The 72,089-nt window shown below is 39.4% G+C and overlaps 1 protein-coding gene across 1 annotated transcript; it reads left to right on the forward strand.

Annotated features, from left to right (window-relative positions):
- Positions 1-2,650: 2,650 nt before the first annotated feature.
- Positions 2,651-54,816, forward strand: LOC124555717 (exocyst complex component 3). Its single transcript, XM_047129725.1, has 12 exons — positions 2,651-3,005; positions 20,594-20,702; positions 21,670-21,818; positions 37,675-37,873; positions 37,987-38,241; positions 38,322-38,477; positions 42,010-42,135; positions 42,500-42,676; positions 42,759-42,934; positions 50,417-50,534; positions 53,321-53,473; positions 53,552-54,816. Exons 2-12 carry the CDS (start codon positions 20,613-20,615, stop codon positions 54,161-54,163), a joined length of 2,211 nt encoding a protein of 736 aa, XP_046985681.1. The 5' UTR covers positions 2,651-3,005; positions 20,594-20,612; the 3' UTR covers positions 54,164-54,816.
- Positions 54,817-72,089: the final 17,273 nt, after the last annotated feature.

Genomic DNA, 72,089 nt, shown 5'->3' on the forward strand with positions numbered 1-72,089 from the left:
TAGTGTAGCAGGGGATACAACCCGTCGGCTTTGGACATTGACATCAGAAGTCGCCAATCGAGAAGCGATTCTTCTTAGTGTTGTAGCTCCCTTCAGTGACTGATAAGTGTTTTTTGGCTTTTTTTAAAAAAAATCTCACGAGATAGAATAAACAGATCCGCTTTATTAAGCAATCAGTAAAAAAATGAAACTGAAACATAACAGCAAAAGCGAAAATGGTAAACTGCTATATGACAACTTGTGACGTCATTGTCCAAAGCCGACGGGTTGTATCCCCTGCTACACTAGACCCAAATACCAAGCCAATAAGATTTGTTGTCAAGTCTCAGGGGGCTCTTATACCCTTTACCTAATGGATTTCTAGAGTTCAGAATATCAAAAATCCTATCAATAAAATACAAAAATTCTACTGTTGCTTCACTTCCTTTAAAATTTGGATCACAAACCCTCCTCAAAAACTCTATACTATCTGCCACGCTAGAACTCAAAGTCTGTGCAGCTAATGAAACATTCATTTTTCTATTTACACTACTTATATGTTGTCCTGATAGTTTGTTCGCAAATGTCATACCTTCTTCTTGTTGTACCTTGTTCAATTGCTCAATGAAATGCCATCTAATAATGCCAGTTAGTGACTCAATAGCAGATACTTCTGCTAGAGCATTTCTGGCAAACTTAATCATATGGCACATGTCCAAGATACATTAAACATTGTATTTTTCCACAGGATGAGGAAAGTAGCTTTTAAAATCACCCTTGTAAAAATTTAAAGTACAGCCAAGTGAACGTAAAGTGCTTATATTTACCTTACAGCCATCACATGTAACACACCAAACCCTAATGCTAGAACTATGCAGCCTCTCTAAAGCAGATTTTATCAGTGTGGCCTGATTATTTGCCTGTACACCGTTGATAAAGAAATATGCAATCAGGCATTTAAATTTGCCTTTAATAGAGACAAGCATGAAAACCAGAGCCTCAGATGGCTCTACTACTTCTTTTACTGAGGCACTTCCCCATCAAAGTCTAAAAAACCTGTGCTTAGTTCCTTGGTCCCAAACTACTTGCTTCCTAATTGCCACACTGTCTACAATTAGACATGAATCGCTGAACTGGTCCCTTACAATGTACTTGAAAACATCTTTTAAGACGCCAGGTTCACAGTCTACACTTGCCACCCATTTTGAAATCAATGGGGCACAGGCATTAATTTTTTCAGGTATTCATATGCTGCTGGTGAATAAAAGTACACAGCCATCGCAAACATTTTCACATTTGTTGTGTATCTATTACCCTTTGATGAGAGAGAGTTGTTCACTAAATTGCACACTAATTCCACTTGTGTTCCTTTCTGATGATTGAGGAAGTTATGTAACTTCTCAGGAAGATGCCCCTTCTCCTTCAATGAACTTATGTCATCCACGGAAAACACTTTTTTCTTCGAATTTTTTCACGAACACACTTCAGTTTACGTTTTAATTCGTGCACAATGTCTGAGGAAAAGAAATGCAGGTTTCGGTCGCCTTGTCTTCCATTTATACTTTCGACTGTATACCACAATCAATTACTGAAGAACCAACTGCACTCTAAATAAGGAAATAATTTCGTTATATACGATTGAAATAACTCAAGGTTTGATGAAAAAATATTATAAGAAAACGTTGGGGGTGTGAAAACATCCTTATACTAACGTTTTCGACACAATTCGCAGCTTCTGCATTGGATAAGTGGGACATGCTTTCCACGGAAGAATTCTCATTGACAACATTCTCCACGCAATCAGCAGCGTCTGCAATGGGCAAATCGAGCACGGATTCCATGACAGAACGCTAAAAACAAAAATATGGACCTGTATTACAACATTGCTTAGACCTATGTAGCGTACGAAATAAATTTACAAAAGTAAAAAGCGCACACACAGCAAGGAAAGTAATTAGCTACCTCAAATGGAGAATAATCGTTTTCACTCAAAATCCTAACAACATGTCGTCGTGACTGTTTATTTGGTGCATCAAATGTGTCGGAAAGTCAAAAACTATGGCACTGCTTCTGGTTTGAAACGTTTCTCCCACGTTCCAGGGCTCACTACGTAATCATCTTGTCGGAAACGGTTTCCGCAAAGAAAACTGCAAGACGTAGGATTAAAATCTTTCCGCTTCACTGAAGTAATCCATGTCTTTAGTAGCTCTGGGTGCTTTAGAGGAAACCTGTTCAAAAACATCGAATTAGCAAACGCACTAAGTCTGTATTTTTATCGTATTGTATCGGTAGTCGTATTACCTGTGAAATGGTAAGTCACTCTCCTTACTCCATCGCTTCGTACAATTGAAATCGGAACAAGAAATCACCATTTCGATAGTCCGTAATTCCTTATACACCGTACAGACCGAGAGTAACTTCTTGCCAAATTCGAATATGGCGGGCAATACAGACGACTGTAATCAGCTGGTAGAGCCATCTATCGGTAGGTCCGGTAGTTGAGCATCCCTCATTTTGCTAGCTTTAGACGCCTGTTGCGCGCATGCGCAGTGGCTGGTAGAGCAGTTGCCTGCAACCTAGTGTCGTCGTGTAAACAAGGCTAGGCTTAGCCCACGACCTGCAATCCCAGGAAATCACGCATGCACAAACGCGCATGCGTTCTTGCCCTGTTGGAAATTTATACGCATGCGCAAAGTTGAACAGAAAGAAAGGCATTGTGTGGACTTACGTGCCTTGCATTTCTGTTTTTGTGTTCTGTGGTGTGATGGCAGATTGCAGATTGGTGTTGACGTTTGAGGGTGGTGGAATAAGATGATGAAGAAAGTAACGGGTTTAGGTCTCATTCGTGAGAGGAAACCCAGTAAAATCATCTGATTTTGTGTTTTCTTCAGTTAAGTCCTGAATGAAGAGTTTTATGTGTGAAGAAAAACGGGCTTTTTAAAGTGGGCGTATTGTGTTTCACAGAGTGGTTGTAATATGATGGACATCTATTAAATTGTGCGATACATTTTAAACTTGGAAAGCAGGTATGATACACACAAATAGTGCCAAAAATCTTCTCAAATATGGAGAATTTCAGTATATTTATGCCCAGCCACATTTTTATATGTCTTCCACTTTATCTCGCATGCAGCATAGTAATGACAGCGTTTGATTTATGGTCACTTCTTTGTGATTCGTTTCCATAAAGCCGGTAATGGCAACTGTCATTTAAGGGATGAAATTTCTACATAAAACTGTGGCATTAAATTTTTCAGCATATTATCAGTGTAATGAGCTGTTAAGAGATTTGACGTGTGCTCGTCAACAGGAGGTCGTTCCAAAGTAGTTTGTTTCATTATGGTAGCACAGCTTCATTATATTGCCACAGATACGACGTACGGAAAACAATGGATGTTTTTAAAGCAGTTACAGGCGTACTGTGCAGGAACACGTCGTGTGACAATTTCGTGTGAACGTCATGCCTGTAGGCCTACGCCCGATGAATCAGCATGAAATCTGTCAGTTCAGTTCTAACACAATGGATGAAGTCCATAATTTTTGTGTTATCTGCAGTATGTATAGCTAGATACATTTACTGCTATGTAAGGGGGTAAGTAAACATAAGATTAAAGAGATAGGTAGGCCTACTTTTGGGTAGGCTACGTGTTTCTAGTGGGTACAAACTTCTTTCAGTTGCTCTCGTTGTGAGGATTGATATAATTTAAATCCCAGGTGCTAATTTTAATTATACAAACAAACATTGGGGAAAAAAGGGTGAAACCATAGAATGATATAGTCCCTACAGGTTAGTTCGTTGTTGAAGAGCGAGAAAAATTTGAAATAATTGCCAGGCTTGGTAATTATTTTGTTGCTTCCGACTGACTAAAAAGTTAAGTAGATTATTGTAAGGTTTAAGTCTAGTATATTTATTGGCTGAAAGCCTGATCAGCATACGATAACTTGTCCAAATGTGGATGGATTTAACTGTTTACTTACAATTTTTTTTTTTTTTATAATTGGTTTGATTATTCATCCAGGGCCCATGGTACAGTGATATTGTATATATCATAATACACTGAAAGTAATATGATCTCTCTCTCTCTCTCTCTCTCTCTCTCTCTCTCTCTCTCACACACACACACACACACACACACACACACACACACACACAGAATACATAAATTTGCTTTATGAGGGTAGTCCAGGTGGTCAACCATGGCCTTGATGAAGGAACCACCCCAGAATCCCTTAATCAGTATGACCAGACAGAGGAACCTCCATCCTCCATATGAGGGTAGTGCAGGTGGTCAACCATAGCCTTGATGAAGATACCACCACCCCAGAATGCCTAAATCAGTATGACCAGACAGAGGAACCTCCATCCTCCCAAATATGTCATCGGCGTCAATTGCACTTAGTCATTCAGTTGGTCCAAAGTAGATTTTGCTTTTCAGCACTGTAGACATCAAGGAAACCTGCTGGTAATTTCAGAACCATGAACTTGCTGTCATGCCCTTTTCACGTACATTCACAAAACTTCCTCCAAAGCCCATAAATGTATCATTATTCGCTAACTTTTTTGCCATGTCTTATTCTGTCTGGAAAGTCATTGATATACCTCTGTTAAAAACAGAATTAGACCCAATACATTACTCTGAGGTACACACATTTATCTGACAACTATTGTACTAAAATTTATCAGTAGATGTGTGAACACACTGTAGCTACTGCAACTTTTTTTCCAAGTAAGACTGGAACCAACTCTTTCTTATACCTCATACATCTAGCACTTTTAGCTTGTTTAGTTGTATTTTGTGATCAATAGTGTCAAAAACCTTAGAAGAGTCTACAGAGGCCTCTTACACTTTCTGTAATGTTATCTGTCAATATATTGACAGTGTGACGGCACATATTGATATACTGTCAGTTGTACATACCACATTAGGATACTCTGACATTGCGTACTATATTAATTTGAAAATCTGCTATAGCTTCATGAATTACGCAGCACTTCAGAAAAATGCTTATACTGTGAAAAGTATTATATTTACAATGATTAATAAGAAGTCAGTGAAATGGATGAGTCACCAAATTATCACAAAACATAAGATTTTGTAAATTAATTATGTTAATGTAGCCTTCCTGGACAGATATAGCTGCTGCACGGGTTTCCATAATGATTTCATCAATTGTTTGGTGATATTACAGAAGTAAACTTACTGTTTGAATGACCTTTCTGTCTCCAGAAATCTATTAGGTTATTCCTAATTTCTTGTTGTAGTGACTGATAACTCATTGACATATTTTCTTCCCCAATGTCATATCAACATTATTAGTTGTGTGATGTGGGACTGGTGTGAAAATAGTTTATGAAATCTTTTGGAAATGTGGTTCTGATGATTTCTCAATAAATCAACATGTGACAAGTCGCTCTTCTTTCTCAGCCACTTTCTAACCCTTATACTCGTTTTCATTGTTTTCTGTTTTTTCTTGCTAGCTACAGCTAACATTATTGCAGTACATTGGGTGCTCGTCATCTTAACTTTGTGAAATTGTGTTGTCAACTGACAATATTAACAATAATACTAAGTGATATTTGCTTTAAAAAAAAGTGTATTGTTTAAGATTGATATAGATGTTTTGTGTGCCACCGCAAATACAAATACACGATCCACACCCTTTACAGTAGTTCACTGCAGCAACTTGGGCATTCGTATGGAGATAGCACTGTATGCTGTATTTGATAATCTCTACACCAGTGCTGTATAATACAATACTACCATGCTGCAAAATACTGTAATTAAATTTCAAGCTGGTGTAATTGATTTTCAATGGACTGAACATTTTGATGAAAAATTGATAATTTTGAGCAAATTTCTGATATATGTGTGTGCCTTTCAGTGTGGTACATTCCATCTTCTGTGGACATTTTGATGAACTCTCTGGACTCTCACTAATTAACTCCACTAACCTCCCTTTTCCAGTCCTGTGTAGGTGCAGACCCTGTCAAGTGTAACCCATCTCCCGATAGCAACACTGGCACCAGTGCAGTGTGCACCCGGTCAGCAATCGTCAGCACCAGCTCTTCATTTACTGACTGTATAGCACTGCCAAGATGAGGTGGATCATGCTGCTGGAAAAATTCAGCTGTGCTCACATTGGTGGCTCTAGTTAAGGAAGCTATTTTTCTCAGGTCCAGAAACTACGATGTATGCCGTATCCCTACCTGTACTACTCCCTGCCTCATCCAGTATCACTACCAGATAATCTTCAATTAAATCCTTACACAAATGCCCTAACCCTGAATCACACAATTTAGCTCAGCACTTGGCTTGAAAATGCTGGTGACTTGGTACTTTTCCCCCTAACTTCTCTTGTAACTGAGGGCCTATGTCTCTGTTGCAGCAGTTTTCTCTTTTTTTTTTACAAATATTTGTGCTTTTTGTAACCTTTATGCTCACAAGTGGTCTGCTGCACATTTCCAACTTGTACACCCGATTCCATAGTGAAGTGATAAAAGGGTTATTGTGCTTCTGTGTGGACTAATGCTGAGGTTTGCCCTGTTCCATAAAATTTTTTCTTGAGAGTTGATGGTGGATTGGTTCATCTTTCAGAAATGCCTCCTATCCATACTACTCTCCTGCATTCAGAGGCTTCAGATTTGGGGTGGGGGATATTGTTTAAACGCACAGGACACGCACTTCTCTGTTCAAACTACCTCATTTTCCACCTAAAAAGAGAATATTGCTACAGTACATAAAATGAGAAAAACTAATGTGTGTCGTACTGCTGGATAGAGAATTTTTTCTGTCTAAACACTTGTTTCACGTTATTCTGAAAGACCACATTAAAGTCACATGTGGGTATAAGACTACTTATTATAAGAGAAAATTGTGCAAAGGGCATTATGGTACAAATAACTTTCAGATGGTAAATTTTACTGTGTCAAACAGGTGTTGTACTCGGCTTCATTACTGGGATACTTAACCAAATATGTTTGAAGATGATTACTCAATTTGTAGTCTAAGAACCATGATCTTTCAAGAAGCTGATGTTGGTTGCTTGGAGAGAATTGAAACCTGTGGCAAATGGTACACATGCATTTGCTTGCCTGAAGTGACAGAGATTAAGATACACTTAGGTATAGGTATCTTATGATTAATCAAAAGTTTATTCAATATATGTAGCTGCTGTGTGCTTCAGAATACTGGGGGACACTCCTGATGCCCTTTTCTTACTACATCAGCCTTTGTCTTGATTCCAGAAGTGACTGATTGGCTACAACAATGGCAGTAATATGTCTGCCTTAATTAGAGACATTACAGAAGACTTTCAAAAATCCAAGGACACCTTGAATACAGTACTACTGAAGACATTTCACTTCAGGTTAAACATTATAATATCTAAAACTGATGGTTTCAATACCTCTTCCTGTAGATACAAGAAAAGCTACACAGCTAGTATCTCTTTGATATGTTTGTATATTGCTGCAAGTGGCTTTTCAGAACCAAGCAGGATTAGGACATAATACTTGGAATGTATTTTTAGTATGTGGTTACAGATTTATGTGTAGCATAGCCTGTTGTCTAGGTTATGTTGGGAAGGTGGTAGTTTTGTTGAGTGTTTGTGATGTATACAAATGTGATGACATGGGAACCTCGGCTTCAGGTAATGATCAGTTCAAGTAGCAGTTCTGAGGCAGTTAGAGTGCAGAACTTACACACATATCATGTCACTTTAAATTGTAACCTAATCTTCATTTCATATATCACAGAATTACATTGGTTTTGGTGTCTATCTTGTAAATGTGTTGTAATTAATTGTGCCATTTCAAGAATTGAGACAGCTTAACTAGTTGCCAATGTGCTTAACTTAGTTTTACTCATTTTTACTAAACAATGTCTATTCCATTTAATTTCTCTTCGTGGCATCTTTCAGACATGAAACTGATAGTATGGAAAGATAGAATTTGCTCATCAGCTGGCAGCAGATAGAAACCTGTAGAAAGATGTAATATTGTTCAGTGTTTGAATTAGGTGTTCTTCCACCCTGGCAGAAGAGAGAAAGGGATTTGAAGAAAAGACTGTTTAGGCTTCTGGATTCATTAAAGTCACCCAGGGCTTCAGATATTTGTAGACTAATCAGACAAGATAGAATGGAATGCTGGATTTTTAGTACTAGGTGGGATTCGAAACTTGGGAAACTAAAGAGGGCAGAGAGAATAATTGGCAAGTCAGAAATGAGTGGAAGTCTGTCATGAAAGAACCAAAACGAGGGAGAAATTAAAGTGCATGAAAAAGGCAGAAGGTGCAAAAAGAAAATATGGAAAGACCAAGATAAACAACAGTAGAGGAGTAAAGGAAAAAATGTAATAAATTGGGACCAAATGGGTGGCAGGAATCAATAACATGTTGTAAAGGAAGTTACCATTGGCAAAATTCTATGGAACTAATGCCTGGAGGGAGAATATAAGACAGAATGTGGTAAATTGGGCACAAAGGTCATCATTATTGTGTTCAGAACAGAATCTGCAACTGGGTGTTTTGTGTTGCAAGTATAATCTTTGTGGATTCATCTTTACTGACAGCTGGGTGACTGTCACACCAATGTAAAAGGTTGTGCAATGACTGCTCGTAAGTTGGAATATGATGTGAGTTGTCTAGCAGGTGTATCTCTCTACGATGGAACAGGTCTTGCCAGTAATAGGGCGGGTATAGATAGTGTTAAAGAGTGCATAGGAAAAGTCTTATAGTGGGGGAATTCAGTGATAAAATTCATAAGGTGAGGACATGACTTTAAAGAAAAGCTATTTTAGGTTGTGTGGAGACAGTTATGAATAGGGTGGACCTCATTTCATGGTATGATTTCAGAAAATTACAGCCCATCTGAAGATGTTGGTTACTATACTATATACCAGTATGGTACAAGGTAATGAGAAGGTGCACCCGTTTGTTACTTTTGAGAGGAATCAATAGTTCCAGGATGAGCTGAGGCACTGGTAGGCTATTAAGACTGGTAGTGTGTTCCCATAAGGAGTCAGTATCTGAGGGGAGAAGTTTGCTGTGAATGCCACACTCCGCATGGAAGGCATAGCAACCGTCAGACTAGTGTTGTTTGTTGGTTGACTTGAGGTATGTTGAGGTGTAGATATGATTTTTGGTAAGGCTAAGACAGACACAAAGGAAGCTGGCATGACAGTTTGAAATGTAGCTGTGAAAAATAATAAAAAATGCAACAGTTATCTCACCATGTGTCCGTATGACAATATTATCAGTGTATCTAAACCACACAAATAGCTGAAGGTGATATAAAGCTGATATTAATAAATTTTTATTTTGTTTGAGTGCCGAACTACACTAACAGATAGTAAATGTGCAGTTGGAACACTTTTCTCATAATTTTTGTCATTGACATAAAATTTTTAAAAAATCTGGTTCTTAACTGACCAGCTTTTATCATCAACTGCATGAACAAAAACTCATTATTGCTATCTTCCCACAGTCATAACACAGTTGAGTGTATGATCCATTGATGAGGGTTTGTCTGAATTTTAATTCATTTGTCATTCCATTCTTGTGTGAAAATGCACAGCACTTAGCATCATAAAGAATCAGAACTTTGACAAACAATCTGGCAGTACTGTTGTAAGTACCAGAAAGAAGTTTCAGCTGCCAGAGTTGATTGGAGAAGATCCTCAAGCAGAAGTAGTAGCAGTGATAAGGAAAGCTGGTGACATTCTTAATGTCTGGAAGAAGAAAGTACTGCTGTTGGTAGTAATCACACCAGAGGTACAGACCATAAGTTACAAAAGTTAGGATCATAGTATCAGGTCACAACTGTTGTTTAGCTGAGCAAGGCTGTCAGGTGATATGACTTACTACCCCTATGTAAGGATTTCAGTAAAGATGACCAGGAAGTAATAGTGAGTGCAGCATGTAACAGTTTAGACAGAAATGGTGTTTGAAGTAGGTACTGACCTGAAAATATGGACTCTTTAACTGGTGGTACAAATGTATGCTCTGTTGAGCTAATCCAGCACCACGATGAACCTTGTCTCTTCACTACTGTGTGGTGATTTAATGTGGACTTGGAGAGGGTACTGATGGCTGTTGATAGTGGTATACATTCCATGAAGAACGTGCTAAATTATTAACTGCAAAAGGTAGACTTAAGTGTTCAAGTTCCACTTTGGCCTGGGAGTACACAGAAACCACAGAAACAGTTTACATTACTGTAGCCATGGTTTCTAAGTTTTTATGTGTTTAAGGAAATAATTTTGAATTTTGATTCATTTTAAGATTTATTGAAGATTCGAAATTGTGTGTTCGTGCATCCTTTAACAAATAAAAATGCACAGCACACTTGAAACTGTAAACATGTCATGGCCTCCTTGTTGGAATGGTGGCACTGTTTGTGCAGTGGAATGACTATGTAATCAGCAGGCTGCCCCTATTAACTGTTAATGAAGGAATGAATACATTCTAGTCACAAGTTACACTCTGCACAGGCAGAGCGATTAATGAGTTGTGGCCGCACTGGAATGTTCAGAAGGAACAAAGATGTCGAAGGTGTGTGAGAATGCCCTCATCTCATGGAGCTATCTGTATACATTGGGTTGCCAAATGAACTCCGAGGCTGCCTCTTAGTGCCAAGGCATGACTGTTAATGATTCATTTAAAATTACTGAAATTGAAACAGCAAGAAGGAAAGCATTGTAATAACAACTTAATAGCTTCCCCATTGCTATCAAAAATAGGGATGAATGGCGAAAACTCATTTTTCTGATGGTGAATTTTATGCTATTAAAAATTTAGTAGGCTTGTGAACGAAACATGGTATTTGTGTAATAGGTACAAGTCTGTAATAGTGTTGTTTTAGTAGTTGCACTAAATATTGCACATGAGTACATTGTTCTGATGCTGGTAGGGAGTACTGGGCTATGGCATTTCACTAGGCATGGCCTGCCCCACAGCAGGGTTGGGGAGAGAAGGTTTGTGTAACTAGGTAGTAAGAGTACTGAGGGTAGGAATGGCTTGCCACTCATGGTCAAAGCTGTTGTCATGGGCAAGAGAACTAACCCTTTCATAGGATAGACTGACAACAGATTCCCCTTCTTAAACAGTGGTTTCATCACATTTAGAGATTTCTGTAAAAGGTTCACAGAAAGTAGAATGTGTCACACAGGAGGGAGCACTTACCAGTAACATGGAAGAAAAAGAAAGTGTAATGACAAACATCACAGAATTATAAATCCCTTATCAAGATATGTAGCCTACCGAAAACAAAAAAGGCTGCTTGATCAGTCTTTGAATAGCATAGTGGTGTGCATTGCAGTAGAGGTGGCCAAGAATTTCGCTTGCATGATTACTATAGTACCCAGCCTGGCTGGCACATTTCCCCCAATGCCACGCTATGCTGTCTCACCATAAGGAAGTGAAACTGCAAATGCACGACATTTAAATGCCATTGCAGCCACACTTCGTATGACTTGGTTTTGCATTTCACATTTCTCAGAAGCAAAACAAATTTTCAGTATTATTGAATTATTTTTGATGCACTGAAGACACACAGTTTTTATCCTGTACAAACTGCTGGCATACAGACAGACACAGACAATTGCGCAGCTTTCCACATTCAGGTTGGCACGCAATTGTGACTTGTTTTGTTTTGTAATAAAAAGAGTCTTTAATACACATAGGTTGGTCAAAATGTTGTAACACTCTTGCACCCTCATTATGGAAACATGGAAACTACCTGAGAAAAGCAATGTAGAATACCTTACAGTCTCTTACTGTGGGCAGTCTGTAGCCAAGTCCACTTAAAATGCAAGGTCTGCAATCCAGTTTGGATGTTCTAATGTTTGTTCCTGAACTCCTTTTTTCATCATAAATTCAACATTAGGGAGTTGTAAATTGAAAAGTCATTCCAGGCATGCTCGTTTACTTAACAGTAATATATAAAGTCTCCATAGTCTTTGTTCAGTTCCATTGAAAACCGTTGCAGTTGACACACTGCATACCACTTCAGAAATTTTCTATTCGTACCACCAGTTTCTATAAGCTCCAAGCCTGAAAATTTAGCACAAAGTGCTTTTGATGTACAGAGCAATGAATCCCATCTGTTAATTGTAGTCAGTTTTTTCTCTCTCATTGCCAACTAATACAAAAGAGTTACATGTTTGCACCTGTTTCTGTCCTTCAAAGTAGTCACTAGCGTTGTGCAGAACCAGTTGCCAGCGATGTGCAAGGTGTAGTATACCATTAGCAGAGCCTGTTCTGTTGATGGTGCGAATGGAGAGGTCTACTGCCTGTCGAATCTCTCGAACAGTTCATAAGCGAATGCTGTGAAGTGGTTCCTTCATCCTCGGAATGAAATCAAAGTCACAATGACTTAAGTCATATTACTTTTCGTTTTTGGAGCATCACCTGCGACCAGCTTTGCGAAAGAAGCGGCGACACTTTCTGTGCAACCAACCCATCATATTGCACGACAATGTGCGGACGCATACAGCACAAGCTGTGGCTGCTCTGTTTGGTTGATGGGACTGGGAAGTACTGTACCATCCACCACACTCCCCGGACTGAAGTCCTTGTGACTTTGATTTGAGTCTGAAGATGAAGGAACCACTTCGTGGTATACACTTCAGAACTGTTCCAGAGACCTGACGGGCAGTAGACCGCTCCATTTGCACCATCAACAGAACAGGCTCTGCTAATGGTATGCTACGCTTTCCACATCACTGGCAATGGGTTCTACACAATGTTGGTGACTACTTCGAAGGACAGTAACAGGTGCAAACATGTAACTCTTTTGTATCGGTTGTGAATAAATAGTTGTCACTATTTAAATTCCAACCCGCGTATATATAATTCTCATCACTCTTCTGTAATCCCCACTCATTTTTAAAGGCTTAAGATGATGGATTGCTAGACTGCCTCTTTTTATCCAAATAGCCACTGGACCTGTGACATCCTTCATATCATGAACAAACAGTGAAGGGTAAACTGTGCAGACACCAAGATTCTGCCGAACTGAAGAGAGTTGTGCTTACTGATAAATGCCACATCGCAGTATTGAATGAAATGTCGTTCTGTACTGGGTACTCCCTGCAAGGAACAAGCAAAGCCGAGACAGGCCATGCCATGGCCTGTATGCCCTGCACACGTGACATCCGCACCCTGTGGCTGGCCCAGCATTACAGAGTGCTGGTGTACAGACACTGAAATACAGTGTGTAGTGCTATCACCATAAGGTAGGAAAGCTGCTACTGTAAAACTAACGTATGTTGGGGGACCATGCATTTCTATTAGAAATGGAACACATTAATAGATAGACAAGATCTAATCACAATGTGCATGAAATTTTTGAAAAGTCAGCCACTGAAGCTTGACATCCATGAAAAGTTAATCATTTTGTGCGTGTATTTCTCACTTAGTGGCAATGTGCACACCTTTTTCAACAAAGTAATTAAAATCTTGGGTAGTCTCTCAGCTCACAAAACTAATAAAATCTTATCTGGAGATTTGAACATAGACACCAGTGTTAGGATGGAATGAGGAACTTTGTAAACATCCTGAGTACTTTTGAAATGTTACAAATGGTGAATACAAAGATGGCTAAAAATGCACCTTCAGCCTTAGGCCATATGCTTAAAGATATGAGCCAGGAAAATTTTCAGTGTGCTGGTAGATGTGAAGTATATGTTATGCTCTTATTTCACAACTGCTCGATAATAAAGTTACTTGCTGACTTTGAAAATCTCACATAACTACATACTTATTAAAGAATCTTGTGAAATGTAAAATAAATACTTTCTCCAGGGTATTGGCCAACCAAACTTCGAATGAAGTGTGTACAGAAAACTATTTTCAGAATTCTGGATATTGTTCCGACTAGCTGAGGGGACATTTCCAAACATGGTCACTTCAGCAGCAGTAACGCATTAGCAAAGGAAAATAAATAGATAACTATAAATACCTGCAATTCTGTACAAAAACACTTACTATTTCACAGTTCCTAAATTCTTATCACAGTACCGACTGTAGAGAGGGAGAGATTTTAGAGGGGGGAGAGAGAGAATAATATAGAAGGCAGAAAATTGGTGTGGGACATCATAAAATGGGAAAAGGCAGATTGAAGTACAATAACAAAGAAAAAAATGTGGAGGTAGATAAGCAGAACATCCACAGGGAGTAGTACATTTTGTAAAGGTCTGTTTTTCAGGTATTTCAAAGATGCTGCAATAAAATTTCCCTAAAACAGGTACAACACCCAGTATGAATTATGTAGCAAGCATAGTGTTTTGGTTTTCCAAAACAGAATATGAAGTCAGGAAGGGAATGCAAAAATTAAAAAAATAGGAAGTCAGCGGGCACAGATTATGTAACAATCTATTCTGAAGGCATTCTTAGACAGCATAGAAACTCCACTAATAAACATAAATGATTATTATAATTCAGCTATTTTTCCAGACTATCTAAAGCATGGATGACTTGTTCTTCTTCTAAAGAAAGACAAAACAAGTCATACTGAAAGCGACAAGCCAGTTTCCGTAAACCCCCCCCCCCAAATCAGTTTCAGAAACAGCAGAATTTATCATGAAAGGCAGATAAGTGAGGTACAGTAACTGAATAAATAATACCTTCGTAACAAAAACAGTTTGACTTCTTCAGAAGTAAAAGTACAAAGAATTTACAAAAGTGCTGCTTGAAGTATTTGATAATTGATCATAAACTACCACTAAAAATTAAAAGCATTAGGTATAACAAGGATATCTAATGAGTATTTATAATAATACCTGAAAATTTGGGTGCCAAAGTTAGCAACAGCCCAGGACATAAAGAAAACAAATAGCACTCACTTCGGCTTATGAGAGAAGACAACTCTGTCATGTTAAACAAACGAAAAATCTATAAACTGTGTGTTAAAGATCAATATTGATTATCAACTGACATGGAACGCACATACATATATACTGGCAAAAAAAAGTCATTGATTTTTTTTTAATATCCTTAGGTTCCTATTATCTACATCATCACAGTAATCATCACAATAATACAGACAGTGTGTTATGATGCGACATGTCATTCATATGTTACACTTAGTTCTTAGTTATGGAATTCTTCTGTGGTGATGAAATGCACAAAACATGGACAAATTTTCAAACTGAGGAAAAGGACAATAAGTATGATAACTAAAAGCAGTAGTTGGGCTAGTAGTAGTCAAGTATTTTACTACCTTTAATGCAACAAGTGAGTTCATATACCAGTCTGTTGTGCAAACCAGAAAAATCATATGTAAATATGTCACAAATAGTTCTATACATGATCATGTAATAAAAACTAGTTTGCACATACATTTTCAAAGGAAAAATAAATTTAAATCTCAAAACACCATTTTCTGCAACGGATTAAAATTGTATAATACGTAGCCCAAGGAGATGTAAGGGAAAACTAAAGTACATTAAAAAGGCAGAGTGCACATCTTAAATAATGCATGTTACACAGTGAAAGAATAGTTTGAGAACTCATAGTGGAGGTTAATAAAAAGTGACACCTAAAACATAGGTAGGGTAGACATGGAGATGTAACAGAGGTTTAGCGTGGCATAGTCATAACCCTGAAGTCGCATGTAGGTGTGTGTTGATAAGCAGTGAACAGTTCCATCTTATCAAACTAATAGTTTCAAGTATGTATAAATGTAAGAGCACTGTACATTTAGTATAAACCAAATAAGGTAGGGCATCTGTTAAGACATTAGCTTCATCTTGACTTAAGTTTTCTTAGATCACTTTGGCCAAATGCTGGAAATTATTTCAACAAAGCCACAGCCAACTGTCTGCCCTCTTCTCATTAAACACATTTATAAATTCATACATCTGTATAAAGGACTTACATTTTTTTCTTGTAGTAAGCAAACGTATACCATTGTAATTGTAAAATCCCCCCTTTGGTATCGAGGGCTATCATAGATCCACGGTTATTCCTTGGCTATAGCAAGAGCAACTAAAAAGAGCCTTATAACTAGTCAAGCTTTTACCATGATGACTCAGCTATTATTAGGACACCTGTAACAGTTTTAGCACAGCTTACAACCTTTCCCTTAATCATTTGGCTTAATTACTTAGTCCCCTTATAGGGTTTTCTAGATTTCATAGAAGTGTGGGCCATTTGGAAAGCACACCTAATGTGGAGCATAATTTATCCATCATGTGCTGTGATCTTCTGCACCTACTGTTAGAGTGGATTTATGTTTGGACCCAAAATTCTGCGCAGGAGCCAATCCACTATTGAGGGAGGGGTCGGGTCAAAAAGCTGTCAAATCTGACAATGAAATGTCAAATTATAAAAATTATGAGAAAGGATGATTCACAACAGCAGCAAACCAACCACAAGGCAGCTGATAGGATGATAGTCCTAAATCTTAACAACATAGTAACAGAATACAGAGTGATAGCGACTTCATGGTTTGAAGATGGCAGTCTAGCCAAAATGGATACATCACAGTAAAAACACTGAACTGCTATCAAACTTTGCAAGCATTGTGTCAAAATCCACACCTAGCAAGATGACTGGGTCTCAAGACAGCCACTACTGGTTACATGCCTATGCCTGTTTTTCAGATGTGAGAGGATATATCAGCTCCCTTGACCTGAAACTGACAGCACTAGTGCTAACCACATCAGTGGAGCTAGAGATACACATCATCAGGGAAGAAGACACCTGCCAACCCCCCCCCCCCCCCTACCATCCCCCTCCTCCCCTTGAAGGACCAAACATATCAACTGTCTACTACCAACCAGTGGCTGATAGCCACAGGCTGTGGGTTGTAGAAGAGAATGGTAATCTGCCTCAGAACTCGAGGCAGGAAAAAGTTCCAAAAACTGCAACCTTGTAGTGACAAGAAGGAAGAGTCAAACATTAAACCAAATTCTGCAGCTCCAATTAATACCCCCCCAGAAGTTGAATTTATGAATGACAATGAAGAATCTCACATTCAGGTGGAACATGACTCCGCATCAAAGTAACTGAGACTCCAGTTTCCCCATCACTGCTTTCTCAGATCCCAGTCTGATATTCTTAAATGGAACAGTAATGACTACTGCAAAAATCACTGTAACACTGAGAGCGCATCTTAAGGAGTCTGCATGCCCATTCACTCTGATGCATTCAATAAGCTGTGCAACAGACCACTGCATTAGAAGGTGTGGCTGCCAGTGCCTGCTTGTCAGTTAAGGTAACTGTACCAACCCTGACAGATCTATAAAATATCAAGAGCTGGTTGAATTAGTGGAACAGCTGCCTCCACCCTTCCTTCTACTGGTAGACTTTAATCCCCACAATCCTCTGTACGGCAGTGAAACTACATCTAGCAGGGACCAAGTAATTAATTTCAGAGCTGGGAGTCAGCCTACTTAACACTGGAGCTACAACACATTTCAGTAGTGCCCATGGAACATTCTTGGACATAGATCCTACAGTCTGGAGTCTGAGCATCTCACCTTTGGCATCTCATCTCACCTTTGATCCATTGGTATGTCCATAGTTCCCCCCCCCCCCCCCCCCCCCCTCTCTCTCTCTCTCTCTCTCTCTCTCTCTCTCTCTCTCTCTCTCTCTCTCTCTCTCTCTCTCTCTCTCTCTCTTTCTGCTCCCCCCCACCCTCTCCTCCAACTGGCTAATCTGAGACGAGTCTACATCCATACCCCAGATACATGCAGCTAACAGCACGTTTCATGAGGAAAAATACATTTTAGTGTATTCTAGCAAACCTGGCAATGCTTCGTAACTGCTAAATATGTTTGATGGTTGGGTACATGTCCTCATCTCCTCCTTCCCCCTGTCTGTCTCTGTCGTCCCCCCCCCCCCTCTCCATTTCCCTTTCCATCATCTCTGATGTTGAACCTTGTTTACTGTTATTGCAAACAAAACCTTGTCTGGGTGTTGACACTGCTTAAAATTAATGGGAAAACAGTTGGTATTATTGTTATATGGGATATGAGAGGGATCTCTCCAGCTGCTGTATCTGTAAGGCTAGTAGCTTCAATGACAATATTTTGTGTGGTTCTTAATCTTTGAACGGGTAGGATTACAACATTTCAAATGATTCAAATTGCGTGCTAGTATTCTGATCATACACCAGTAAGCCACAAAAACTAAATTTCCTATTTTCCGTTAAAACCAACATTGAGGGAGAAAATACTACAGCACATTGTTGTGCATGCAATTTTTTTAAATGTATATGAAAAAGAAGAAGAAGAATGTATCTGAGAAAAACCAGTTGACTGCTGGTTTAAATGCCCTGGTATCAGTTAAAATTGACTCTGAAAAAGTTTACAAAACTGAACATTTTCACATCACTGTGTTTTCTTTCTCGCAGTTGGTTGTAGCAGAAAACCTGCAAATTGTTATTGAAAAATTACATAATCTATGTCAGAATGCATTTTCATTATAAAATCTTGTAAAAAAATTAAGTAAATTGGTCAAGCACTTTTCAAGATTTTTTGCTTACAATGTATCTTCTATATATTATATATACGTGAAGTGAATCGGTCAAGAACTTTTCAAGATTTTTGTTAGAGATCTTTCCGTTTTATATGCTACATGTAGTGTTGGCAGAAGAGCCAACACTGTTTTTCTAGAGGAGGCCGAAATGCACGCGTTTAATTACACGCTGACTGGTGTTAGGTCTGGAACAGGTCAGAGAAATAAGACTAGCAAAACAGGAGGTAACTGGTAGAATACTTAACTTTAATCCACAATTGTAGAACATCTCTCGTTACAGTACATGCTTCATAATATTAATTATCAATTGAATACGGCGCCTTGCTAGGTCGTAGCAAATGTAGCTGAAGGCTATGCTAACTATCGTCTCGGCAAATGAGAGCGTATTTGTCAGTGAACCATTGCTATGAACGTCGGCTGTACAACTGGGGCGAGTGCCAGGACGTCTCTCTAGACCTGCCGTGTGGTGGCGCTCGGTCTGCTATCACTGACAGTGGCGACACGCGGGTCCGACGTATACTAACGGACCGCGGCTGATTTAAAGGCTACCACCTAGCAAGTGTGGTGTCTGGCGGTGACACCACACTACATATATATTTATATACCACATATGTTAAAGGAGTATGTGGTGTATGTCCGTCTGAACATTTATTAGAGTATCGTGCAAAAATCTGAATCAAATTGGTCAAGAAATTTTTGAAAATTTTGCTAACAAAGTCAATCAATGACTTGTTTTTGTATAGATGTATCGATTTAATGCATCTCAATATTTTGCATGTGAGGAGTGAATGTGTAAGGGGTAACTTGTGCTGCACCATGTGGTCTCCAATACTTTTTACCTCTGCACTGCCAACATTTTTAAATGTTTCATGCATGTATTTTATTAATGTAATAGTTTAAGCTAATTGACTATATAGCCCATACTGCCCTCATTTTCACACCCCATTTTAGTAGTACTGGCTATGATGACCCTTTTTGGAGTATCCTTCAGTGACAGGTTACAGTTTGTAGCTGCTTAGGTTTTCCCTCACTTCTATCCGTCTGACTTAACATCGTGTCACGCATATTATTTATTTATTTATTTATTTATTGTTCCGTGGGACCACATTTAGGAGAAGTCTCCATGGTCATGGAACGAGTCAATACATGAAATTATAACACGATTGTAGAAACAGATAAAATGAAATATAAGAAACATATTCAGGCGACAAGTCGTTAGTTTAAATAAAGAAAATCAAGAATGTAACACTGGAATTTGCTTAATTTTTTAGCTCTTCCAGGAGCTCCTCGACAGAATAGAAGGAGTGAGCCATGAGGAAACTCTTCAGTTTAGACTTAAAAGTGTTTGGGCTACTGCTAAGATTTTTGAGTTCTTGTGGTAGCTTATTGAAAATGGATGCAGCAGAATACTGCACTCCTTTCTGCACAAGAGTCAAGGAAGTGCATTCCACATGCAGATTTGATTTCTGCCTAGTATTAACTGAGTGAAAGCTGCTAACTCTTGGGAATAAGCCAATATTGCTAACAACAAACGACATTAAAGAAAATACATACTGTGAGGGCAATGTCAAAATTCCCAGACTATTGAATAGGGGTCGACAAGAGGTTTTCGAACTTACACCATACATAGCTCGAACAGCCCGTTTTTGAGCCAAAAATACCCTTTTTGAATCAGAAGAATTACCCCAAAAAATAATACCATATGACATAAGCGTATGAAAATATGCGAAGTATACTACTTTTCGTGTTGAAATGTCACTTATTTCAGATACTGTTCTAATGGTAAATAAAGCGGCATTTAGTTTCTGAACAAGATCCTGAACATGGGCTTTCCACAACAGCTTACGACGATGATGATGCCACAAACCCTGAAGCTGTCAGCTCCTCTTCTCTTGTTCCCCATAGTATTATGTAAATTTCTTGTGGCGACGAGGAACTGATAACAAAGATATTAAGTCCCTTTAAATCCATAATCACCATCATCTGTAATTTAAAATAATCCTTGGATGAATAAATTATTAATACTAACATTAATACTGGTTGTCTGAATTTATGAGACTGTTTTTGCCAGCCTCAGTGTGATACTCACTGTAACAGGTAACTTATATGTGACATTGTTTTCTGTTGCATAGGTAATCGTGTATTACAGACATGGATGTTGAACAGTTAAAAGCGGAAGCAAGAGCCACAGCAGCAAAACATGTAATTAACATGTTACAACGACCTGACCAGTTGGAAAAGGTAAAACTGCAAAACATCTATCACTAAAACTACTACAAAGAAGAGCTTCCTTTTCAGTATTATTAGATAGCATTCCTTGTGATATACATGTATGCAAAACACACACACACACACACACACACACACACACACACACACACATTGTAAGCTATTTCTTATGTGCATCATAATTTTGTGTGTATATGGCTTTCACATTAGGTTATTCTTTATCTTATTACACAGAATTTCACTCAAATATATCAACTTTTCTTTCTTTTACTTTGTCTTCAAAAGAAAACCATGGAGTTCCTAGCTTTACTGTTAGTTTTCTTGAAGTGTGTCTGTAGTCTGCTACAGTTCTGTGTTGTATAACAAACTATTTAGCCCCCCCCCCCCCAATCATATTTAAACAGGGTAAACTAGACACGGTTCTTCCATAAGATTTGAGAACATCGAAAAAATGAGGACATTTGGAGGAAAATAAGTTCTGTGTGAATTTGAACTGTAGGATACAAACTTGGCTTTTCGTGTCTAATTAATTCACCCTGCGAGAAAATCAATATCATAATTCCAGGGAAGTAGCATTGTTTAACATGAAACAGTTTAAAATATGGAGGATAAACACAGTGGATGGAGCTTAAAGATTATTCAAAGACTAGTTGTTCTTATTGTTGTCTTTAGTGGTTTAGAAACACTGGTAACAGTGGAAAGCTGTAAAAAGTAACTGCACTGTTTTAATTTCCTTTGGTTGGCATAAAAGCCACACATTCAAAAGTAATGGTTATATAAATTACCAAAGTTTTGAAAGGTATATAAATTGGGGAAATGCTTTGAAGGTGGAGTGGAATTTTGTGTGTTGATTTCATAACCTTTTAAGATGAAGTCCATTAAATGTGTTTTCAACAAATATATTCACTATAAACTGGAAACTTGTAACTTTATTATTCCAGTACTTTTTCAGTTAGTAATAAAATTTCTGCTTTTGAAGGTTGAACAGTATAAGAGACGGGTAAGCAGAAAGAAAGCATCTGTTGAAGCTATGTTGAAGACGGCCATGCAGAGCCAGCTTGATGGTGTGAAAGTTGGGCTAAACCAGTTGCAAACAGCTCTCAATGATATTCAAACAATAAAGGAAAAGTATGTCTTCATGTATTAATAATAGCTTAATTGGAATGTTACAGTTAATGCTCTTTACAAATAGTCTTCAGTTTTCTATTTATGTAGTAATAACTTCTACAAATTTTAAATATGAATGGTAATGAACTTCCTCAGCTAGTTAAAGATACAGTAGAGTACAGATTTACTGTTGACTTTACACATTAGCTCATGAAAACTGGGCACTCTAACTCAGTATTTCTTGAAAAAGAAGGCTGCTACAGGTTATCCAGTGCGACTAAGCTGTCTGCCATGGAACCCATGTCACTGATATGCTTATGATTTGTTTGCAGTTTTAATTAAAACTGTGTCTAGTTAAACATGTACTACCCAACAGCTGAGAAACCATTTGAAATAAGTCAGTAGGCCTACTCAAGCATCCACTACCACATTCATATTCTGTATCATCTGTCATGTCACTTGTTTTATTAGCACTACTGCTGGCAACCAGACATTGAAACTAAGCTACAATTTTATAAATCAGCTACACCTACTGCACTCAACTAACATGGATGTCTGAATTTTATGAGAGTTGGTAATTGCAAAATGCTGCCATGTCACAAAATCTGTGTTGATGGATAGACAGCTACCTGCATCTACAAATTATCTTAGCAAGTATTCCACTCTGTGTGTGAACTTACATGTCTCCCACAACACTCAGTGTCTGTTGTCACAATCTTATTTTCCTTGACAGCTTATATTGTCACACATTGGCACCTTGCTTGCTACATAGCATAAGTCGAGCAGCAGTTCCAGTTCCTTAGTGGCAGTACTTACAGTTTCCAGTACATGTTCTCACACATCTGCAGTGTTGCTCCACCCAGTACTAAGTACTGTACCATCCTACCAATCTTGGTAGAACAACTTCTACTAATTTCCTTCCTACACATCTGCATGTCCTTTACTTGTAAATACTTCTTGGTATAGTTTCCACATGCTTTACCAAATATAAAATCAGCTACACTGTTGAGAATCAATAATTCATCACTAATTAGACCCAAAATAGTGCTTCCCTGTTGCTCGTGGGTGTCTGAGCAATGACTGTGACTGGATTTTTTCAAAGCACGATTTTTGAGACTCAGTGTGTATTCTGATCAATGCATCACAAAGTAGATACAATGTTTAAAGTGCCCGAAGTTCATACAGTGTGGGATTTGATTTTCAGGTAATCAACAGGAAGTAAGCGTACAGCCAGCACCTCACCAAAGCATATGTTAATTGTTTTTCGAGTTACTTGGTATGGACTAATAAATATCCAATTGTTCTGGAATAAAGTAGGAAAAGATCTGTAGGTGGCGAAATGTATATATTATGCCAAGGCCAGAATGACACAAATCTCTGTTCACCTCCATATTGCAACTTATTTCACATCAATCATGAATAAGATAACACACAGACCAAAGACATTACCCAAAGCTCAAGTCATGGAGGAAAACATGTAAAGAAAATAATGTCCTGGTCATGGTAGTTCAATGCTTTTTTTGTAACTGTCTGACTCGAATTTGGTAGCTTTACTGAGGTAACGAACTTTGTTACTAAATAATTTGATCATGTGCCTAATACAATCACATGTCTCTTTCATTTTGCAAATATTAATTCTTAATTACAAAATAAAAATGGAAAATTACAATATATTCCAATAACAAAGTCACTAATCAATAACTACAATACCATTTTGTCTATAGCCCCCATTAAATAGTTCTGTGCACCTTTCTGTGAATAAACAGAATTACTCAAACATACTTTTACCATATGATATGACAAAACACTTTCAGCTTTTAATTATATTCTTTAGCAAATTCTTCATACTATTTATGTACGACACAGCTTGCATGGCTGCTCTTTACATAACCTCAACGACAACTTTCTGCACTCTAACTTGGTGCATGACCAGTAGCACTTCGCCATTGTTGACATTAAACCAAGACAAACCTTCTGCCAGAGAAAAAGTGTGCTCCGCTTCAAAACTTTCAGAGTACTATATCACCCCATCACAACACCAAAGATAGCAGTACTACTTACAAAAACAATTGCTCGTGCAGGTACACCTTAAGAAGTGCCATCACTGTTTAATCTGCTACTTTAGTGCTAAATCAATTCCAGTAATCATAGGGCTCAGCATTTGAAGGAGCTACACCATTCCCGTAAAAACCATTGAAACACATTGTGTCCAACCCAGAAAGAACACCTTTTTAATCTATAGAAATGAGGAGGTTTAGGGCAAGCAATAAGAAAAGTTTCAGGAAACAATTAAAGCAAGCTATTCAAAACATCGCCTTGACGTTGGGAGGTGACTTAATGTAAGTTGAGGTCTATTTGAGTAACTTGTCAAATGACACTCTGCAACATGTTGCGGTGTGACTGTTCAAAAGTCGATCATCTGCACAAATCTTCAGTGGTGTTAAATCTTCTAAAAACGCTGAAATAGATAAAATGATGTGTGTTAATATGAGTCATTCCTATTGCATTTATAATTTATCTGAACTTTGTGTGAGGATAACTATTTAAGTTTTAAAAATTCAGTTAAGTTTTTGGGCTTCTCCTTTGATATTTTAAGTCCACTCCTGTGCATGTTGTCTATAAATGGCATACTGAGATGGCTGAAATAGTTCTCCTTGCTTATGTTGCAAATATTGCATCAAGCCATGTAGTGGTAACCAACAGAGGGTATGAGAGATTGTTCTCCAAAATCAGCAAATTGCCAGTAGCAGTAGTTAGAAAGACATTTCATTCATTTCTCTACAGGACAGAATATAACACCATTAATAACAATATATCATGGGGTATAGGAAATATGTGGAAAATATTGTTCAGAATTCTTGGACATGCATATTAATATGAACTTAAATTGGAAGTCACTTCTCACAGATAATATAAAATTGTTAAGTCTGACAATATTTGCTTTATGTGTGATTGCTGCTTTTGGTTATAAAATCTCCAAATTGTTAGCTTAATTTGTACATTTCCGTTCACTAATGTTACATAGAATAATACTCTAGGGCAATTCCTTTCTGTGATCTGAAGTATTCATTGCACAAAAATGATCTCTAAGAATATTAACTGATGTAGTTCCTCAAACCTCATGTCAACAGTTGTTTAAAATCTAGGTGTGTTAACAGCAGTGTCATGATACTCTTATTTATGGATTTTGTTGTTACAAACCAGGTACAGTCTGAAAATAGTATTGTTTGTAATTACAACAAACCTCCTAAGGGGCTCACTACTCTGGTGAGTACGTGCTTGGCTACCAAGGAGCCCCAGCCTTTGCAGCACTACTTCACCTTTCTGTGCTGCCAACCTACACTTCAGCTCTCTCTTATCTCCTCTGTTTCCATTGGATGGTCCATTTGGTGCAGACCCTGCCTGGGAATCATTCACACTTTTGGTCTTGATTTCTAGTTTCCTCCGTGGTGCTGTCTTCACCTTCCATTAACAATTATATGGTCCCCATTCTTGAGTTTGACCTGCCAGCTTTCCAAATTTTACATAAGTATGTGTGATGCAGGGAAGGTGGCCCATTTTGGTGTAGGCTCCACCGAGGTCATCAAATACCTGCACAATGGTAGTCCCCTGACCATGCAGGGTTTACACTATAGGTGCCTGCACTGCACAGTTCCTACGTATGCCATGGAGTATGTACCCCTCATGACTGGGACATGGGGACTCCAGGGAATGGGAGAATGGCCAGGTAGCCATTGCTATGGCTGGGTGATGCCCATGGGGAGAGCCCCTGTCCAGAGTGGGTGGCACCATGGCAGATACTTCGCACATGAAGCGACTTAAACTTTGTCCTGCTGGTGGTCACATGGCCCCAGCAGTCTCTTCGAATATAAAGGCCTTTTATGATGCAACGAAGTACAATCCCAATGCGTTCCCTTCTTTAGCCACGCTGTGGGAGGAATGCGGGACGGGAGGAATCCAGGACTAGACTACAAAGAGCAAAATCCTCTCCTCAATACTTGGTTTGTATCAGGATTGATACAAAACTTTTATTTTTTGTGGAATACATTGAAGACAAATACAGGGGAATGCAGCCATCTCTAAGATGAAGAGTGATTCCCTCCTGATTAAAACATCATCTCCTGCTCAGTCACAGGCAAAGTTGGGTAACATTCGTGTGACAGTCACTCTCGACAAGTCTCGTAAGGTGCAGGGCATCATCTTTCACCATGATCGTCTTTTGCAATCTGATGATGAGCTACAGGTGAACTTAGGGGACCAAGGGAAAACGGAGTTGCTACCGTGACCTTCATCTTCGCTTGTGAGGGTGATACATTGCTTGAGAAGGTCAAGGTGATGGTATAGGGTGTGATCTGAAACCCTATGTTCCTCCTCCTATGAGATGCTTCAGGTGTATGAAGTTTAGACACATACTCCCATTGAACCACTAACCCTGTCTGCAGGGATGGTGGGCATCGGCTGCACTCAAACGTTCCTTGTGCCCCCCCCCCCCCCCCCCATCTGTAAAACTGTAGTGAGCACGACTGTCCCTGCTCACCAGGTGGCTCCATTTTAAAGTGTGAGAAGAAAATCCAGATGTAGATGATCCTGGACAAGCTCACATATCGAGAGGCCAAAAAAAGTATGAATGTCTTAATCCTGTACAAATGACTCAATCGTACACTACGGTTGCAATGTCATTGCCTTCTCTCTCGACGGTGCCTTCTTCTGTTGCGCTTCTTACAGTGGGCCCTCAGAGCCACCTGCCTGCCCAGGTGGTTGGGGGCCCTTCTGGTGCCTCACCATGCCCCCTTCAAGAGTATTGGCGCCCCACCTGCTGGGGACACTGCTCCCCATTCCCCAGTTTGAGGTGCTTCATCCTCCTCTGGCTTCTCCAGCTAGGAAGAGGTCCTTTGGGACTCTTCCTTCCATGGTTCCAGCTTGTCCACAGTCAGATGCCAGCTGTTGGACTTCTTGTTCTTCCACTGTCCCTGAAACCAATTGAGGAAACCTTTCCAGTCCTCATAAGGAGAAGAAGGACAAAAAGAACTCGTCTAAGACAAAGGAAATTACAGTGGCCCCCACACCACCAGACTCTGCATGTATTCCTGTGCCCCAGGTGGAGATCCCAGTGACCCCTGAGACACCAGATCTGCTATGGCAGTGTGCTGTAGAAACCTCATGACCAACTGGTTGCAGCATGTAACCCGGGGCTATAACCTCACCCCCTCACCCCTCCCATGCCCCCTCCACCCTGGTCACTTCATGTCCCCACAGTATTCAGAGAGTGTGATCCTCCAGTGGAATTGTAATGGATTTTTCCTCCACCGGGCTGAGCTACGACAGCTTTTAAGCACTTATGCTGCATCCTGTATTGCCATCCAGAAAATGTGGTTTCCAGTAGCTTGGACCCCTGCCCTTCGTGTTTGCTGAGGTTATTTTAATAATCGTGCCAACTATGAGATGGTATCGGGTGGAGTCTGTACAAATGTGCTGGACACTCTATACAGTAGCATTGTGCCTCTTGATACATCTCTGGAGGCTGTGGCTGTTTTGGGGAGGGCACATCTGGATTTTACAATCTGTACAGTGTGTTAACTGTAAGACGGCAGAGTTGTGAGGGGAGTGCGGGGAGAGGAGGAAGCAAGCATTGGCTGGCGAGGGGAGAGGAGCCGTTGAGGAGGGGACAAGGCACGCCTACCAGTTGCAGTGCTGGCACTACAAATTGCGCGTCATGCTTACACGAAAGCAGACGAAAGGCTTGGAAGTAAAACTCGCGTTTGTGGTGATACGCCAGGACGATTCTTGGTAAACTGTTTGAATCTTCCAATGCTACGCATGCTTTGTCCTGTGTATGTAGCAGCTCTCACTGAAGATTTGTAAATGGGGTGAAGAAATTTTTTCTGCTCCCTTTCCCTTTCGTAGCATTCGATCACACCCAATATAATTTTGCGACCATCGCTACATATTGCTGGTTTCCTTCTAACCGTAGGCCTACCGGTAGGGTCCGCAGCTTGTGGTCGTGCGGTAGCGTTGTCGCTTCCCGTGCCCGGGTTCCCGGGTTCGATTCCCGGTGGGGTCAGGGATTTTCTCTGCCTCATGATGACTGGGTGTTGTGTGCTGTCCTTAGGTTAGTTAGGTTTAAGTAGTTCTAAGTTCTAGGGGACTGATGACCATAGATGTTAAGTCCCATAGTGCTCAGAACAATTTGAACCATTCATTCTTCACTCATTTTGATAATGTTTAGCACAACTGTACAATAAAAACACACAGTACAGTACAGCACAAAACAATAACGAAGCAGACGACAATGACTACCTTGTACAACACAGTCAGCTACGTAATGTTGGCAGCAGTCGAAACTGCGTGCCTACCGAAGCCTCCCGACGTTTACCGATTTCTACCGATTCAGGACTAGGGAGAGGTCTGCCATCTAAAAGTTTACACACTGTAATGTTCATCTCCCTCCCGATGACATTTTATTCCAGGATGTACTGTCTGCATTACTCTCTCAGCTCCTCCCACCTTTCCTAGTCCTGGATTACTTCAATGCCCATAACCGTGTGTGGGGTGTTACAATGATCACTGGCTGTGGTAAGGACATTGAAACTTCACTGGCACAGCTTGATGCTTGCCTCTTGGACTCTGGTGCCCCCACACACTTCAGTTTAGCACACACAACTTATTCAGACATTGATCTGTCCTTTTCCAGTCCTGGTCTTCTACCATCTATCCACTGGAAGGTCCACAATGACCTGAGTGATAGTGGCCACTTTCCAATCTTCCTGTCCCTTAAGCAGCATTACTCCTCTGGACGCATGCCCAGATGGGTTCTCCGTAATACTGACAGGGATGGGTTAACCTCTGCTGTTGTCCTGCTCCTGATTGCAAGGCAGTATCGATGCGGCTGTTCAGCATACAATGGCAGCCATTCTTTTGGCAGCCAGCCAAACCATCCCCTCTTCCTGTCAATCCACTTGTCAGAAGATGGAACCGTGGTGGACTGCAGAGATCACTTCAGCCGTTAGAGATTGTAGGCGGGTTCTCCATCACCAAAAGTGGCTCCCTTCCCAGTTGTGATGACCACGTAGAATATCTTAAAAACATTATCCTTACCGCCACAGAATGTTCCATTCCTCACACTTCCACTTTACCATGCCGTGTCCCGATCTGTTGGTGGACTGAGGCATATGGTGACGCAATTTGCGTGCAGAGACTTGCTCTCCACATTTTTAAACGTATCCTAAGATGACAAATTGCATTCATTATAAACAGTTGCTTACACAGTCTCATTTTGTTCCTCGGGATAGCATAAAATGCTAGCTGGATTTTCTTTACTAGTTCTTTTAACAGTGCCACTCCCTCTTCCGTTGTGTGGGCCAACCTCCTATGACTCTCTGTGGCCTAGGTCCATTCCCCAATTTCCGGCCTGACAGTAGCAGATGATGTCATAGTGGATGCCATTGCTATCTCCAACACTGCGGCCACTATTTTGTGGAGATTTCAAGCTCCACCCACTATCACCCCACCTTCCCCCATCGGAAATGAGTGGAGGAGGCTTGGGTGATACCCTTCTCTTCTCAGAATCGTGAGTGCTACAATGCCACCTTTACTATTAGGGAACTAGCTCATACTCTTACTTCATCCTGATCCTCCGACCCAGGGCTGGACGCTGTTCACATTCAGATGTTGCAGAACCTTTCTCTTGCGGGTAAGCACTTTCTCTTTCATACGTGTGATAGCATTTTGGCAGAGGGCATGTTTTACTGATGCTGGTGTGAAGCAACTGTCATACCCATACCTGAGCCCAGTAAGGACAAACACCATCCTTCTAGTTATCACACAATTTCTCTCAGCAGCTGTGTTTGCAAGGTGATGGAGTGTACGATACATGCCCGGCTGGTATGGTGGTTCAAATCTCGCAATTTATTAACCACTGCACAGTGCAGTTGACCATCTCTTACTTTGTCAACACATGTCATGAATGGTTTTCTGCAGAATAACCTGACTATGGCCGTTTTTTTCAATTTGGAGAAAACCTACAGCACCTGCTGCAGGACTGGTATCCTCTGTACACTCTACACACGGGACTTCCATGGCCGCATGCCCCATTTCCTTCAGGAATTTTTAAAAGACAGAGTTTTCAAGGTACGTGTGGGTTCTGCCTTCTCGGACACCTTTATACAGGAAAACGGTGTGCCTCAGGGCTCCATCCCGAGCATCGTCCTCTTCGCTATCGCCACTAACCCTATTATGGCCTGTCTCCCACCGGGCATCTCCTTTTTTGAAGACGATTTTGTGGTCTTTTGCAGTTCTCCATGGACTAGTGTCCTGGAGTGGCATCTTCACCAGTATCTCGATCATCTCTACACATGGAGCATTGACAATGGCTTTTGCTTCTCCGCTGACAAAACTGTTTGTATGAATTTCTGGCAGCGCAGTTGGTTTCTTCCGCCCTAGTGGCGCAGTTGATTTCTTCCACCGTCTTTACATCTTGGGCCTGTTGCTCTTCAGTTTGCTGAAAATATGAAATTCCTGGGGCTCATACTCGATAGGAAACTTTCGTGGTCGTCCCATGTCTTACCTGGGTGCTGCCTGCTGTACTTGATTCCTCAGTGTCCCACATGTCGTCGGCAGTACTTCCTGGGGAGTGGGTCAGATCACCCTTGTCCACTGCCTGTTCAAAACTAGAATATGGGTGTTTTGTTTATGCATCTGCAAGTCCGTCCCTCTTACACCATCTCAATACTATCCACCATCGTGGCATCTGTTTGGCCACTGGCACCTTTTACACTAGCCTGGTTGAGTGTCTGTATGCAGAAGCTGCCGAACTACTGCTGTCATATTGCCGTGATTTTCTAGTCAACAGATACGCGTGCTGTTTGTCTGCCATGCCTGGCCACCCATCCTGTACCACCTCCTTCGATGACTCCTTTGATTGCCGGTATGGGATGTGTTCCTCTTCTCTGACCACCTGGAGTTCGCTTTCGGCTCATGCTCTGGCAACTTAACCTCATGCTACCTGCCATTTCTCGATGAATGTGAACTCTTCACCACCTTGGCTTCATGTGGTGACCCTGTTCATCTTGGCCTTGATTTGCTTCCTGGGGACACTACTCCAGCCTCGCTCTATCACTGTAAGTTTCACTACCTTCACACAGAACTTCACGTAGTAGCTTTGTGAACACTGATGGCCCTCGGGCAGACAGTGGTGTCGGATGTGCCTTCATCATTGGCACCAATGATGTTTGGTATCGGTTTCTGGAACATTGCTCAGTATTTACAGCAGAGCCCTTTACCCTGTGTCAGGCCTCGCAGTACATCTGGCAACAGAAGCTTTTCAATTGTCAGCTGCTCAGACTCTTTTTAAGTACCCTTCAGAGCCTCTGTGTGGTGTACACCGTCCATCCATTAGTGCAGTGGGTTCAGGAAAGCTATCACTTGTTCACTCACGATGTAGCCATTGTGATGTTTATGTGGGTTCCTGGTCATGTCGGTCTGATGGGAAATGAGGTCGCTGACACTGCTGCAGTCCTCGTACCTTGGTCCACTAGTTCTTCCATTCCCTCCTATGGTCTCTGTGTTGCTGTCTGTCAGCAGGTGGTGTCACTTTGACATCACCACTTGTCCTCCCTTCATGGGAACAAGCTCCAGAGAATTAAGCCTCTCCCAGCAGCTTGGACAACCCCCTCTTAGCCCGATCACCACGAGCAGATCATTTTAGGTAGGTTGTGTATTTTTAGCCCTCACCATTTGTTAAATGGTGCTCCCCCACCACTTTGTGCTCATTGCCCTCAACCGTAGACGGTTTGACCTTTCCTGACGGAATGCCGAATGCCCTTTTTTAACCACTTACATTCTCTTTTATGTTTGCCATCTGAGTTATCGGCTATTTTAGCGAATGATGTGCGGGCTGTCGACCGCGTTTTACTTTCTATCCACCGTAGCGATATGGTGAAGGACATTTAATCTTTAGATCAGGACCTCTGTTGCTCTATGGTGTATTTTATGGACCTTTCTCCAAGTCCCTGTTTTTTAGCTGTCTTTCCTTCCATCGATTGGACTTGACATGTAGTTGTTTTCAACTCCTTTTTTTGTCATTATGTTCTATGGTTTTGTCATGGGTGCATATGACCCTAGTTGTTTTTGTGCCCTTAACCAAAACAAAAAACCTTTCATGCCCTTTAAATCTTGTAACTGCAGCCCAGAGTCTTTACAAGTTGTTAGTAACTTTTTCTTCACTGTATTTTATCTCTGCTATATTCGTAATTTCAAAAGTGCATTTCAGTTATCAGTGTCGAAAGCTTTCTCTAAACCCACAAATGGTATAAATGAAGGTTTATCTTTTTTTAAACCTATCATCCAAGACAAGTCGTAGGGTCAGTATTGCCACGTGTGTTCTTACATTGTTCTGGAACCCAAACTGATCTTTTCTGAGGTTCGCTTCTACCTATTTTTTCATTTTTCTGTCAATAATTGATGTTGGTATTTTGCAACCATGATTTCTTAAATTGATGGTTCATTAGTAATGCACCTGCCTTTTGTGGAATTGAAATTATTTCATTCTTCTTGGAGCCTTGACGGTATTTCACCTGTCTCATATATCTTGCACACAACATGGGATAGTTGTCATATATAGCTCTCCCAAGCATCTTAATAATTTTGAGGAAATATCATCTACTCCAGGGGCTGTGTTTCAACTTACCTTCATCTTCTTCCTGTGCTTTAAAGTTCATTTCCTTTTTATAGACCTTCTATATATTCCTTCCACATTTCAGCTTTCCCTTCTTTTCTTAATACTGGCTTACCTTCTGAGCTCTTGATGTTCATACAGATACTCCCCTTTTATCCAAAGGTCTCTCTAATTTTCCTTGAAGCATCAATTATCTTGCCTGCAGTTACGCATGCGTCTACAGTTTGCATTTCTCTTCTAGCCAGGAACTTTGTCATTTTGAACTTTCTGTCAGTCTCATTTTTTAGGCACATTTATAATCCTTTTCTACATCTACATCTACACTCCGCAAGCCACCCAACGGTGTGTGGCGGAGGGCACTTTACGTGCCACTGTCATTACCTCCCTTTCCTGTTCCAGTCGCTTATGGTTCGCGGGAAGGACGACTGCTGGAAAGCCTCCGTGCATGCTCGAATCTCTCTAATTTTACATTCATGATCTCCTTGGGAGGTATAAGTAGGGTGAAGCAATATATTCGATACCTCATCCAGAAACACACCCTCTCAAAACCTGGATAGCAAGCTACACTGCGAGAGCAAAGTGCCTCTCTTGCAGAGTCTGCCACTTGAGTTTGCTAAACATCTCTGTAATGCTACCACGCTTACCAAATAACCCTGTGACGAAACGTGCCGCTCTTCTTTGGATCTTCTGTATCTCCTCTCTCAATCCGACCTGGTACAGATCCCACGCTGATGAGCAATACTCAAGTATAGGTCGAACAAGTGTTTCGTAAGCTACCTCCTTCGTTGGTGGACTACATTTTCTAAGGACTCTACCAATGAATCTCAACTTGGCATCCACCTTACCAACAATTAATTTTATATGATCATTCCACTTCAAATCGTTCCGCACACATACTACCAGATACTTTACAGAAGTAATTGCTACCAATGTTTGTTCCGCTATCATATAATCATACAATAAAGGATCCTTCTTTCTATGTATTCGCATACATTACATTTGTCTATGTTACGGGTCAGTTGCCATGCCCTGCACCAAGTGTCTATCCGCTGCAAATCTTCCTGTATTTCGCTGCAATTTTCTAATGCTGCAACTTCTCTGTATACTACAGAATCATTCGCGAAAAGCCACATGGAACTTCCGACACCATCTACTAGGTCATTTATATATATTGTGAAAAGCAATGGTCCCATAACACTCCCCTGTGGCACGCCAGAGGCCACCTGAAAGACTGTACATGTCTCTCCATTGAGAACAACATGCTGTGTTCTGTTTGCTAAAAACTCTTCAATCCAGCCACACAGCTGGTCTGATATTCTGTAGGCTCTTACTTTATCAGGCGACAGTGTGGAACTGTATCGAACGCCTTCCGGAAGTCAGGGAAAATGGCGTCTACCTGAGAGCCTGTATCTAATATTTTCTGGGTCTCATGAACAAATAAAGTGAGTTGGGTCTTACACAATCGCTGTTTCCAGAATCCATGTTGATTCCTACAGAGTAGATTCTGGGTTTCCAGAAATGACATGATACGCGAGCAAAAAACATGTTCAAAAAGTCTACAACAGATCGATGTCAGAGATATAGGCCTATAGTTTTTCACATCTGCTCGATGACCCTTCTTGAAGACTGGGAGTACCTGTGCTCTTTTCCAATCATTTGGAACCTTCCGTTCCTCTAGAGACTTGCGGTACACGGCTGTTAGAAGGGGGGCAAGTTCTTTCGCGTACTCTGTGTAGAATCGAATTGGTATCCCGTCAGGTCCAGTGGACTTTCCTCTGTTGAGTGATTTCAGTTGCTTTTCTATTCCTTGGACACTTATTTCAATGTCTGCCATTTTTTCATTTGTGCGAGGATTTAGAGAAGGAACTGCAGTGCGGTCTTCCTCTGTGAAACAGCTTTGGAAAAAGGTGTTCAGTATTTCAGCTTTATGCGTGTCATCCTCTGTTTCAATGCCATTATCATGCCAGAATGTCTGGATATGCTGTTTTGATCCACTTACTGATTTAACGTAAGACCAGAACTTTCTAGGATTTTCTGTCAAGTCGGTACATAGAATTTTACTTTCGAATTCACTGAACGCTTCACGCATAGCCCTCTTTACACTAACTTTGACATTGTTTATCTTCTGTTTGTCTGAGAAGTTTTGGCTGCGTTCAAATTTGCAGTGAAGCTTTCTTTGCTTTCACAGTAGTTTCCTAACTTTGTTGTTGAACCATGGTGGGTTTTTCCCGTCCCTCACAGTTTTACTCAGCACGTACCTCTCTAAAACGCATTTTATGATTGCCTTGAACTTTTTCCATAAACACTCAACATGGTCAGTGTTGGAAAAGAAATTTTCGTTTTGATCTGTTAGTTAGTCTGAAACCTGCCTTCTATTTCTTACTCTTGCTAAACAGATAAACCTTCCTCCCTTTTTTTACATTCCTATTTACATCCATATTCAGAGATGCTGCAACAGTCTTACGATCACTGATTCCCTGTTCTGCACTTACAGAGTCGAAAAGTTCGGATCTGTTTATTATCAGTAGGTCCAAGATGTTATCTCCACGAGTCAGTTCTCTGTTTAATTGATTGAGGTAATTTTCTGATAGTCCACTGAGTATAATGTCACTCGATGCTCTGTCCCTACCACCCATCCTAAACATTTGAGTGTCCAAGTCTATATCTGGTAAATTGAAATCTCCACCTAAGACTATAACATGCTGAGGAAATTTATGTGAAATGTATTCCATATTTTCTCTCAGTTGTTCTGCCACTATTGCTGCTGAGGCAGGAGAGCGGTGAAAGGAGCCAATTATTAACCTAGCTATGTTGTTGAGTATAACCTCCACCCATAATAATTCACAGGAACTATGCACTTCTATTTCACTACAGGATAAACTTCTACTAACAGCAACGAACACGCCACCACCGGTTGCATGCAATCTATCCTTTGTAAACACCGTCTGTGCCTTCGTAAAAATTTCAGCAGAATTTATCTCTGGCTTCAGCCAGCTTTCCGTACCTACAACGATTTCAGCTTCGGTGCTTTCTATCAGCGCTTGAAGTTCTGGTACTTTACCAACGCAGCTTCAACAGTTTACAATTACAATACCGATTGCTGCTTGGTCCCTGCATGTCCTGATGTTGCCCTGCACCCTATGAGGCTGTTGCCCTTTCTGTACTTGCCTGAGGCCATCTAAACTAAATAAACCGCCCAGTCCACACCACACAGCCCCTGCTACCTGTGTAGCCGCCTGCTGTGTGTAGTGGACTCCTGACCTATCCAGCAGAACCCGAAACCCCACCTTCCTATGGCGCAAGTCGAGGAATCTGCAGCCCACACGGTCGAAGAACCATCTCAGCCTCTGATTCAGACCCTCCACTCGGCTCTGTGCCTAAGGTCCGCAGTCAGTCCTGCCGACGATGCTGCAGATGGTGAGCTCTGCTTTCATCCCGCTAGCGAGACTGGCAGTCTTCACCAAATCAGGTAGCCGCCGGAAGCCAGAGAGGATTTCCTCTGATCCATAGACACACACATCATTGGTGCCGACATGAGCGACCACCTGCAGATGGGTGCACCCTGTACCCTTCATGGCATCCGGAAGGACCCTTTCCACATCTGGAATGGCTCCCTCGGTGCATGGAGTGCACATTGGTTTTCACATTGCACATTGGTTTTCTTCCCGTCCCTTGCAGCCATATCCCTAAGGGGCCATATTACACACCTGACGTTGGAGCTCCCAACTACCAGTAAACCCACCCTCTGTGACCGCCCGGATCTTGCAGACTGAGAGGCAACCTCTGGAACACGACAAGCAGCCATGTCTGGCCGAAGATCAGTATCAGGCGAAGACAGAGCCTGAAACCGGTTCGTCAGACAAACTGAAGAGGCCATCCGTTCAGCCCTCTGGAATGTCTTTCGCCCCCTGCCACACCTCGAGGTCGAGACGACCTCCCACTCTACCACGGGTGAGGGGTCAGCCTCATTGTGGGCAGTATCCCAGGCAGCCACAGCCGTAGTCCAGTGGGGGGTGCGTGGGAGGAGCTGGCCGTCCCCGACAAACCCCCGTCTGGATCCCCACAGTGATGCCCATTGGCAACAGCCTCAAGCTGTGTGACCGAAGCCAACACTGCCTGAAGCTGGGAGTGCAGGGATGCCAACTCAGCCTGCGTCCGAACACAGCAGTCGCAGTCCCTATCCATGCTATATACTGTTGTGCAAAGAATGTCTGAACTAATCTACAGAGAGCACAAACAATTCTACACAAAATTTAAACGTTTATTAAAATACAAGACTGTATAGTAAATGCAGTAATGCTGCTATTTGCGCACTGCTGACACACTGCTCAGTGACAGAAGGATGCTTTATACACTGAATTTCTTAATTATTATGTCCATTTGTTAATTAAATTCAGTATCTTGTTGGTTATATCTTGGTCCATGTATTTTTATATATTTGATCCTCTGCTTTCTTCAGTATATCACCTGTGAAAGCTACCCATTCATCTTCTATTGTGTTCCTTTCCTCCATTTCAGTGAGGTATTATCTAATGCTCCCTCTGAAGCTCTCAACCTTTAGTTCATTCAATTTATTCAAGCGCTGTCTCATAAATTTCCAAACTTTCTTCAGTCTCTTCAGTTTAAGTCTGCAATTCATAACCAATGAATGGTCAGAGTCCACATTTGCTGCAGGAAAAGTCTTGCAGTTTAAAATCTGGTTTTGAAATCTGTGCAGTAACATCATGTAATCAATCTGAAACCTTCGTGTCTCCAGGTCTCATCCGCATATACAACCTTCTTACATGATTGTTAAACCAAGTAGTTACTGAAAAGACTGCTTCCCCTCTTGTGACACACACTTGTTCTATATTGTACTATAGGTTTATTCAATTGGACCTCCTGTAACATTGGTAATTGTTACAGTAAGTGCAATGAAATCTGCTGATTACACCAATTTTATTGCTGACTGCTTGCATCCCTTCATTGCTGCTGTGTTAGCCACAAGATGTTACATTTTTAGTAAGGCACTTAAGTGGGTGGTAATAATGTTCTGCCTGTTCAGTGTATGACTTATTTGTCAGTTTGCATGCAGGACCTAACAAAATCTACACTGTGCAAAAGATCTTTTAAGTTATTGTTTTGTGTTGCATAAATACTTCTCAGTCTAATGATCACTTTTGCAAAAATAGTCAAAATATTAATGCTTTTGTATGTTTTATCCAGCTTAAAATGGATCGAAGATTCGTTTGTAGCAGTTCCTCAACTACATTCACAATTACAAGTTGTCTGTGATGAGAATATGAGACATTCTCAATATGTGACAGCCATGGAGAATCTTAAGCACATTTTTACAGTGCGTGAAAGTGTTGAGAGAACTAAACAGTGGATGATAAATGAAGGAAAACTTTTATACACACATCAGGTAACGTATTTTTATACAACATTTACTTTCACGTATTTAGTTGGGAATTTTTGTTTTATACAGTAAAATTTGTCTATTTGTGCATTTCTTTATTTTGTATACTTTTGTTCCAGAGTTTGAGTGACCTAGAAAATTCTAGAGATGATCTTCTTTATGAACTACACAAGTTGCCTAATCAGGCCCCTGCAGATAAAAGCATGTTAGAAGCTTATTTCCAGGAAGTGGAAGAGCTGTCCAATCTTTTGGAGAAGCAGATACGCCTTATCTTGAGCCGCACACTTAATACAGTGAGGAAAGAGCCTACAGTTATTGTAACTGCTCTTCGCATTATCGAGAGGGAAGAGAAAGCGGATAGTTTTGCTCTTCAGGTTGTCATAAATAGTTGTTTTGAAATTAAGTCACCGGTCATGCAACACACACAATTCACCTTCCAATTTCTCATTTTTAGCGTCAAAAACAGAGTGGGTTTTTACCACCAGGTAGACCAAAGAAATGGCGCGAGAAAGCTTTGGATGTGCTTGAAAAATCTGTAGCTCAGCGGATTGAAGGTACACAAGTTGATGAGAGAGAAGACAATAAAATGTGGCTAGTGAGATACCTAGAGGTCAGTATATCATGTAGATAAGTATTCCATTCAAATGAAGTTAATCCAGTTTATTCATGCATAAAAATACAAGAACTCTTGAGTTCATATTGATTAGTTGTGTGTTTAATTTTATGAAAGTGCAGATTTTGATGGTGGTGTGTTCTGCAAAAGATGATAACCTGATAAATTTCCGGTGGTTATGAAATCACCACAAATTGGAGTTGGGGCTGTTATTAATGCATTTTCAAAATTTTTATCCTAATAACCCAGACAATGGTCTGAAAGAATTGTTTGTGTTATGTGTTTGAAGTAGCAAGCAATTTGCACTATCATACATTTGAACAGAATGGGATTTTCACTCTGCAGCGGAGTGTGCACTGATATGAAACTTCCTGGCAGATTAAAACTGTGTGCTGGACCGAGACTCAAAATCAGGACCTTTGCCTTCCGCGGGCAAGTGCTCTACCAACTGAGCTACCCAAGCACGACTCAAGCCCCGTCCTAACAGCTTTACTTCTGCCAGTACCTCGTCTCCTACCTTCCAAACTGCCAGGAATTTTCATATCAGTGCACACTCCACTGCAGAGTGAAAATCTCATTCTGGAAACATCCCCCAGGCTGTGGCTAAGCCATGTCTCCGTAATATCCTTTCTTTCAGGAGTGCTAGTTCTGCAAGGTTCACAGGAAAGCTTCTGTTAAGTTTGGAAAGTAGGAGACGTGGTACTGCCAGAAGTAAAGCTGTGAGGACGGGGCGTGAGTCGTGCTTGGGTAGCTCAGTTGGTAGAGCACTTGCCCACAAAAGGCAAAGGTCCCGAGTGCAAGTCTCGGTCCGGCACACAGTTTTAATCTGCCAGGAAGTTTCATACATTTGAACATTTGAAGGAAAAAAATAGCTAAGCATTCAGTAGAACTGAGTTCAAATCCCCATCTAGCCAACCACATTTAGGTTGTTTGTGGTTTCCATTTATCAATCAATGCAAATTCCAGGATGGTTTATTTAAAAAAGGACACAGCTAATTTCCTTTCCTTTCCTTTCTCAGTCTGAACTTGTGCTTTGTCTCTAAAACAATGTTGTCATTGCATGTTAAATCCTAATCTTCCTTCACTTTACATTACATAATCCCATTTCACACAAATGTAATTTCGACTGTGTAACGTAGTGCAGTGGTGTGCATTCCACCTCTAATTTCCTCATTGTCAATTGTACATGAAACCATAATATTAAATTCTTCTTCCAAGACAGTTTGTCTCATTTTTATGGAACGTACAAACAGTACTTGCTAATAGCTTTCCTATTTATATTTTGTGAGCAGATAGAACTGTCCTTTGAAGCTTCAGAATAATTTACTTCTGATTGCAGTCTTACTCTGAGAGAGCACACTGTTTTATTTTTGTTTACAATATACAGATCCTGCACTTTGTCACAGTTCATAATAAGGAAAAATTATTTTTCCAAATCTGTCATAATAAAGATGTTTTATGAATTTCTTAAATTAAAGTGACTGTAAATTGGAACTTTTGGAGGCCACGGTTAATTATTTCCCATATTGATGAAAGGGGAGCTAGTTGCTCATCTTGATTAGGGTATTCCTCATTTCAGGACACGATGAGAGAATATCAAAGCCCTGACAAGGATATGCTTCAGTTGTTCCAGTCCAGGATGATATTGGGGTGACAAGGGAGGTGGTCTTTTGTAGTTAATTTTTGGGGTAGTGGGAGGATTGGGGGTGTGTAAGGATATGGCATGGTAAATCTGTCTGTGTGGACTAGGTTTGGTGGTAGTGCCTATCTGTAAAGACATGTTCATCCTTTTGATACCGAAGAGTAGTAGTGAATCCTTGGCCAGATTATTCATATTTCTCAGTTGGGTACTTCATTGGCGAAGCTCAATTTGCGAATAACCGAAGCTACCAGAGCATAAACACAAGGGATCCTGAGGGATATTATGCCAAATTGTGTCCAATTAGTGTGTTAATCATCAACATCCCAAGCTGGTTGGAGGGCTCTGCCCATAATGCTCCAAACGTTCTCAATTGGGAGGAGATCCGATAACCTTGCTGGCCAAGGTAGGGTTTGGCAATCATGAAGACAAGCAGTACAAACTCTTGCTATGTGCAAGTGGGCATTATCTTGTCGAAATATAAGTCCGGGATGGCTTGCCATGAAGGGCAAGAAAATGGCACCTAGAATATCGGTAACATACCACTGTGCTGCAGACTGCTGCGGATGACAACGAAAGGCATCCTGCTATGAAATGAAATGGCTCCTGAGACCATCACTCCCGGTTGTCGGCCCATGCAGCGGCCAATTCAGGTTGATATCCCACTGCTGTCTGGAGTGTCTCCAGACACATCTTCAACAGTCGTCAAGGCTCAGTTCAAAGCAGGATTCATCTTCACCACTGAAGGCAGTTCTACTCCAGTCGATATTTCAGGCCAAATGTGCCAACACCACTACAAATGGGCTTGGTGTACAGAGGTCAATGGTGGTCGGCTCAAAGGGCACCGTGAACTTGACCCCCTTTCTGTGAAGAGTCACCTACTAATGCTCCGTGTGATCACTGGAGCACCAGCTGCACATTGGGTGAATGGTGCCTCTGATTGCTCTGTCCTCACATTATCATATCTGTAGGTCGACTGCTTCCTTATTGATGCTGCATTCGGCCATGGTCCATCCATTCCTGCCCACATTGTTGAATAGGGGCATTTCTCCTGTTCAAATGTTGAGCTATTCTCCCGTTACTCCAACTGTCTTGTTTGAGCCCATCTTCAATTCCTCCGTCAAACACTGACATCTATATGTATTGTTCAGGCACCTGTTTGCAAGTCTTAGTTACTGTCCAACTGAGTACTCCGAATGAAATTTGCAAAGACTTTATGCCCTGGTGTCGACAAGTCCCCTGTTTACTATCCGTGCTAGCTGCATGGTGGAATTGCACTGCAGTGTCACACATTCATCCATTGGCCACCAAAGTTAATAATTTTCCATTGATACTTGCCCGAATATCAATTTGTGGCCAGTTTTGTTTAGTGTACTTGAACATATAGAAGAAAAGGGTTAATAATATCATATTATGATTGTCTTACCTTTCACTTATACACTTTCTTTGTGTTATATTTCCATCCTGGCTATACCTAATTTACTGTGGAACCTCTTCAAATTTTTTGGTTAAATATTGTGCGTTAAATGAATTAACCTTTGCAGTACCACTTTCAGTATTATGCAAAGTGGAATTAAATTAATAAACTGAATTATTGTTCTGGAAGCACAAAATGATACAGAAAGAAAATGCTTGTGCCATATGACGAAAAAAAAATCATTGTAACACTTCCTGCTTCATTGATTTTCTGTCCTAATTAGGTAAAATAAGTTTATGCCAAATCACAATATAATGTCATATTATTTGGAGATATTTGTTGCTTTGTTATTCTCCTTTCTTTGACTTTAACTGAAGAATATTTTTCCTCCTCATCCTTCCAGATGACATCTATATCGATGAATGTTGTTTGCAATTTGCTGTGCACACTAATTAATTTCTTTCCCCCCACAGCTCACAAGACAGCTTATCCTGGAAGACCTGAGAGTTGTAAAGACATTGTGTGTGCCTTGCTTTCCACCACAGTGGGATATTTTGAATACATATGTTCACATGTATCACAAATGTCTGTCTAGACATGTAAGTAGAAAAGTGTAAGTCAAAGTGTAATTCTTCCTAACCATGCACAATGCTTAAAACTTTATTTAACAGACTAAAAAATAGGTGAACTTGTGCTCTGATTCTAAATAACAGATACTTAACACATACTACAGCAAAAAATTGTGCTGTGGAAATTGGAAACTGTAACTGCTTTTCCTGCTTGATTTTCGATTGGGGCCGGTTCTCATTATGTATTCAAACAAATCTGCATTGTGATACTTTTTGGCCCTCAGACTGGTCTTCATTAGAATACTAAAATGCAGAAAGTTAGTATGCTTGGATTGGACTTTCCTGTGTTACAATTTTGTGTGTTTTGATACAACTGTATTTTGTCTTTTTGCAGCTGCAGGAGTTGATCAGCAATGGCCTGGAAGGCAATGAGTATGTTTCCATACTTTCATGGATAATGAATACGTATGTTGGTCCAGAACTAATGCAGCACCCAGAACTAAATATTCAGTCTGTTGGACCACTCCTAAACAATGCAATTGTAGAAGATCTACAACAGAAATATTTAAGTGTGAGTTTCTTAACCATGAACTAAATTCAGAGTACTCTGTCTTTAAAAAATAACAGATTTTTGTCTCCCCTTCTGTTTGTAGAATATGCAAAAGAACTATATTGAGTGGATGCAAAAAACGTTGGAAACAGAAAAAACAGACTGGAACAGTGGGGCTTTACCAGAAGTTGGTGATCAAGAAGGTTATTATCACACTGCTGCTCCAGTCATTGTGTTTCAAATGATTGATCAGAATCTTCAGGTAACAAGAACTATCAGGTAATATACTTTCAGTATTTGGTATTGTTACGGCATGGAAAGAATGCACCTTCTCTGGTATGCAGCAATTACACTGATTAAAAGAAAATATTGTACTTGGTAATATTTACTATAAAGGCATATTACTTGCTCTCAGTTTCTTTAGTGAATAATTTTTGTGGTACTAATTAAGTTGTGATACGTAACAGGTGACCATGTATAGGTCAATAGTAGCTAAATTGCTATTTCTCTCTGCATATATCCAAGCAGTAAACATAAAATGTAATTCCAAATCAAAAGTAAGAGGCATCCCCCCCCCCCCCCCCCCTTTGTATAATATAACTTAGATTATTTGTTACTGGGAAAAGCTAAGGTTGTTTAATATCATGACAGAGAATTCAAAGAGGTCTGGGATACACTTCTTGAGATGTGCCCTCCTCCGCCTTCCTCCTCCGCCTCCTCCTCCACATGGGTCAACAAAGCAAAAGTGTGGTTTGCCACATGACGCTAATGAACAAGTTGCCAACCAACCTTATCCCAGACATGTTTGAACATGTAAAACAAAGGAAGCACTGGTACCAGTCATTCTTTGAAGAAGCAATCAATGTTCCCCACCATGTGCTCGTAGGAAAACTATCAAAATATGGGATGTGGAGTTGTCTGAAGGTGGATCAGTACCAAGGGCTTTAAAATCTCTCCGATGTAGTAGCAGTTTCTGTTCAGATAGCGTTAAATGTAAAACCATCAATGTCCTGTTTCATTCCAGTGGTACCCCAATCAATCACACTTCATGTTGAACCAATGTGCCAAGAAACTGCAGGCTGTCATGATTGTGATCATCAAAATTGCATCTAACACAGTGGTTGCCAAATGTATGAAGCTTCTGAGCCACTGTACTGTTTTTGAGTCCAACTGTGGGGCATTAAAAGAAATGGGACAAAAATAAGTACTTTAAAAGATCTTAAAGTTGTTTATTGCCTGTAAATTTATATTTCTAGTAAATGTAAAAGTGTTGTGAGTAATAAATTACAAATGTAAGAACAGATTTTTGTATCAGCCTTACTAGCTTTAATGAGGGAGTGGCACTTATTGTCACCAACAGGTGTTCTTTTTAGTGTTGGGAGAATGGGTAGTGGCTGTCATTCAAATATAGTTGTCAGTATTCACTAATGAGTCTGCTTCTCTACTTGTTTTGTATAAATTTCATACTAGTAAAATAAACCTCACATAGGTATGTAAAGCTAAACGTTGCCTTCACTTAAGGACCAAACTGGACATAAACTGAGTAGTTTACTTTAGGAGCAAGAGGTGAAATGTTTTCAGAGCTTGAAGAAAGTGGTTTTAAAGATAAATCATTTTGAAAATCAGTTCCAGCTCCACCGAAGCAGGGTCTTCTGTGAAGGGTGAGCGTTTTATTGAGAGGAAAAATGGTTTTTTGAATTTTCCTTTTTCATTGTCTTTCATGTGATGTACTGTACTTCTCTTTGGTAAGACAATGGCTGAGCCTGGGCCTGCATAGTACTGGATGTTTTGCGGAACACCCATGCTCAGTCGATGTAAACACTATCCCATGTAGTATTGCTGACGAAGGGACACACAATGATGCAAGCTCTGCCCATCAATAGGACAGTGGGGGGGGGGGGGGGGGCACATGGGACGCACCAGATGGGTTGATGAGAATGTGTCAGTAGTCAGTACTGGGAATGCTCTCTTGCCTGCCAGCTGAGTTCACGACCGATGTCTACTAGTTCCTCCCTTTGGGGGCGCAATGCCTCTCAGTTTAACTGCAGCAGCCTCCGGTTGTCATAGCGAGTTTGAGTTAGTGTAACCCATAGGCATAGGCATAAGCTTTTCGAGAAATAACATCTTCACTGGTGACTGGAAACAGTATTTTCTTCCGAAAGTTTACTCCTAACACCACCAGACACTTCACTCATTTTCCCATCCTGGCCAATTCAGCATTTACACTTATTTAGACTCAATGTTCCATGACACAAAGAGAGGAGTCTTCACCATCAACCTTTTTAAAACATGATTTAACAGACTGTGCAGCAATTGAAATGCTTTTGAAATCTTGGAAGCATTTTTGAATTCACTTCTCTACTCTGAAAGAATGTCAGTGTATTGATATTGAAGAACTTGTCATCAAGGGTTTGTTTCAAACAGAAAAAGTGTAACATTGTGAATCTCTACATCTACTAAGCCAAACTTAGTATGAAGCAGTAAATACTGCAGTAGAATTTCATGTACTCTAACTTTGTTCACTACTTTTATGACTGTTTCCGTTATGTTGTTCGTACTTAAATGCTTTCCACACAGTGACTGCTGGTGTATTACATGATGTTGAGCCAGAAATTTTGGAAAGCTATTGTTTTTCCAACACAAGGCTATGAATACCTTTTCTCTCCTTTCCATCGCAGGAGCCCCATCAGTTGCTAAGTCCACAATGTTCTTTACAGGAATGTTGAATGAGGTAGCACAGTGGTTAGCAGACTGGACTCACATTTGGGGGAACGATGGTTCAAACCCACATCAGACCATCCACATTTAGGTTTTCTGTGATTTCTCTTAATCACTTAAGGTAAATGCCTGGATGCTCCCTTTGGAAGGACATGGCTGATTTCCTTCTCTGTCCTTCTCTAATCAGAGCTCATGCTCCATCTCTAATGTCCTTGCTGTCGACAGGATGTTAAACACTAATCTCCTCCACCTCTTTGCAGGAATGTTTTCAGAGTTGGTTTGTTTATAAATAACACTTCTGCTACTAGTCAAGGTTTTCTTTTATTTTTATTTTACATGACATGTATCAGGAAATGATTCTCGTTTTCAAGTGTCTTCTTCCCCCTGTACTATGCCACTTATTTGGGATGTTTTTGATGTGTGAGGTTCTGCATTATTCTGTTGGTCAAAAATGCTTTAATAAGATGCCAGTAGATGTGCTCTTGATGTATGTTGATGACGAATTGAGATATTGGGGTACAGTACTGCTCATCATGACAGTCACATACAACAAAGCGGAGCAAGACAGTACGGGCTTCATACTGTTCTTCCTGCTCCAAGGTCTTGAGGCTGAAACGACAATGGATACACTCTTGTTGTTTCAGTTGGACGATACTCAGGATGACTGTGAAACACCACATCACCAGGACCAAAGAAGCAATACTGCTTGGTCACATATGGATCCTGGCCACCCAGGTGCTCTGTTTAGAGCAGCATCTAGAAGCATGTGCAACAGAAGTAGAGTTCCATAACAGATCCTATATAACAGTAACTATTTACCGAGCACCTGCAGGAAATTAAAATCTATTCATAAATCATCTGGAAGCTCTTTTGGGTTATTTAACAGGAAGAAACAAAGAAATTTTATTTGCTGGTGACTTTAATACAGATTTTCTAATGCAATCTTCTAGTAAACATTTACTGCAGTTAATAATGTTGTCTTTCAATCTAACACACACTGTAAACTTTCCAACTACGATCACTAAATCCTCAAGGACAGCCATTGATAACATTTTTACAGACAAATCAAATGAACAAAATCATATCATAAAACCTGTTATAAATGGACTGTCAGATCATGACATGCAGCTCCTTGTTTTAGATGTGAATTCTAAGCAGATTATCAAGACTGCTACATCTGAGTACAGGAGAGTAGTCAATCAACCAAAAATTGAGTGTTTTAGAAAACTGCTCAAAGATATGAACTGGAAAGATGTTTATAGTGCTCATGACATGAATGAAAAATATAGCATATTCATGAACAATGTCAGTACCATGTTTGAAAACTGCTTTCCTCTAAAAGTTACTCAAATGAAACAGAAATCTACAGTAAAACCATGGATTACACAAGGAATAAAGATTTCCTGTCAGACAAAAAGGAAAATGTATCTGTGGACCAAGCTGATGATTTAGCTAAATACAATGATTACTTTAAAATATTAAAAAAAGTAATTCAGACATCTAAACAAATACACTACGAGAAGAAGATAGCACTGTCAGGGAACAAAATAAAAACAATATGGGATATAGTGAAAGAGGAGACTGGTAGAACCAGAAAGGAACAGGACCAAATAGCACTAAGGGTAGATGACACATTAGTAACCGATGGGCATAGTATGGCAAATCTATTTAACAAGTACTTTATATCCGTTACTGATAGAATGGGATTGTCAGGATCAGTAAATAATGCCCTTGAATATCTGAAACTAGCCTTTACAAATAGCTTCAGGTACATGAATATGTCACTCACTTCACCAAAAGAAATAACTTCCATAATAAAATCTTTAAAAACAAAGCATTCTAGTGCTTATGATGAAATATCAACAAAGTTAATTAAGGCATGTTCTTGAGAGTTTAGTACAATTCTAAGTTACTTGTGTAACCAGTCAATTATAACAGGGACATTTCCTGACTGGCTGAAATATGCAGATGTTAAGCCTTTATTCAAGAAAGGGGATAAAAAGATACCACCAAACTACAGACCGATTTCACTTTTGCCAGCATTCTCAAAAATTTTAGAAAAAGTAATGTACAGGCAGCTTCTCAACCATCTGACCATAAATAACATATTATCAAGAACACAGTTTGGATTTCTGAAGGGTTCTGATATCGAGAAGTCTATTTACACCTACAGTGAAAATGTACTTAATTCATTAAATAACAAGTTACAAGCAGCAGGTATTTTCTGTGATTTGTCAAAGGCATTCGATTGTGTGAACCACAACATCCTTTTAAATAAATTAGAATTCTGTGGTGTCACAGGCAGTGCTGCAAAATGGTTACAGTCATACCTCACTAACAGGAAACAAAGGGTGTCAGTGAAAGGAACTAGTGAATTAAGTCATCAGTCATCATCAGAATGGGAAGAAATTACATGTGGTGTCCCACAAGGATCCGTCTTAGGGCCATTGCTTTTTCTTGTGTACATTAATGATCTCTCATCAGTTACACTGCCAGAAGCAGAGTTCGTTTTGTTTGCAGATGACACAAGTATTGCAATAAATAGTATGTCGAGTGTAGTTCTAGAAAGATCTCCTAACGATATTTTCATCGATATTAATAAATGGTTTAAAGCCAACTCATGGACATTGAACTTCGAAAAGACTCACTATATGCAATTCAGAACCTGTAAGTGGTTTCCACCCAGAATATGCGTAAAGTATGAAGAAGAGCAGATAGAAGAGGTTGACTGTCTTAAATTCCTGGGATTACAACTTGATAATAAATGTAGTTGGGAGGAGCACACCACAGAACTGCAGAAACGCCTAACAAATCTGTATTTGCAATTCGAGTGTTAGCAGACATAGTTGACATAAAAATGAAAAAGCTTGCATACTTTGCCTACTTTCATTCCATAATGTCATATGGTATAATATTTTGGGGTAACTCTTCAAGGCAAACAAAAGTTTTCAGAGTCCAAAAGCGTGTAATACGTATTATTTGTGGAGTAAATTCACGGATGTCCTGTAGAAACCTCTTCAAAGAACTGGATATACTAACTACTGCCTCTCAGTGTATTTAATCCTTAATGAAATTTGTCCTAAATAACATATCTCTTTTTCCAACAAACAGCTCAGTTCATACATACAATACCAGCAACAAAAATGATCTGCACAAGGACTTAAAAGCACTTACTTTAGTTCAAAAAGGGGTCCACTACTCAGGAACACTCATCTTCAATAATTTGCCAGCAAATATAAAAAAAAAATAGTTACAAATAAAGATCAGTTTAAAAGGAGCCTGAAAGACTTACTAGTGGCAAACTCCTTCTACTCCATTGACGAATTTTTTAATAGAAACAAATGATGTGTTGTATATATTCATACTATTAGTATTGTTATTTCAGCTTACAAAAAATTGACATGTTCCACATCCACGAGGATCTCCTCAGCACGGATCTATGGAACGAAAAACTAATCTAATCTAATCTAAGAGAGTGCTGCAATGCCAAGCACCAATCAGGGACAGTGAGATATAGCCCACAGGATTCAGTTTGAATTTGTATGCCTGTGCATGGAGTAAGGATAAAGTACCACTTTGTGCCATATCATATCCTTCCTTGCTTGTCGGATGTCACATACAAAGTAGAATATTATTACCCTTCATCAAGATGACAAAAGCACAGATATGTCATTCATATCCTCTGCGTGAAGCCCTGCTACAGTCCAGAGGTGCAGATTGACAAAGGTAGGTTCAAGGAAACTGGTTGATCGCAAAGCTTTGACAGGAGGGGCTAGTTTCAATGCTCATCATAGTGAAGATGATGTAACAACATGACCAGAATGTGAGGAGTCACCAGTGACTCCATATGGAAGACAACTGACAAGATCTAGAGTCAGAGTGCAGTAGTTGGCTCCAATGAGAATTTCTGAAACATTAGGTCACTGTTTCTTCTAGATACTGAACAGCGCCACAACCAATGGTGCGTCAGTGTGGTTTAGTGATTAGCATCATTGGTTGCTGTACTGTGGTTTACCAGTTCAACCCCTGTGACAAGCAGTTATTTGCTGTTTAGTACTTACAGTTTATGGAATGTTCTTCAAATATGTTTTGCTTCTATATTTTGTGATCTTAAATATTTGTATAAATACCAACATTCTGGAATATTCAATGTTTGTGTAAATAGCAGTACTCTCCATCCAAAGTTTGATTCTGTTCTGGCTGTACATTAGTGTCAGTAATAATTATGCTGCATTTCATATATATTTCTCATTATCTTGCATTTCATTGGCTGAATTTAAAAATTAATTGATGTTCTCATTTCACAAGAATCATTTTACATTAAATCTAAAACAATGTCGAAGTGGAAGGAATGTGATTTAGATGGTGGTATGACCATAATGATTTTTGATTTTTATTAATTTCAAGTAAATACTAAGATGATTGAGCAAGGACACAGACAATTTTTTTCTGTATTCTGGACCAACTGGTGTAACGCTCAATCTCAAGGCTTGGTATCTGAGAATTATTGAACTATGTCAAAAGTAAGTTATGGAAGACTAATGCTATTTAACCCTTATAAATGTGGGTAAATCACCAAACCAATACTTTCCATTTCATTTGAATGTTGACATCTGTGAATAAGAATAAATAAACTTTTCTAGCAGAGTGAGAGGATTTTACGAGTATTTTAATTGCACAGTGCATCTTTAGAAGTAAAATTGTTGTCCTCAAATGTAGTGTAGCCTTTAATGTGAGTGAGTGAGTGAGTTTGTCAACATGTCGTGTTAACTGACTTGTGTAACTGGCTCTTTGTGGTATGTTTCGCCCATAATACTGAAAACTGCTAAACAATGACTTGATAAACTGCATAGAGTAGCTTGGTAGTCAGTTCACTCGTGCACTAAAGAACATATCAAAATTTCATTTATTAAGGACAACCAAATATTATTTTACTGATACACCCCATTATCTGCAGTGTAAAGTTATACATTTTTAGACAAAGTAATGTGTCTTTGAGGTGTTCATACTTAAAATGTTAATTTGGTGTTCAAAAAATTCCAGCCAGGACCTCACATTTAGAGCACTGATTCTCAGCATGGAACAAGTAACACAATATGGAAAGATGTATGGTGAAGCGATAGTGGAATTCAAAAAGAAGCATTTTGAAGATAGGAGTCAGGTAGGTCATTGTTTCAGTGTTTGTGGTCATTGTTAAAGCATAAGCACCATGTAGTACAGTGTGCAGGCACAGGAATGTTTTCATATCATTAAATGAACTTTTCCCCTAATATTTCTTTATTATGCAGTACTCATTTTGAAAATTGCGTCAAGGTTTCAATAAGACATTTTTGTAATTTATTTAAAAAGCTAAGTTTGATACATTATGAAATGAAAATCTTCTTTACATAGTAGTGTAGTGTGACATCACTACTTCTTTTGTTGTAATCTGATTGAGGAGGTTCTTGAGTAAATTTCTTCATTAAATCATCACTGGTAACAAGAGTCCGGATAGCAGTACAAAAAAGATGAAACAGAGTGGTCACAGTGGAAGCCAACTGAATGTTCAATCACTACATGAAGATTGCTGTATAATGAGCTCAAATTTGTCATTTCGCTCTTGCATTACAAGAATTTAAGGCATCATTGTGTCATTCCCGCCAAATTTCTGTTTGTGAGTATTCTTGCCACCTAATTACTGAGAGGAAGAAGAGAAAAATGTCTCAATACCGTATTTACTTGAATCTAAGCCTCACTTTTTTCCGGTTTTTGTAATACAAAAAACCGCCTGCAGCTTAGAATTGAGTGCAAAGTAAGCAGAAGTTCTGAAAAATGTTAGTAGGTGCCGCCACAACTAAGTTCTGCCGTCGAATATATGTAGCGCTACACAGGCATGCTTTGCAGCCACAAGGATAAATACTGGCGCCAAAACCTCTCCGTCAGTAGATAAATTAAAAAAAAGGTGGAAGATTATCCAATGAAGTAAATACAAATTCCACATTGTTCATCTTCGAATGTAGCAGCATTTCAATGTACTACGAAAATTCGACTGGCAGGACTGTTTGGGATGTTTGTCAATATGGCCAACTCTACGTTCGGAATTTTTCCCTACGTGGGAGAAGAGATGGTTGCTAATAAGAACTTTTATGTATTGTGAATCACATGCAGTATTCTCTTCACCACAAGAATAATACGAATATAAACATTTTGCCATGTATTGTTTCATGTTTGCTGCTATCTCATTTAAATCCTGTCTGCCTAATCAACTACGAAACTTGAGTGAGTGAGACAACAGCAAACACGGAAGAATATACATATAATGTCATGTTTATATTCGTATTATTCTTATGCCTAATAGTGGTAGTCAGAAATGAAGCACGGCAATTGACTAGATTTTTAAATCTAAGATGACTCTAATTTCTGTGCAGAATGTAATGTACTAAAGAGGCGTCTGCAAAGATTTTCAAACGGAGAAAAATTTTCGCTAAACTCTTGTTCAGAACATCTTCTATCATACGCATTGTATTGTTTGGTTCTTGTTGATAATTATCGAAGAAAGCAGCAGTGTAAGTAACAATAAATAGCAGTATCTTTCCATTGTTTCCTTAATGAGACGATTCCTCTCTTTTGTTTTTTTATTGTAAGTGGCGACAAGTTGTAAACACACATTATCAGAATGCGACAAACAATGCATGACACAGTACAGTAATGCATATTCAGCTTAGAGTGACGTAAATACCTAAATCAAAGAGAACGGCACTTATCAGATCAAAGAAAAATAAGCAATCAATTCGAACTAGACGAAGCACGTGAAAAAGGAAGGGTACCCGTATAAATATGGATGAAGCACCTGACACAGAGCAATGGCTACCTGGTAAAGCTTAACTGCTAAGCTTACGACTCGAACCAAACTACTGTAGCTGTATAGACATTCATTCGACCTAAATTGTGTCTCATATTACAATGGACCAACTTTGTTTCGATTTGGAGGTGCGGCCTAAAACTTTTCTCTCCCCTTGAATTTAAAGTCTCAAATTTCAGGTGCGGCTTAGATTCGGGAAATTTTTTTTCCCTTGATTTCGAGTCTCATTTTTCGAGTGCGGCTTAGATTTGAGTAAATACAGTATTTCTTTTAGCTGAAAAGAAAAGTTTTGTTCATACCTTTATAGTAACTTAACAGCATTTGGAGAGAGAGATTACTAACCAGTGGTGGCTACTGTCCAAAAGCACTTGAACATGCTAACTTTTGACACCTTGAGGATTTATTGGTTATTTTTCTTCGAATGCTGTTAAACATAATGTAAATGTGGTAATCTGAAATATGCGGCACTACATCTACCATGCTGTGCTACATATTGCTTCTCTAGTCTCGGTGAAACTTGACACCAGGGTCATGAGGTCATCTCCACTTGTGGACGTTTTAAGGAGTTTCTGCCCTTGCACAACTCGTGTGATGTAATTGCCTTATGGGCCAGATACATACAGATTTAGTGAACAATGAGCACGGTTCACTGTGTGTGCTGCTACCACTCAACTATAATTTTGTCAATGCCAAGGAGGGGGAAAAAAAAACAAAGAAAGAAAGAAAGACACTGTGACCCCACCTACCACCCCAGAAAAATCAACCTTGCATCTGTGCCTGAGTGTACGGTGGGTTCCTGTTTCTAGAATTGGTCTTCCTTTGATTCATGTCACAATAATATTGGCACCAACGTTGAAAAAATGTATGTATGAGTATGAGAGAAGAAAGTTTAAGAGTTCCAGTTGGATAATACCCTTTTTGCTCTCATATTAGAGGTGTCTTTTTTTCCTAGTTTTGCAATTAAATATTTTAACTCTATATTCTTGTTTATAAAGATCACATAGTATGCATCCTAATCACTCTTGGAATTTTCTATTTTATTTTCATATTATCAAATTGTATTCTTTTGACAAAAGAAATTGTGTATTTATTTTTATTTTTCGCAGATGCCATACTTCACACAGTACATGATAACCATTGTTAACAATTGTCTACACTTTGTCGAATTGGCTCAGCAGATGAAGCAGCATTATTGGCTTCCAGGTGTACGTGACAATGAGGGAGGCATGAAATTTGAGGCTTTGTTAAATACATTCCAAGTAAGTTGCTACTTTAATTATTGTGCCCAGTTTCATTGGGCGAGGTTCATTTTTTGATATTTTTTTTTTCCCCCCTAGCAACTGAGGGACGATGCTGCACAGTATCTTCTTGATGAAGCCTTTTTGGACTTGGACAGCCATTTTCAGAGTCTGATAACACCTAGATGGGTTGGCAAAAGTGAAGCTGTAGATACGATATGTGTAACCTTGGATGATTATTTTGTTGACTACAGTCATTTAAGACCACGGAATTTTGATTATGTTCTATCAGAGGCACAAAATTTAGTTGCAAAGCGGTATATTTCTGCCATGCTTCACAAGAAACTTTCATTTAAATCTTATGAAGAACGGAGAGAATGTGCTATCAAGATCATGAAAGAAGCTAATCAATTGAAAGACTTCTTTGTTCGTATTGCTCCAAAGCTGTCAAAATTTGACTCGCCATTTGACATAATTGCCAATTTGGCTGAGCTTCTAAAGATTCAGGATCCAGAGATACTGTCACTTGATCTTCATGGTCTTGTAGATAAATATCCAGATGTCACAAAAGATCAGCTGGTACAATTTTTAAGTTTAAGAGGAGATATTTCCCGCTCAGAATGTGTTGAAAAAGTTAGCTATATTTTCCAAACAAATAGTAGTAGACAAAGAGCTTCTGTTCCAAAAACTATTTTTTCTCAGTTGAATTAATAGTAGAGTTCCTCTTTCAATGAAGTGCTTGTTAGTCATTATTGCGGGACACAAATTGCTGAAATGTATGTTAGTAATTGTTGTTAGTAATTGTTGTTAATATATTCAGTGTTTGTAAATACCATTTTACTATCGTGAAAAAGTACATTTGTTACAATTTTGTGTGTATGTTTAAAAGTAGTACACTTGCTCTTGTATGGAGAATAGTGCGCTAGCTGTTGGCTTCAAAATGTGCAATAATATGTAAATACTAAAATAAATTGTAAATAACCAAGTTCATATCAACATTAGTAATAGCAGACATAAAGAGTAGTGGGAGAGAAATGATATAAGGTTCAGAATCAGGTACATTAACTTTGATGTGGAAAGAATGGTATAAGGTACAGAATCATGTAAATTGTGTATAATGGTAGATAGGTGGTGTCTGTGTGTTTGTGTGTCAGTTTTGTTAATTAAATTAGTAATGATTGGAAGGAGATGTGGTATAAGGCCCCCTGTAAATTAACTGTTTTTTGGAAAGATGTGGTATAAGTACAGAATCATGTAAATAAAGTTAATTGTAATGTAAGCATTATTGAAACTGGAATCAAGTGTGTGAAAAACATTTGATAAAAAGACTAATGTGCAAGAAAATATAAATATTTTCAATCATTTTTATGTGTTTTTATTATAATCTTAATCACCTGTTTATTTTTTTTCTAACACCTTTGCAAGATGTGGCAACGGCCTTGCCGCAGTGGATACACCGGTTCCCGAGAGATCACCGAAGTTAATCGCTGTCAGGCGTGGCCGGCACTTGAATGGGTGACCATCCAGCCGCCATGCGCTGTTGTCATTTTTCAGGGTGCACTCAGCCTCATGATGCCAACTGAGGAGCTACTCGACCGAATAATAGCGGCTCCGGTCAAAGAAAACCATCATAACGACAGGGAGAGCGGTGTGCTGGCCACACGCCCCTCCTATCCGCATCCTCAAATGAGGATGACACGGCGGTCGGTTGGTCCCGATGGGCCATTTGTGGCCTGAAAACGGAGTGATGTGATGATGTTTGCAAGATGTAATCATTGTCAATCATTGTACCATCAGTATGAGAGGTAGAAGAGAAATAGGAATAGCTGAAACAGAGCTGACTTGCAAAAAAATAGGGTACGCAAGTGGTGTCTGTTTTAGAACTTCTATAAATATCAGAACAACAGGAAAGATAACTATTAGGGAATATATAGTTCTAAATTCTGGACTGGGACAATGTGAAGAGAATGAATTAGAAGTAGCATTTATGCATTTTTTTTCTGTGTTAGCTTTAGCCAGTAGCTTTTCTTCTTGTAGACTTTTTTGGACCTGTAATTATCGAGAAGATTGTATAAGCAGGTGTTCTGACTATTGCATGAAGGTGATTTGTTGAAGTAACAAAGTTTTGTTTCTCTTAATAATGTTCGATAAAAACAGCTGGTGGACTTTAGACCTGTGTTACATGTCACTAAGTTGCTTCACAGGAACAAGATACATTTCACCAGAGACAGGAATATTCCTTTCTGCTGCCGTTATGCAAAATTTTGTTCTTCACTTTGTTCTATTCATGTATGTCCCATTGCCCACATAATAGGTAATGTTAGGTTGAACCCTTTTTAAATCGGCTATCTGGAACCATTATCAAATTATTGCAAATTGCCGTTTGGTGCTACAATAATTGGGATGTGTGTTATAGGTTGGGCAGGGTCATTCTTCGAATCACATGTAGAAATATTGGAATTGTATACTTGGAAGAAAAAAAATTCCCTGCACCTTACAAGGGGTCTGTATGGTCTCAGAAATTCAGTTTGGAATGAGACTTTGCATGTTAGTAGTATACCTCATAAAGGTTCTAAAGCACACTAGCCAGAAGAAAAAACAGAAGCTCTAAAGTTTTACATGCAGCTCATGTACCAGCCAGTTTATATACTGTGGCAGCACAGCGAAATGGCTGTGTCTGTAGCGGACTCACTTGCCATATGGGCGAGTCAGGCAAGATCCTACCTTTGGTTTATTGGAAAACACTCTGTTAACATTCATGAAAATTTCTCTTTCATCAGATAGCCTGGAAGCATACCAGGCATACTGGATCATTTCATTGAAATTGGCAATGACAGTTGCTTTTATTTTTATAGTCTTCATGGGAATTTATTTCTGTTCTTTTCAATCAGATAAGCGCAATTTTGTACACACTTTATTAATTTTTTTTTACCTGTCTATAAAAAGGACATCACAGGATTGGACAAGAGTACATTGTGGGGGAATCACTTTATTTGTACATGTCAGTGATTTCTTGTTGTTCTGAAAGATTTCATCATACAATTCAGGCTTTGCTTGTCCACTCCAAGACTGAATAATTAATAGAAACTGTTCTTTTCCCTAATAAGACTTTAAAATACTGTTGGAAAAAGTCAATATACAGTAGTCACTAGCTTGGCAGATTTCAAAGACATTATTACGACATTTTTATATTTTTGTGCATATTCAATTACTGTTTTTTTAAACTCAGGGGTCAAAGTTACTGGTTGCTTCTTGTAAACGAACAAATAATTCAGGTAGACTTTCCTACACAGAGTGAGATCATATTGAGTGGTACATGTGTCATTTTATTTGTGTCCTTCCTTTTGATGAAAATAGTTCTGCTTCCTTTTTCAGCCAGAGTCCAGTTGTACACCACCTGGAAAAAGACAACAACCGAAATTGAAGTATTTTGTCAGAGAGTCATAAAAATAGATAGCAAAATGAATTTGTAAATACTCTGCAATAATCTGCCTCTCTAGTCAGTGTTGATATCATCATCTTTGTTGAAATTAAGTATCAATTTGAACTTTTGTGTTCAAAAAATGTCTTCAGAAGGCAAGGTTTCTTTGATATTTGCTGTCTTTTTTTGGAACAAGCTTCATCACTTTTCATTGACAAATTCAATGTTTATTTTTTAATTTATAAACCCAGCTTGTCAAAAGCTTTAAATTCAAAATCTGTAAATTGATGTGCTGCTACTAAAGCCCATCATTGTAAATTTGGAGTAGTCACGTGTTGATAATTCTCTCTGGCTTTAACAAAGTGATAATATGTCCAGGAATTGATTGTTGATACTTATCAAATTAAATGCCTCCTTTTTATATTCTTCCCATGGGGATAAATATTCCTTCTTTTTTAACGGGCTGAGTCTTCCCCAATGGGATCGGCCTCATCTGATGAGTTACAGTCTTAGAGTTTTGAAAAAGGTTCCTTGTCAGAGCCAGCGTGTCCATAGTACATTCATAAATTTTTTCACCCTTTGACATTGCTTCACGAGAAATTGACAGTGAAGATTCTGATGTAATTATGTTTAGCCAGAAAGTTTTTCTGTTGGTGTACAACATGACTGCGACTGAAAAAGTAGGCAAAACTATTTTCATCAACCTTGCCTTCAACATTTCACTATATATTGAATCTTGACTGATTTCATCTGCAGCTTCTCATACTTTCACGATGTTTTCATTAACAGACTTTTTAATTCATAATATTTCAAAAATTCCTGTAATGCATCACAGTAGAGAATGCTCGAATCTCTACGAAAGTCAAGAATGAACTGGCACATTGAGAGTTTCTAGAAGAGTAAGGGTGGGTACAACTGTATATATCATGCTGTAGTAGGTAGGGACCATTGGTTGATTAGTTCCATGAGGGTGTTGACACCTGACAGTATGCCTATTTTTTTGTACAACAGGGCAACAGCTATAGTTTACTCTTCCATGTAGAAACTGGTTCCTCAAATTTACAGTGAATATTTTTAATCTCTCCACAGCTTATATTATGATCAAATTTTTAGTAACATTTTAATGACAATAGTAATCAAAGTTTTAATTTTCCTTCATTAAGATGCACTTGAAATTATTCAAATTTTTAAAAAGAAAATATTACTTAAAATTCATATTTTATGTTAATTAGTTGTAACAGTAATTTCATAAATTAAATTATCTTGTTTGTGATGTAACTGATAATATTTCTGGTCATTGACTTATTTAAGAGTACAATTTTTAAAACAATTGAAAAAATAAAATTGTTTCCCAAAGGTGTGAGCTTACCAGGATGGCACTGATGGCAAACGAGTCTACTAAAGGCCCAGCCATTTCGCTATGCTACCATAGCATATAAATTGTCCGGCATACAAGCTGTGCATAAAACATAACAGCCCTTTTCTCAGAATCTTCTGGCAAGTGTGCTTTACCTTTTATGGAAGTGCACCCTTGAGGTATACTGCTAACATGCAATTTCTCATCATGAACTGGATTTCAGAGACCTTAAGGTCCCCTTGTTAATGGAAAAAGATATGAGCATGGCATTCTCCCTCTGAGCCGCTCAATTCTAGAGTTGGATATCTCTGTTTGGACATAGGCAGCTGCACATGGAAGCTCTTGTACTAATGTCCTTGATAGTAAGCTTTCTCCATGTATCCTGTCACCTCTGAATCCAAAATTAAAATGTCTGTCATTTGCAGAGGCTTCCTAGTAGGAATGAGAAATGAGTGCTTGTCTCAAGAATGTCACAGTGCATTTCTACATCTAAACAGATGCTCTGCAAGCCACCATACGGTCGTGGCAGAGGGTACCCACTACCACTACTAGTCATTTCCTTCCCTGGTCCTCTCACAAATAGAACAAGAGAAAAACAACTGTCTGTATGCCTCTTAGGACACTTTAGAATATAGAAATCCTTCTGGTGTTCTGAATTTGGATACTTGAGTGTCTAAGATAGCAAAAATAAGAAATTAAATCAGTTGAGAATTCTGTTCTCTAGAACCAATGGAACACATTCACATACGAAAACAAAGGATGTTTATTTCTGGTATATTTGTTGTCTCAATTTGTACATGTGAGCATGTTGCTCAGATGTGGAACGAGACAATACATGAAGTACAAATAGAAATACATTGAATATAAATACAAATTTCTACTACTACTACTACTACTACTACTACAACAACACAGTAGTGAAGTTTATAGACAGTGGTATGTTCCACAGTTTTTCCCCCTTAGTTGAGAATGGCTATTTTCATAGACAGTTCACAAGGATTTCCATTTCCGTACATAACAAGACTGAGGTAGAAATCGTCTTATTTACTGCTGCTAAAGATTTCGTCCATAGTGTAAATGGGCGTCTAGCAGATACCTTAAAATGTTCTGAAGTAAAGATATATTATTTCTTACTCCTTCGATATTATTTTTCAATGAACTCGGGACCTTTGCCTTTCGCGGCAAGTGCTCTACCATCTGAGCTACCCGAGCATGACTCGCACCCCGTCCTCTCAGTTTTACTTGTACCAGAGCACTTGCCCGCGAAAGGCAAGGTCCCGAGTTCGAGTCTCGGTCTGGCACACAGTTTTAATCTGCCAGGAAGTTTCAGAGCCATTTATGACCAAACACATCAGGGAATATAGGCCTATGTCCTGTGATGTTGCAGTAGTTATACGGATTTCATGAAAAATGTTACTATCTTGAGGTGGTATCCCATACACGATTCAAATTACTCTTTTTCCATACAGTGAAAATTGTTTTCGATGCTGGCATGTTGCCCCAGAATATTATGGCATTACACATTATTAAATGAAAATAACCACGAAAATGGGAGATCACTCTTCGAAGAAATTTTGTAGTGCCTCTTTTTTTTTAGTAAGCCACTTGCGCATCTACATCCTTTCATGTGGTATGTACCTTCCAGATGCTAATTAGCCTCTGTAGTACTAAAAATAATGCATGTTCAGGGAAAGATAAATTGAATTTTCATCAGTAATATTAATGCGAAATTATTCAGAAGTCGAGACTTTTCCTGTTTTCAACCCGTCATTACAGTTCGTCATCTCAGCCGATGCATTTTTTTTTTCTAAAAAGATGCATGCAGACAAGTAGTAGAAACTCTTGCTGTGTGCAATTGGGTGTTATCTTGCTGAAATGTAAGCCCAGGACGGCTTTCCATGAAGGACAACAAAATTCGGCATAGAATATGACCGACATACTGCTGTGCTGTAAGGGTGTCGTGGATGACAACCTAAGGGGTCCTGCTAAAATGAAATGGCACACCAGACAATTACTCCTGGTTGTCAGGCCATATGGCAGGCAATGGGTGGGTATCACACCACTGTCTAGTGTATCTCTAGATATATATTTCTGGTCATTGCTCTTCTTTTTTGCAGCTTAAAAGCTGCTGCTAATTTTAGACTGCTGCTTTATTGGCAAACTGGCTTACTTCAACTTGTTGCCCTTATGTTTTTCAGTCTGCACAGGTTTCACTGTTGAATCTTTACACTCCCTCGAAACTCTGGTATTGCAGAATTTACAAAACACTGTTAGCTTATCAGGAGCATATAAACCACCAATCTCAAATTCTCACACCCTTTCGTCAGCAGTTACTGTAGGCTTCACCATTGTGATGTGTTTGTGATAGGTTTTCATTGCGCCATTGCTTTGAAACGGCATACTGTGGCGCATTCACTACAAAAAAGACAATCGGAATTCGCACAGTGGTCATTTGTACGCGCTCGCAAAAGTCGATAGTCGAAAGGCCACTAGTGACGCCACATCTGCAAAAAGTAGTAAGACGGTTGAACGTGGAACATTTCGACATTAAGTATGTTTCTGACATCATTAGATTTATGACATTTCTTCCGAGGACACAGAAAAATATTGTTGAAAAACGCTGATTTTGCGTTTCTTCCTTAACGACTGCCGAATTTGCATTACCTCCTTAAAAACTGCCGAATTCGCATTACTTCCTTAAAAACTACTCAATTTGCGTTATTCGTCGTGTTATCATTTAAACGAATTTTTCCTGTCCCTACCGATGTGTTATTGACTTGCTCAATTGGTAAACCTCTTCCTCTTGAATAAATCGTCAATTTTTTCTGAAACTGTAATCTTGTGTTAGTTACTACATGTGGATCACATCTACCAATTTCCATCCCATTCGGGTAATTGCTTACTGATGCATCACTTTTTTTGTCTTAGAGTGTAGTTGGACCTCTGACACCTAATAAATACCTCCTTCCACCATTGAAAATTATCTGACCTGTTGAAAATCACAGAAATCCTGCCAGTGTGTAAAGAATGAATTTAAGTTAACACAAAAAATTACAAAAGAATATCATTAACTTCAGAACTTGTCAGATTGCTAGAGAAAATTATAGTACATCAAGTCAAGGCTTATTTCATCAAATATAATCTACTCAACAATCTGTAGTATGGTTTTAGGAAAGGAAAGTCTACCATAACAGCTGTAGGAACATTTATACACAAAATGTGAAGCAAATTTGATACAGGAGACAAAGTAACAGGTTCTCTCCTAGATGTGAGTCAAGTTTTTGATATTGTGAATCTTAACCATTTTATTGCACAAATTAGAATAATGTGGGATGAGAGGTGTAGCCTTAAAACTTCTTACCTCCTATATACAAGAGAGGGGAGAGTGCGTTAGACTCACTTATAAAAGAAATGAATAGTTGCTTATAGCTAAATCCACTTAAAGGATACTTCAATGTGGCTTGCCTCAAGGAACTGTACTAGGAACTTTCATGTTTCTCATATATGTTAATGTTTTATCTGCACCTCAAAACTGCAAGGTCATAAGCTATGTGGATTACATATCCTTTGTCAGCCGGAGCAATGATATGGAAACTGCTGCCAACAGTAGAGAAATCAGTTACAGTATTCTGTCAGCTTACTGTATTGCAAATAACCTATTTGTGAATAAAGAAGACAGAAACAATGCAATTCCTGCTTAACTATAATTTACATAAAAATGTAACTCCGATCATAATTCCATTTGCGTGCAGCTATACAAATAAACTAAAAGTTTTGGAAATAATTTTTGGGGAACACATGGTATAGGAAGAACAAATAGATTGTTTGGAAGAAAGTACAGATATGTATTTCATAACATCAGTATCAGCCTTTCTGAACCATGTCACCTTAAGACAAATATATTTTGGACTGATAAATCCACATCTGTGATGTGGGATTGAGGTACTGGGTGGGGCACCAGCAGCCTATTCTGATGGACCTTATGAACTATTAAAAAGGCAGTAGGAGTGGTAGGTAAAGTAAACAACAGGGCCTTGTAGAGATATTTTCAGAAAACAGAAAATACCTGCCATCTACTCCACATAATCCTGTTAGCAATCATGTTTGTTTAAAGTAAATCCAGAATATAATGTAATGAACAGTAGTGTATCTCATTAAAATATACAGGGAAGGGAAATTTTCACATAATTACCTGTCATAAAAAGACTGCGCACTGCAGTCTGCATACAATAGGGACATTTTTTCAATAGACTACCATCTGATTTTAAGATACCTAATTAAAATATCCTGAAGAATAGCTTGGAACACTTACTAACAGTGTATTCAGTAGAATATTCCAAATTTAATGTTCCCATGTAAAACTGTTGTTGTATATACAGGGTGGTCAGAAAGTCTGAAAATCTTGTAAGGGTGTTGGAGCGTAGGTTGTGTTAACAAATAATGGTTAAAAAAAAACTAGACCCCCTAGGTGGCTCACCACTCTTTGGCGAGTACATGCGTGGCTACCACACTACATTGTCTTTCTTGCTGCAAATCTCGCCACCTCTGACTTTCCGTAAGATGGTCCTTTTGGTGCAGACCCTGCCTGGACTTCATTCATGATTTTCATCTTGACTTTGGTCTAATGTAAATATCAGCACTATCTTCACCTTCCATTAACAATTATATGGTCCCCATTATTGGGTTTGACCTGCCATCTTTTCCAAATTTTACAGAAGTGTGTGTCGTGCGGGGAAGGTCACCCACTGTGGTGTATGCTCCTCATCTGTTCCCTTCTACCACAGCACCCTTCCTTCCTGTTGTAGTATGGCCAAAACCCAGCACGGTAAGCCATCCAATTGTGGGGGCTCATCAGGTACCTGCACGATGGCAGCCCCCTGACCACAATGGGACTGCACTCTTGGTGCCTGTGTTGCACACTCTACATGTACACCATTGAGTATGTGCCCCTCATGACTAGGGCACAGGGACTCACAGCAATGGATTACTGGCCACATAGTCATTGCTGTGGGTGGATGGTGCCCATGGGGAGAGACCTTGTCCAGAGTGGGTGCCACCATGGCAGATAGTTCACACATGAAGTGACTTAAACTTTGTCCTGCTGGTGGTCACATGCACTCAGCAGTCTCTTCAAACGTAAAGGCCTTGTATGATGAAATGAAGTATGATCCTAATGTGTTCCCTTCCCTGGCCACACTGTGGCAGGAATGCAGGACTAGATGACAAGGAGCAAACTCCCGCCCACAGCACTTGGTGTGTACCAGGATTGACGGGGACACCTTTTTGGCTATAAAACCTTTATCTTTTGTGGAACACATGAAAGACAAATACAGGGAATTGCAGCCATCTCCAAGAAGAGCAGCGGTTCAATTCTGATTAAAATGTCATATTCTACCCAGTCACAGGCACTATTCGCTTGTGAAAAGATGGGTGACATTCCTGTGTCAGTCACTACCCACAATAGTCTCAATATGGTCCAGGGCATCATCTTTCACGGTGATGTTCTTTTGCAATCTGATGATGCTCTGCAGACCAACGTAGAGCGACGGGGTGTGCACAAGAAACCAAGGAAAAATGGAGTTGCTACCGGGGCCCTCATCTTGGCTTTCAAGGATGATATGTCAAGGTCAAGGTGATTGTCTACCGGTGTGATATGAAACCGTATGTTCCTGCTCCTATAAGATGCTTCAGGTGTGTTAAGTTCAGTCATATGTCTTCCCATTGCATCACTACACCTGTCTGCAGGGACTGTGGACATCCGCTGCACACGAACGTTCCTTGTGCCCCCCCTCCCCCCCAGCTATTTAAACTGTGGCAAAACACCACTCTCCCTGCTCACCAGATAGCTCCATTTTTAAGTGTGAGCAGAAAATTAGTTTGTATAAGACCCTGGACAATCTCACATATCAAGAGGCCAGAAAGAAGGGTGAGCACCTCAATCCAATATAAATGGCAGTCTTATGCTAAAGCTGAAACATCATTACCTTCTCTTCAATGGTGCCTTCCTCTGTTGCACCTCTTACAGTGGGCGCTCAGAGCTCCCCTTTGATACTTGCCCCCATGGATCGTCTGGGGCCCTTCTGTTGCTTCCATCACAGCCACTTCGGGAGCAATTGCTCCCCACCAGCCAGGTACACTGGTCCCCATTCCTGAGTAAGAGGTCCCTCATCCTCCTCCGGCTTCTCTAGTTAGGAAGAAGTCCCTTCCTTCCTTCCATGGTTCCTGCTGGACCACACTCAGACACAAGCCTGTGGATGAAGGAAGCACAGGCTGCTGACCATTCAGAATCAGAACTTTTATTATTCCATAACATACAGAGTCAAATAACAGATCTGATGTACAGGGGACTTGTCAACATTACATTTACAATACAATTATAGTTTGTATATACAGTATTACAAAAACAATATACCAACACTCCAGTTTATATGTTGTTGTTGTTGTTGTTGTGGTCTTCAGTCCTGAGACTGGTTTGATGCAGCTCTCCATGCTACCCTATCCTGTGCAAGCTTCTTCATCTCCCATTACTTACTGCAACCTACATCCTTCTGAATCTGCTTAGTGCAGGGCTTCACAACATACGTGCTCGCGGAGCAAGCTGTGAGCAGCAAGGCGCGAGCACAGAGCAGCGCGAGCACACTACCGCACCAGAGCGGAGAGTGGGGAGAGTCACGTGGGGCACACAACAGCTGCCGCCAGTCAATGTAAATCCGCGGCCATTTGCAGGGATATCAATCACGAGTTATTACTGCGACAAATGAAACAAATAAAGGAGATTCTACACGTGCCACATAATTTTATTAGCTTAGTGTATGCCTCTACATTCGTATTAATTTGTGAACTGTTACACAATAAAAGGTGTCACTGAAGTGTGGGATTCTCGGTTATCTTGTACTTTTTGCCCTTTACAATTGCGTCTATGTTCGGAGTAATTGTTCTTGTGCATTGTAGGCGCAGCGTGCAGTTTAAATTTCGATCAGACAATGCGTTTCTCAGGCGCGTCTTGTTAAATTTCATTGCAGAGAACAGTTGTTCACAAACATACGTGGAACCGAACATTGATATTATTGTAGCCGCCAGTTTGTGCAAACGAGGAAATCTATCCTGAGGGAAGTGTCTGTAGAATTCCAAAATGTTTTTCTTGTTCTGAAATTTGACTCTGTATTCTCTGTCACACTGCAGGTCAATAATTTCTAGTTGCAGCTCAGGACGAATCTCTTCAATATTCGCTGAATATGGAGAGGAGAACAGATCAAAATCACTGTCTAGTGCTGTTAGATCTTGAAAGTGTTGATCAAATTCTTCCTTAAGGGCAACTAAACCATGTGAATGACGTTCACAGTCTTTGTAAGCATCTTGCATGGATGATAATTTAGGAAAATGAGCTAGATTTCCTGTTTCCAGTATACTCACCCAAAGTGTCAATTTCGATTTAAAAGCTCGTATTGGATCTATGAAATGAGTAATTAGCAGATCTTTATCTTGTAGTGAAATGTTCAAAGCATTCAGATGGCTAGTTAAATCTCCTAAGAACGCGAGATCACATTTCCATTAAGGCTCTTTCAATTCAGGAACACACGTTATTTATTTCCATGAACATATTTATCTCATCTAATAGGCAAAAAAATCGATTTAATAATTCGCCACGACTAAGCCAGCGGACCTCGCTGTAATAAGGCAGGCTACCATACTGGCTTTCTACATCCTCAAGAAAGCTTTTAAATTGTCTGTGTTCTAGCCCATGCTTCCTTATATAATTGGTTCTACGAACAACAACAATCATCACATTTTCTAGAGTGATACTCTGTGCACATAATTTTTCCTGGTGGATCACACAGTGAACACCCCTTATTTCATTCGGCACAGTCAGTTTTTGCATTTTCTCCTTCAACAGCGCAACGAAACCTGATTTTTTTTCACTGTCATCGCTGGTGCAACGTCTGTAGGCACTGAAACTAAAGAATTCCACGACAATCCTATATTTTCAACACTACATAAAATATCACCTCCGGTTGTAGTGTTCTTCATGGCTACTACATCGAGGAGCTGCTCCCTCACCTGAAGATCTCTATTAACACCTCTAATAAATATGGCAAGCTGCGCTGTTCCAGTGATATCAACACTTTCGTCCAGAGCTAGAGAATACGCCATAAAATCTTTACAGATATTTGCAAGCTGGCTCTGGACGTCGTCTGCCATGTCCTGTATGCGACGCATAATGGTCATGTTAGATAATGACACAATTCGAAACTGTTCAACTTGAGATGGACACAAATGTTCCGCTGCAACTACCAAACATTCTTTTATTAAATTGCCATCAGTGAAGGGGCGCAGGGATTTTGCTAAAAGCAAAGCAATTTTGTAACTCACTCTGAGAGCTGCCTCAGTTGATTTTTCTTCGTCGTCCAGATCTTCTTCGGATGCTTCCTTTTAAGTTTAATAACTTCCTGTGCACTATCTGGCCCATCACACTTTCCACTTCCGTAGTCTTTCACGTGGTACGACATATAATGTAGCTGCAAATTAAATTTCCTAAAATAATTCAGCATTTTGTGACATACTAAACATTTTGCCACACCATCTTTTTCTGTAAACAGATACATTTCCTCCCAATGGGGGTTGAACTGCGAAAGCATGGTTGGGGTTACACAATGGCGACTTGACATGATTCTTAACCAGCGAAGTGACTGTTAGAGCTGATCTTAGTACTTTAAACGTTACACAGTCGGCACGAATTCAATAGGCACGCTGCGGCCCTATTCAAACATGCGCGCGCATTTCCTCTCCCTCCCTACTCTGCGACCTTGCACCTGCTCGCGAGCATGTGCCTGAGCAGTCGCGAGTACTCGCGCTCAAAACCGGCCAGTTGTTAAGCCCTGGCTTAGTGTATTCATCTCTTGGTCTCCCTCTACGAGTTTTACCCTCCACGCTGCCCTCCAATGCTAAATTGGTGATCCCTTGATGCCTCAGAACATGTCCTACCAACCGGTCCCTTCTTCTTGTCAAGTTGTGCCACAAACTCCTCTTCTCCCCAATTCTGTTAAATACCCTCATTAGTTATGTGATCTACCCATCTAATATTCGGCATTCTTCTGTAGCACCACATTTCGAAAGCTTCTATTCTCTTCTTGTCCAGACTATTTATCGTCCATGTTTCACTTCCATACATGGCTACACTCCATACAAATACTTTCAGAAACGACTTCCTGACACTTAAATCAATACTCAATGTTAAAAAATTTCTCTTCTTCAGAAACACTTTCCTTGCTATTGCCAGTCTACATTTTATATCCTCTCTACTTCAACCATCATCAGTTATTTTGCTCCTCAAATAGCAAACCTCCTTTACTACTTTAAGTAACTCATTTCCTAATCTAATACTCTCAGCATCACCCGATTTAATTCGACTACATTCCATTATCCTCGTTTTGCTTTTGTTGATGTTCATCTTATATCCTCCTTTCAAGACTCTATCCATTCTGTTCAACTGCTCTTCCAAGTCCTTTGCTGTCTCTGACAGAATTACAATGTCATTGGCAGACCTCAATGTTTTTATTTCTTCTTCATGGATTTTAATTTCTACTCCGAATTTATCTTTGGTTTCCTTTACTGCTTGCTCAATATACAGATTGAATAACATCTGGGATAGGCTACAACCCTGTCTCACTCCCTTCCCAACCACTGCTTCCCTTTCATGCCCCCTTGGCTTTTGTAATTGTCATCTGGTTTCTGTACAAATTGTAAATAGCCTTTCACTCCCTGTATTTTACCCCTGCCACCTTCAGAATTTGAAAAAGAGTATTCCAGTCAACATTGTCAAAAGCTTTCTCTAAGTCTACAAATGTTAGAAACGTAGGTTTGCCTTTCCTTAATCTAGCTTCTAAGATAAGTCGTAGGGTCAGTATTGCCTCACGTGTTCCAACATTTCTACAGAATCCAAACTGATCTTCCCCGAGGTCGGCTTCTACCAGTTTTTCCATTCATCTGTAAAGAATTCGTGTTAGTATTTCACAACTGTGACTTATTAAACTGACAGTTCGGTAATTTTCATATCTGTCAACACCTGCCTTCTTTGGGATTGGAATTATTATATTCTTCTTGAAGCCTGAGGGTATTTCGCCTGTCTCATAGATCTTGCTCACCAGATGGTAGAGTTTTGTCAAGACTGGCTCTCCCAAGGCTGTCAGTAGTTCTAACGGAATATTGTCTACTCCTGGGCCTTGTTTCGACTCAGGTCTTTCAGTGCTCTGTGAAACTCTTCACGCAGTATCATATCTCCCATTTCATCTTCATCTACATTCTCTACCATTTCCATAATATTGTCCTCAAGTACATCGCCCTTGTATAAACCCTCTATATACTCCCACCTTTCTGCTTTCCCTTCTTTGCTTAGAACTGAGTTTCCATCTGAGCTCTTGATATTCATAAAAGTGGTTCTCTTTTCTCCAAAGGTCTCATTAATTTTCCTGTAGGCAGTATCTATCTTACCCCTCGTGAGATAAGCCTCTACATCCTTACATTTGTCCTCTAGCCATCCCTGCTTAGCCATTTTGCACTTCCTATCGATCTCATTTTTGAGACGTTTGTATTCCTTTTTGCCTGCTTCACTTACTGCATTTTTATATTTTCTCCTTTAATCAATTAAATTCAATATTTCTTCTGTTACCCAAGGGTTTCTACTAGCCCTCATCTTTTTACCTACTTGATCCTCTGCTGCCTTCACTACTTCATCCCTCAGAGCTACCCATTCTTCTTCTACTGTATTTCTTTCCCACATTCCTGTCAACTGTTCCCTTATGCTCTCCCTGAAACTCTCTACAACCTCTGGTTCAGTCAGTTTATCCAGGCCCCATCTCCTCAAATTCCCACCTTTTTGCAGTTTCTTCAGTTCTAACCTACAGTTCATAACCAATAGATTGTGGTCAGAGTCCACACTGCCCCTGGAAATGCCTTACAATTTAAAACCTGGTTCCTAAATCTGTGTCTTACAATTATAAAATCTATCTGATACCTTCTAGTATCTCCAGGATTCTTCCATGTATACAACCTTCCTGCATGATTCTTGAACCAAGTGTTAGCTATGATTAAGTTATGCTCTGTGCAAAATTGTACCAGACGGCTTCCTCTTTCATTTCTTACCCCCAACTCAGTTTACATGTATTACAGAGTAATATATAACAACAGCGTTTATGTAAAGAACATATTTTTACAATCATTTATTTGATACAAAACTGCTAAGCTTAATTTGCAGATGATGTTTCCTTGCTCAGACTTCCACATCATCATTCATAAATTCTTCTACAGAGTAATAACATTTCTCCACTAATAACTTGTGCAGCTTTGGTTTCAGTTGCCCTCGCTCCATGCTGTTTGTTTCTTTTTTAGCATGTTGTAGATTTTCATACCCATATGTTCTGGGGTTTGTGCATATAACTTTAACCTGTAGGAAGCATGAAGTTTGTCTTATTCCTAGTGCTGTATTGATGATTAAAATTGTTGTCTGTGAATAACTAAAGGTTACTGTATACAAAAATAATCAGTTCATAGATATACAAACAGGGGGCACTTTTTTTTTTTAGATTTCTTAACAGTGGGCGGCAAGATTCTTTTGGTCTTGTGTTACATATATTTCTAACAATTGATTTTTGTAGTTTTAGTATTCTAATGATTTTACTTGTATTGCCCCAAAAGATAATGCCATGCCTTATAACAGCTTCAAAATAGCTGTGATAAACTACTTTTCTTACCTCCATGCTAGTTGCATATGACAAAATCTTCATAGCAAAGTTCAGGCTGTTTAACTTATTTGGTAAGCATTCTATATGTGAAGATCAGGATAAATTTTGTTCCAAATGTATTCCTAAAAATTTAACACAATCTGATTCTTTCAGTTCCTGGTTTCTGCAGGTAATACGAATTTCATTCATCTTAGATTATTTAGTTTTAAACTGTAGTAAATGTGTTTTCTCAGTATTCAATTTTAACCCATTTAGTTGGAACCAGTTTTCTAAACTGTCTAGTAGCTTTGTGACAGTTGAGAGAATTTTTTCTGAGTGATTGCTTTCAATGAGGGCAGATGTATTGTAATGTGCCGTGACATCTCCTTATTTATTAGTTACACTTAAACTTCACGTCACAACCGGATGTACCGGTATTGAAACATTTCCTCACCCAGTAGATAGTGCGCAGTGTTCTCGACCTACCTTGCTTTGCTTATTCAATATTGTCTTCCCGGTAGTTGTGTCCATCTCACCTAAATCACACTGAAATTACGAAGTCAGGATCCTACATTAAGTTTTCCAAAATCAAAAGTCAAGACCGTACTCATTGTTGAACATTTATGTCAACCACAGTGAGATTTGTGTGTTATCACTCGCACACACAATATTCATGTGACCAGGCCCCTTACACTTAATCGTCACATTAGGTAGGTCAAAAACTTCCAGTCTTTAACAATGTTCACAATTACAGTTACCAAAAAATTAACCGACTGGCCACACTTTTGCTCCAAGAGAATCTGACCGAGAACTACTTGAGAACTGCACCAGCTCGGACCTTATATAGACGAGCGCTTGAATATTTGACTATTTCTGTTAATATATTATAGTTTATAATTTCCCAGGGTTAAAATGATCCTTTCTAACTGGTTTTGAAGTTAACTATTGGGTTGTATTATTTAAATAACATGAGTGAGCTGTATGCATCCACCGTGGGAATTCCCGACTTATAACCATGGCAGCCCTCTTGGACAATAATTTTTACATATTCAAATTTACTTAATTCCGGATTAATGCACTTACAAAGTTGATACTGGAGTCATTTTACGTAGAAAAATATAGGTAGCAAAAGTATCAAAACAGATCTCGGAACTATACAGTAATTTGGTCACAATTGGCACTGAAAGTCATACAGGTTACAGATTTCAAGTCTTAATATCTATTTAACTAATAGACTTTAGGTTAATTTAAACACTTTGCTGGAAGAAGTAAAATTTAGGCTTTCTTTTGGATGCAGTCTTACAGCTGAATTTGATCTATTACCTCACTCGAATTTTACTTAATATGTATTGCACAATATACGTCATTGTTCATAACTTTTAATAGGATGCATTTCCAATCAAATTAATTTGCTCATTACTTTCAGAATAGACATTAGAATGACTGAAATAATAGATTTTACTAGGGAAATTTTATTTAAACTATTTCTGAATTCTGTACTATGAGGCTGAAGGTCACAAAATCTGTAGTCGGAATCTGAGTAGTGAAAATGAAAAAAAAAAAAAAAAAAAAGTTCATTGCTTAACTAATTTTTAAATATGAATCTGGATAATTCCATGGAAAAAATTTACATACAGGTGATACATATATACCAACATCATTTCACTTTAAATTCACACATGTAGCATTTCATACACTAAAACATTTCAATAGAAAACCCCGGAGGCACTGGTCATCAAATAACACATATTATTCAAAAAGACAGAGTAAGAATTAACACATTTAAATTTGAATTTTCAATGACATATTGAAATATTCCTATCTCAATACAAGAATAGTTACAAAACAAAAAACAACATGTACAAAAAATTGACATAATAATATTTACATTACATGAAAACATTCTTATTTCACACATATGACAGTTATCTGACAGCTTGTCAGTTATATCGATCATATAACAATTCGTAGCTTACTGGTGAGTCATTCCTCACACTTGAGCTAACTCATTCCACTTGCAATCACTGCCGTAGTGTCCATTATTTACCTATTACCCAGAAATCTTGTCCTTTCACCACTAGGGTGCTTTGTTGCTTCTTTCAATCCCACATTACTGATTAAAAAATAACTTTCTGTCATTCA

Source organism: Schistocerca americana, chromosome X (genome assembly GCF_021461395.2).
Source record: "Schistocerca americana isolate TAMUIC-IGC-003095 chromosome X, iqSchAmer2.1, whole genome shotgun sequence".
Classification (NCBI taxonomy): domain Eukaryota; kingdom Metazoa; phylum Arthropoda; class Insecta; order Orthoptera; family Acrididae; genus Schistocerca; species Schistocerca americana.

Excerpts from the sequence above, each read along its gene's own strand:
- LOC124555717 (XM_047129725.1), top strand. The coding sequence starts at position 20,613 with ATGGATGTTGAACAGTTAAAAGCGGAAGCAAGAGCCACAGCAGCAAAA. Across the intron at positions 21,819-37,674 it reads ATTCAAACAATAAAGGAAAA|CTTAAAATGGATCGAAGATT; the intron begins GTATGTCTTCAT and ends TGTTTTATCCAG. Across the intron at positions 50,535-53,320 it reads ATTTTGAAGATAGGAGTCAG|ATGCCATACTTCACACAGTA; the intron begins GTAGGTCATTGT and ends TATTTTTCGCAG.